The 72,089-nt window shown below is 42.6% G+C and overlaps 1 protein-coding gene and 1 long non-coding RNA gene across 5 annotated transcripts; one reads left to right on the forward strand and one right to left on the reverse strand.

Annotated features, from left to right (window-relative positions):
- The first annotated feature begins 611 nt into the window (after window positions 1-611).
- On the forward strand, window positions 612-12,511 carry LOC117357620. The gene is made up of 3 exons (XR_004538837.1): window positions 612-740; window positions 11,539-11,679; window positions 12,460-12,511. It is a non-coding gene; the product is annotated as an uncharacterized LOC117357620 (long non-coding RNA).
- PROKR1 (prokineticin receptor 1) lies at window positions 5,154-18,215 on the reverse strand. Of its 4 annotated transcripts, none has more exons than XM_033938458.1 (3): window positions 17,692-18,215; window positions 14,183-14,809; window positions 5,154-7,768 (listed from the first exon to the last, which is right to left on the reverse strand). In XM_033938458.1, exons 2-3 carry the CDS (start codon window positions 14,641-14,643, stop codon window positions 7,072-7,074), a joined length of 1,158 nt encoding a protein of 385 aa, XP_033794349.1. In that variant the 5' UTR covers window positions 14,644-14,809; window positions 17,692-18,215; the 3' UTR covers window positions 5,154-7,071. The 4 variants fall into 4 exon arrangements, with proteins under 4 accessions (XP_033794349.1, XP_033794350.1, XP_033794347.1 ...); XM_033938459.1 differs by having other exon boundaries at window positions 14,402-14,809; window positions 17,579-18,215; XM_033938456.1 differs by having other exon boundaries at window positions 17,579-18,215.
- Between the last annotated feature and the right edge of the window lie 53,874 nt (window positions 18,216-72,089).

The raw sequence follows: 72,089 nt of genomic DNA on the forward strand, positions 1-72,089 counted from the left end.
TGAGGTTGAAATAGACACTAGAAAATGACATGGGATTATTTCCCGCGGTTATCCATGGGGACGGGAACGATGATGAATTTTGTCACTGTGTCATACTTGTGACCCTGTGATTTATTTTTTAATCTTCTCCTTGGGCCTACTCCAGCTTACAATCTATACCTTAAAGTAGAAGAACCCACAACCAGCCCTAGTGTGAGCAAAAGGACCCTGAGTACCAAAAAAAATCTTTATATAAATAAATGTGAACTTTACTTTATCAAGTGTTTGCTCCCGTCCTATATTTGTGCTTTAAGGCAAGTCAATAATATTTGAATTAAAATGGTCGCTACATTTCTCTGGGGGCAACATCAATTTTTATTTTCTTGTGCTTGTTTCCAGCTGCTTAGTATGAACTTTTGGCAAGTGAATGGAAATGAGAAAGACTGAATGGCATTTCAGCCTACTCTCATAGCTTGGGACGTCCCAAAAGTGCGATAACTTTTAAAATAGAAAGCAATCAGCATCAAGGCTGGATTCACTGTGCAACATTCCCAGTCAACAAGCCAATAGCTTTTAAAATAATTCGAGAGCAGATAACCTGTGATGTGACTGTGAGGTCATATAAAGGGATATGTGTTTCCAAGTAGATGTGGGAGCAGAAGCACAGTTTGAATCGTACAGCAGTACACATGCCTATATTTTTATTTGTGCTACGCCAGATCGACTGTTAGATTGAGCGTATTCCTTTCTCCCCAATTTGGGTAAGTTGTTTTTCTATTTTGGGGGGGAGTTTGTTTTTTGGGGTTTTTTTTTTTTTTTTTAGAATTGTCATGGTTCAGTCACTGTGAAGCTGTCCTCCTGGAAAAAGTGACACATTAACCTTTCACTGTACTGGTGGCTTTAGAAAAGAGAGTGTTTCGTTCATTTATCATGACACCTGAGGTGAGGAGCGGCCTAGTAGGAGCTGCTGCATCAACACCCTAAGGTTGTGGGATCAAATCCCAGTGCTGTTCCTTGTGACCCTGGGTAAGTCACTTAATCCTCCATTGCTCACTGCTTTGAATGTGCAACCAAGGCACGCAATGGCAACATTTTGAATTATATTTTTAGATGGAGGAACTTCTTTCACTATAACAGATGGTGTGCTCACAAAAGACAGCTTTGAGGAACAAGCCAACTTCATTTTATTCTCTTTCTCATTATGTTTTATTAAAAAAAAAAAAAAAAGGGGGGAGGAACTTCTGTAACGTTCACTTTTAAAGATCTTATATAACGTATATGCACTGTTAATTTGTCTTTCTGGTTTTATGTTATCAGACTAAAAGAAAGCGATTCAACAGTTTATTGTTCCTTAACCAACAGTGATTTGATATCATGACATTGGAGAAGCAGATTCACAACAATTTAGAAATATAATTTTTTCTCCGCTTTCACAGTATTATACAGTGCTAAGGTTCACTTTATCTTCTTAGGCAAAGTTGGTTTTTAAAAAAAAATATGACCAGTACTTTGATCTTTTATATTGAACAACAAGCCTTTTTGCTGAGAAAACTGCAGTGTATGAATATTTATCATTCTCACTGGCACATTCACAGAAAACACTTGATTATGCATGAGGGTAATTTGAAAAGTTTGGTAAAAAAAAAAAAAAAGCAAGCAACGTAGCCTCCTTCGAGGGCTATACACTTAGGCCCGTATTCTCGAAATGGCAGTGTAAGTTAGGTGGCGGTAGGCACCGTACCGCCACCTAACTTAATCAATTTAATTGGGTTTAATCGGCATTGTAATTGACTGTGTCATTTAAAACTAATTTAATACTCATTAAACAAAATGTAGGTGCCCACAGGCGCCTCCATTTAGAGCACTGGAACTGCATCTTCAGAGGCGTCTAGCAGCGCTTAAGGTCACAGTAGGCGTGGTTTCAGCTGGAAGTGACCTTAGGTACCGTTAGTTCCCTCTATAGACACGATTCAGATGTAATATAGGCGCCAGTAATGTAAGCTTTTATAACCCTGGCCTACATTACCAGCGCCTATGTTAGACATAAGCTACTATTCTGCAAATGGCACCGTTGAGTGACTAAAACCAGGAGAAAAACCTCCTCAAACAAGTCAAGAATCAACAAACAGCGGAGGTCTAAAATCGCGTTAGTGTGCAATTTTATTCATCAAATCACAAAATCTTGTGCGATGGCACTTGTTTCGGCCTCTGCGGCCTGCCTCAGGAGCCTGAAGACAGGCACTGCAGAAGGGTCCAGTAGGTTCTGTGTATCCACCCCCTCCCCCCTCCCGCATCAGACAACTACCCTGAGCATCGTAAGGTGATGTTTCCTTCTGCTTCCATGAAGCTGGATTAGAATTCCTGCTCACACGAGTCCTGTTAACTGGCTTCCAGTTCTGTTGCTGCTTAGTTAGTGGGACTCGTGTGAGGCCGAAACAGGTGCGTGATGAGCCATCGCACAAGATTTTGTGATTTGATGAACAAAATTGCACACCAACGCAATTTTGGACCTCCGCTATTGTTTGTTGGTCTTTGACCGTTGAGTGACTCACATGCAAACAGCACCACTTTTGGAGACGGCTGCCCATCATGGTACTATTTGCTGAATCTGGGCCTTAGTCTAGCGAGTTTCCAGTGTTTTCATAAGCTAGTGGTCCTATGACACAAAAAAACCTGGAAATCACTGGACTAACCCTCACTTTTATCAAGCTGCGCTAGAGGTTTTTAGCACGGGCCGGCACATTCCCCAAGGGTCACTTAGCAGGGAGTATTCTAAAATTGGGGGTTCATGCCAGAGAAATAGAATGTTTGTCTGATTTGTAGTTTTTCTGGAATATTGCCAGAAGTACCTTGGGTGGCTAGGATCCAGCCATTCCAGGTAACATTGTAATCAGTTGTGTCTACCCATAGTTTTTTAGATATGTAGTTAGGGAAAATAGCTCCCACCTGTCCGGCTTGCTCTAAAAATCTCTAGCACAGCTTGATAAAAGGGTTTAAATAGCTACGTGATATAAATGCACATGAGTCAAGTCTCTTTCATATGAAAGGAAACTCTGGAATGAGAGGGCATAGGATGAAGTTAAGAGGTGATAGGCGCAGGAGTAATCTAAGGAAATACTTTTTTACGGAAAGGATAGTAGATGCATGAAATAGTCTCCTGGAAGAAAAGGTGGAGACAGAGACTGTGTCTGAATTCAAAAGGGCCTGGGATAGGCTGACTTTGAGCATCTAGTGCCATACATCCAAATCAGATTTAGACATATTTTTTTTATTATGCTCCTCCACGTTTTTAGATGTTTAAATTAGAAGATGGGGGTGGCCATCCCCACAAAAAACAGGAGGTGACGGTAGTAAAGATAGCAAAGCAAATAACAATATTAGCAGTACACTTCTTAGCAAGGCAACAGGAAGTGAGACTAAACAAAAAACTAGACAAAAAATAACATGGCCACTGAAAAGTAGCTGGAAAGCAATGACCACAAACACTTGCAGTCTAGGCAACAAAAATCATAATCTACAAGCCCTGATGTTAGAGGCAGACTTGGATATTGTAGCAATCACAGAGACATGGATGGAATGCAAACATAACGGGCTATAATCTTTTTAGGAAGGACAGAGGTGACGGAGGAGTAGCTCTCTATGTAAAGACTGATATCCAAGGAACTGAAATGGAGGGGAACTGGGGAAAGGAAGAAGTGATATGGATAGCTTTGAAAAGAGAAAATGGAAAGTATAATTTACATGGGTGTTGTCCACAGACCTCCGACCAAGCACAGCAATTAGATAAAGAGCTTGTTGCACATATCCATAACCTGGGGAAGAAAGGAGAGGTGCTTTTGCCGAGTGATTTCAACCTGCCGGATGTGGATTGGAAAGTTCCATCTGCGTAGTTGGAAAGAAGTAGGGAGATAGTGGATGCTCTACAAGGGGCTCTGCTCAGACAAATGGTGATGGAACCGATGAGGGAAAAAGCGATACTGGATCTGGTGCTCACAAATGGGGAAAATGTCTCTAATGTCCGAGTGGGTACCCACCTAGGTGGTAGTGATCATCAGTTTGGCTTGATATATCAGCTAAAGTGGAAGGCAGCAACACAAATCTCAAACCTGATATAAATCCTGGCACATAATTTTGGCTCAGATCCCAGTATTCAGTAATAATGCATGGAACTATATTGAATGCCCCTGACATGCCCCCTTTTGAATTGCACACCAATAAGATTTGCGTGTGGATCTTTATAGAATAGTGCTTAGCAAGATGCCAATTAATACCGAGGATTATTGTTAGCATCCAATTATTGATGTTAATGGACTTGTTAGCCAGTTAAGTTGTGTGAACATCTCAGGCTTATGTACAATTTTGTACATGGAAATTTGTGTGCCATATATAGAATCCAAAGGATAGCATGTACTCTTTATGAGTGTGTACTCTTTATTAGTGAGCAACACTCATCTCTAGTATTTGGCTGGGGTGTTTCTTATTGTTATGACTTAGGTCATATTTGTTTCAAGCAGTGTTCTTTCAACCAGTTGTGAAGGGATGTGGTCGTATTTGATTGTACAGGAATCGATGGGTGATGAGCAGTTGAGAACTAGAATAATCCATGTTATTCCAAACTTCCACACTCATTCCTAAATATTATCCTTTATTTCTCCTTAATGTCTTTGATTAATATAAATAGCTTGTATATAGTTTCATTAAAAGGCATTGTTTAAATATTATATAGTGTTGATATTTAAAAAAATAATTTTAGATGCTCTCATGAACAGAATGATTTTTAATTGCTTGTATTTTTTTAAACAACAGCATCAACCTTGAGGATAATCAAGGTCGTGTTCTAACCCAGTGTTTCCCACGTCAGTCCTGGAGTACCCCCTTGTCGTTCAGGTTTAAGGAATATCCCCAATGAATATGCAAGAGAGTAATTTGCATACAATGCCTTCATTGTATACAAATTTCTTAATGCATATTCACTGGGGCTTTCCTGAAAACCTGACTGGCAAGGGTACCCCCAGGACCGACTTTGGAAACACTAGTTCTAACCCACCTAACTGGAATCAAACTGAAATTGTATCTATGTAATGATATTATTTTTCTTGACAAGGACTAGGTATAGGTAACAAATCTGCTTAAAAGAAAGGTGAAAAATAAAATTGACATATTCTTGATAAGTTCTCATAAATAATATTTTATTTTATAACATTCCAAGTTTTCTGTTAAATTTTCACAAATATATAAATAAGTACAAAAACAACGGGGGTTGATATTCAAAAGCACTTATCTGCATAAATGCTTTAAAAAGATCTTACATAGGCCAATGGATAATTGTTGATTTGGCATCAAATGTATAAGATTCTGGAGCTAGGGCTAAGATTTATTCAGATAGCAATGACTTTTACTACTATCCAGATAAAACAATCCATTTAGAGATCCATAAAAAAGAACGGTCCAAACTTAAATGCATAAGTCATTCAATCAAGTTTACAATTTTATAATCCCTTAGGGCTCCGTTTACTACGGTGAGTTAGGGTATTAACGCGCGGAATAGCGTGTGCTGAATTGCCGTGTATGCTAGACCTTAATGCCAGCATTGAGCTGGCGTTAGGTCTAGCCACATAGCAGGCAGTGTAGCGCGCGGTAATATCCTGCATGCGCTAAAAACGCTATCGCACCTTAGTAAAAGGAGCCCTTAGTCTTTATCTTCTAGTCCTCAAAGGCTGCCAATAAGTCAGGTTTTTCAGATATTCCTAATGAATATTCATAAGAAATTTGCATACAATAGAGGTAGACAGCATACACGTTTTCATGCATATTCATGATGGATATCTTGCAAACCTGACCCACCGGTGGCCCTCAAAGACTGGGAAAGAAGGTCAAAAACATAATCATAGTCAATCGAAATGGAGAGAACTGCTGAAAAGCCTGATAAGTGGATATATCATTCCCTTATCTTTGTATTGCAGCTTTCTATCTGAACATCGGCTCTGTGTTTAGAGCTGCACTGGTACAGGGCATACTCTTAAATGACAATAACACAGCGAAGGCGACTTCTGGGTTCTAGAGTATTTTATTTGTTCCAATAGAGACTTGACACGTACGTGTTTTGGCCTATATGTGTTTTCATAGAGGAAACAACATTGAGCGCTTTTGTTGGGTTTTATTTATCTCTGACACTCATTAGAGCCACACTACACTGAGTCTCTCCAAACTTCAAGACCATAGAGGGCTGCTTAATAAGTTCCTAACAACTGTTAAGACTCCTGATGCAGGCCATATAGGCCAAAACACGTATGTGTCGAGTCTCTATTGGAACAAATAAAATATTCTATAACCCAGAGGTCGCCGTTGCTGTGTTTTGTGATTTCTCCAGTGCGAGAAGGTATTTTCTCCTGCGTTGGTTACTTTGATACTCTTAAATGAGACATATTTCATAACACAATACAAAAACTTTCATTTCAACATACTGAAATGGATGAGGTCCACGATACTTTTCACACTTTACGAGACGTATCAGGCGTACTGAACTTGCAACTAATTATAATCTACACCAATTGCAGAACTATACAAAATTAGAATATTAAAGGCAGTTCATACTAAGAGGTTTCTGGAGAGATCACAGGATGTTTACTTGATGCCAAAGTAATGACATACAAATTATAATATAAGTTTACCAGGCAAAGTGAGAACTCTTGTGTTCAGATGGCACAACATCATGTTTTCAAAACTAAGCAGCACATGGGACAAGCAATACAAACTGTTCACTGTACAGCATATCACGGGAAAAATTCAGAGTGTCTCAGACTTTAAATCCATGTACTAAAATGTATTCAGGGAAGGCAGAGTAAAAAAAATATTACTTTAACCATCTATCATAAATATCTTTCAAGGAAAGTAGTATATAAATTTATCATAGCATACCATAATATAGGGCCTGTTTTACAAAGCCATGCTAGTGGCTGCTATGCGGCAACAGCCCCGAAGCCCTTTAAATCTCTATGGGCTTCGGGGCCATTACCGCACTGCAACCGCTAATGCGGCTTTGTAAAACAGGCCCATAATGTAACATTAAATAACATACCCATGCTTCCTGTTTTACTTGAGTCTTAAACAGTCTACCTCTTCTGTTATAGGCATTACACTTGTTTTGATATCTAATTCTACACTAGATCTACTTGGATTGTAGGTAGACCTCCACCTGAGCAGCATAATCTTCTTGAAATATTTCATAGTGTTATTTTTTACTGTCACAAAACACATTGTGTTAATCATACTGTTGCTCATGGCAATACATTCAACAACATAGAAAGCCGTAAGATAATGCTTCTCTTTAATAATTACATTGGGGAAAAAGTCACGGACAATTGTGAACCCATAAAATGGCGCCCAGCAGAGAACATAAACAGTTAAGATGCACATGAGGACCATGACCGTTTTTCTACGGCAGCGAAGCCTTTTGCGGATTTGTTCCGTTTGGAAGCCTGGAACGGTCTTAAACCAAAGTTCTCTTGAGATTCGAGCATAGCACAGAGTCATTGTGAAGACAGGTCCAACAAACTCAATTCCAAAAATGAAAAGAAAATAGGACTTGTAATAAATTTGCTGATCAACTGGCCAAATCTGACCACAGAAAGTCTTCGCTTGGGCTTTGGCCATGAGTAATACTATTTCTGTAGCAAAATAGGCAGATGGTATAGCAATGAGAATGGACACGATCCAGACCAAGGCAATCAAAAAGGTGGCAGTTTGATAATTCATGCGTGGCCTCAAAGGATGAACAATTGCTAAATACCTAAAAATATAAAAACACATAAAATCAATACAAGCATTTTTAAGCTGTGCTATAATTTTTGCACACTTTGGAATAAGACCAAGCTGAAGTGTTAGAGATCATAGAAACATTCAATGAAAAAAATATGACAACAAATTCATAGTCACTGAAGTCATGAGAATAAAGATAGGACTTACAAATATTTAACATCTTGATCATCTGTTGTTTTTTTTTTTTTTTTTGGGGGGGGGAACTCTCTTTAATCTGAATTCAAATGCTTATACCATAAAGAAACAGCAGTGGTTTCTTTATTGCAGAATCTAAAATTAATTGACATAGGGATCACTGGACTTTTAGAACAAATCGATTTCTCTAAGTAGCCCTTAAGGGAATAATTCTGCAAGGAGTGTGACAATATTCATCAACCAAGAATGAGCATAAATGTACACATAAGCATGAAAATGCCAATATTGTGGCTATGTGCCATTTTATAAAATGGAGTCTAAATGTAATGACATACAGCTTGAAGGAGGGCATAGGCATGAATGGGGTCTAAGTGGAATGTGGGCGGGGTGCACAGTTAACATATGTAATTTCTAGAATACTAGAATTTACACATTTTTATAGCAATTTAGGCATGAGCATTTACACCAGCTCTAACCCCTCCCCCCTTTTACTAAGCCACGTTAGCGGTTTTACAGCACGCAGCTTTTTAGCACACGTTAAACCCGCCCTACACGGCTAGAACTAACACCAGCTCAATGCTGGCGTTAATGTCTAGCGCAGCCGGCAGTTTAGCATGTGCTATTTTGTGCGTTAAACCGCTAACGTGGCTTCGTAAAAAGAGCCCTAAGCCACAATGGCGGTTTCTACCATGGCCCAGAGTGCTAAATGCTCTGATGCTGCTCTGACGGTCATAGAATTCCTATGAGCGTCAGAGCAGTGTTGGAGCATTTAGTGCCCTGGGCCATGAACTGAACATGCGTGAGGAGTGTTGGTGTCAGTGGATGGAAAGGAGGCTGCTGATTTCTTCACTTCTGAGGCAATTCTGAGTAGTGGATCTCATTGGCTGGCTGGGATTGGATATCTTCATCAGCAAAGGTAAAATTAGGGGGAGGGGGAGTAGAAAGAAAATGCATTGCCCCCCCCCCCAGGCCACCTCTGGGCACTCTACAAAATTGAATCCTGGTGATTCCCTTGGGCTCCGTTATCTCATGATTTTCTTCCTATCTTTCCCATTGCACCTTTAGCATATGAGGGAAAGTTTATATATTGATAGCGATGTTTCTAACTGGATAGACTTGGGCAGTAAATTCCATACCAATGGGATTCCCTGCTTGCTGCTGGCAAAGAATAGAAGGATTTAAAAGGTGCTGGGGAGAGTGCAGTTAAGAGACCCACTATTACTGGGTGAAGAGGGAGTAGTGTTGGAGAAGTTATGTCGAGAGTCTTCAGCTAACTAGGCTTAGGGATTCCTGCCAGCCGGCCATCAGTTCTGCTCTCCCTTGATGCCGAAAAAGCCTTTGATAGGGTGTACTAGCCCTTTATGTTGGCTGTTCATAGGCAGATTAGACTTTCTGACTCTTTCCTTCAGAGAATAGAGGTTCTATATCGATCTTTCCTGGATACATTAAAAATTAATGGTCAGTATACTGAAGCTTTTACTTTACTGAGGGGGGTGGGTCTGGCAAGGCTGTGCATTGTCCCCACTTATATTCGCTTTGACCATGGAACCGTTGGCACGCGAAATTAGATCATCTCGGAATGTGACGGGGATCTCGGTAAGGTTGGTAGATCATCGGATACCGTTATTTGCAGATGAGATGCTACGATGGCATCTGGGATGATCTGCCCCCTGCTCCCCTTACTATGCTACTCGCTATATGTGCACAAAAGGTAGATGGACACAAACATTACACCTGGTTTTATATGATATATGTATAGGCATTTCTAGGGCCATTTCCTACCTCAGCTATGGAACCAACTACCCACACAGATCAGGTCGCTAGATTCACTAATGACCTTCCGCAGAGCAGTAAAGACCTTCCTTTTACGCCAGTCGGGCCATTATAAACTGCCTCCTCAATATACTTCTCCTAGTACTCTTTGCTATGACCAGTCTGGTCTCTAGAATAAGCTCTGTTATTGTTTACTGTAACCTATTTGTTGTCATGACTAGTCTGTTTTCAAACGATTGTGAATGTCTACTTGCAACCCGTTCTGAGCTTCTGGGAGAACGGGATAAAAATCAAAATAAATAAATAAATAGGGTTACCAGATTTCCTCTTTAAAAAAGAGGACACCTGGCCCCACCCCGTTCTGTCTCAGTCTCGCCCCATTTCCCAATTTTTTAGATGACATATATATAATCTGGCACAGAGTGTACACAGTTCACAAAGGCGCTCATTTTCAAATGATAATAATGTCTCAAAAGCAGCTGATGGATATTTTCCCCATAATACATCTAAGTCGTGATTTTCGAAACTCAGAATTGGGATATTTTACTCCGCAGTTCATCTAAATAACAAGAAGGCTTGTCGGAAGCATGTTTTGGATGAGACTTAGGTGTGGTTAAAATGTGGACATTTTTCAGAAAAAAAGCTCCAGGACAAAATAGAAACACATTTTTATCTAGACTATTTTTGTCACAACTAAGTTGCAAAAGGGCACCCTAACTGATCACTGGAGGGATTAAGGCATGATCAATGACCCCCTTCCATTTCTAAAGATACAACAGTGACAATTGATATGGGGATCTACAACTCCAGATATTTTGGCTATTCCTAAGAAAGCAGCAAGCAAGTGGATGGAGTAGCCTAGTGGTCAGGGCAGTGGACAGTGAACAATGGGACGCAGGTTCAATTCCCACTTTAAGTTCAAGTTCAAGCAATGCACAGCCTCAGCTTCCATGAGACAATCTTTGTAGTTTTTATTATACAGAATTCCCTGGAGCCCAGTGAAACTGCATTGTCATTTGGAGGTGGGTACCTTAGATCACCTTCTATTTCAATGTCCCTTAATACTAACTTTTTGGAAGTCAATATGGAGTAAGATAATTTCTATTCTTGAGGTGCCCATTTCATTATCTTATAAAAATATACTGTTTGGAACCTCAATCATGAATAAGAGTCCACTTAAAAAAACATAAGGATCAGCTTCTCCTTATTATGACTGAAGTTGCTTTACAAATGATTATGAGGAATTGGAAACAATGGGATCAATTAAATTTATCTTCCTGGTGGGAGACTCTTTGTTTGTACTATCGATATGAGAAAATATTAGCAGAAGAACTAGGTGATTCCAGAAAATTTAAGCAGATTTGGGGACCATTGGAACTTTACATAAAAGATCTTTAAATAAGGTTTATATGATCCTGTCAACTTTCAAATTCCGAAAGCGTGTCCAGAGTAAAAATGAGAGGGTGGGTGGGAGGAAAGGGATTTAGGGCTCCTTTTACGAAGCCACATTAGCGGTTTTAGCGCATGTAGCTTTTTAGCGCACGCTAAACCCGCACTACACGGCTAGAACTAACGCCAGGTGATAACATCTAGTGTGGCCGGCAGTTTAGCGCATGGTATTACGCATGTTAAATCGCTAACGCGGCTTTGTAAAAGGAGCCCTTAATGTTTCATATGTAGAATTGAAGTGCTTTTATGGATTTTATTGTATTACATTTTATGCATTTTATGTATGATGTTATAAAACTAATAAACAGTTGAGACATAAGTTCAAGTTTATTGCATTTGATATACCACCTAAAAGCCATATGTGTTCTTGTCTTAATTTGATAGGGAGGGAGTTCCATAGTGATGGTGCTACAACGGAAAAGATGGTCTTACAGGTGGTACCGTACACTATTTGGCGCATGGAGGGGACTGCAAGAAGAAACTGCAGAGTTGATCGAAGCGCCCTTGTGGTGTCAGTAGAAATATGTGAGCTCTCCTAGAATATAAAAATATCTCCTTTATCTAAATATCCCCACTTTTACTAAACCATTTTAGCAGTTATTAGAACAGAGAGCCACACTGAATGCTCTGCGCTGCTCCCGATGCTCGTAGAGTTCATATGAGCGTCGGGAGCAGCGCGAAGCATTCAGTGTGGCTCCTTGCGCTAATAACCGCTAATGCAGTTTATTAAAAGGAGGGGGTATCTACCGTAAGTTACCTGCAATCCTGAGGGCTATTTTAGTGATGGACCTTTAGGTGCAGTAGGCTTTTTTCTATATCTGTAGGGCTCGCCAAACAATAAGAAGGGGTTTTGGTGGAGTTTGTACCTGGGTGCCTTTATTTAAAGTCCACTGCGCTGACCACTAGGCTGTCCCTCTGCACTGCTGGGATGCCAGACAGATGTCCCTGTGGCTTGTTTTTCCCTAGCACAATTTTATTTTAACAGTACTTGCAGATGGACAATTTTAGTACCGAGACATCTAGCTCAAAGCCATAATTGAACCAGAAATTTAGACATTTCTCTGGTTTAATTTTGACTGTGAGCTGGATGGGTTTTTGTTTTTTTTGGCAAAATGTCTCAGCTCGGACTTACATGTCATATTGGAAATGCCCCTCCACGACTGTGTGCTATTTTCAAAGACTGCATTATTCACAAAGAGTGCATGCTATTCATGAAACAGTATGCACACTTTTAAAAGACTGCACAATCATTTTCAACAGTATTTTAATCATTTATTTATTTATTTATTTGTTCATTTTTTATAGCCCGTCCTCCCCAGGAGCCCAGAACAGGCTACAAAAATACATATGCAAAGTTTTCAGGAACAGAGATACGTACACTACACAGTCAATAACATGCTACAGATGGAAATGGATGCAAGAGGGAGGAATGTTGGATATGGTGGTGGAAGGAATGGAGGAAGAGATGTGGCATGGAGCTGTAGAGGGCTAACAGAAGCAGAAATGTTGGACATGGAGCTGGTGGGCAGGGGCGAAAGATGCTGCACACAGTCCGGAGGATAAGAGAGGGAGAAATATTGGATGTGGCAGTAGAGGGGATGGGAGAGAGGCACCCTGGATCCCTCTCTCTCTTTCCTCACTCCCTTTGCAGCAAGGGAGGGAATGAGAGATATGGTGGACAGTGAGAGGAAGACGTTGCACATGGGGGTGGAGGAGAGAGGAAGAAATGCTGTGCAGTGGTGGGGAGGAGAAAAAGAGTGCATTTTGTGTAGTTTAATTTTGTGGTTACCATTGTGTATTATTAATAAGATTATATTGTGTGTATATGAAAAATGAATGGAAGAAATGGTGTTTACAATTAGTACTTTTATTATGGGGGTGAGCTTGGGCAGGTCTGAGGTGGGGTCTAGAGCAGTGCTTTTGGATCCCCTCTCTAAACAAAAAAGTGTTCAGCTGTCTATGCACGGTGTACCTAAATATTCATGACTGAAGATTAAGACTCCAACATAAAATGCTATTACAAGTGTAAAATTTAAACCTGAAGAGGGTAAGGCACTTCAGTTTGGAGAACAGATGGCTGAAGGGGGATTTGATAGAGGTCTACATAATCTTGAGTAGAGCAGTATGGATAAAAGTGAATCAATAGTTCACTCTTTTAAAAAGTACAAAAGATTAAGGGACATTCCATGAAGTTATGGTAATAATTTTACAATGATTAAAATAAATAGGAGAAAATTATTTTTTTCACTGAAAGAAGAGAAAGGCTCTGGAACTCATTTCCAGTGGATATGGTAAAAAGCAGTTAGCATATCTGGGTTAAATTTTTTTTTTTACAAGTTCCTGGAGAAAAAGTCCACAATCTGCTATTAACCCTTTCAGGACCATAAGGATCGTAGGCCAATTTTTGTGGTTTTGACGACATTTTTATGGTAAAAAGGGCTTGCAGATGCCAAAAAATTGATTTTTTTTGTGAAATATCATTATTTTTATTTAAAAAAATCACACTTCTGGCTTATGGACAGTGTGGCAAGTGAATCTTCTTGTCAATCTGGCAACGACGCTAATGAATGAATGTCGGAACCAGTTTGTTTACATAAAGGCAGTATCATATGGAATCCGTACATATCAAATTTAGAACTGTAGACTATCCCAATCAAAATGTATAGGATTTTAAAGTTATGGGACAAATATGTCCCTTGGTCCTGAAAGGGTTAATAACATAGTAAATGACAGCAGATAAAGACCTGAATGGTCCATCCAGCCTGCCCATGAGTTAGTTATTCTCATTAAAAATGCATGATTAAATTAACTTGTCTCTTCTTTGATATATCTGGGCCACAGACTAAGTCCACCTGATATTGTCCTAGGTTCTTACTACTAATACCGACACGAGGAAATCAATTACTTATCCCTGGGATCGGTAGCATGGCAAATTAGGTTTGTAGAAAGGGGATATTTTTCTGTTTCGTTAGACAGGATAGATGAAGCGGCATTAGTATTCGTGAAAGGAAAGGATTGCATTTCTTACCTGTCCACAGCTATAGCCAGGAGGGCATTGGTAGAAACGTAGAGGGATACCGTTCTGAGGTAATTTACAGACGCGCACAGCATGTGCCCGTGTTCCCAGGAGAGTTGCTTCACCACATAATAGTCCATTTCAAAGGGGCAACATACAATTGCCACAATGAAATCGGAAATTGCCAGGTTAGCGATTAACAGATTAGTTAAATTTCGCAGCTTCTTGTACCTGGCAAGGGCTGCAATAAAAATGAAGTTCCCAATGCCACAGATGAGCATGATACAAATGAGAGCCACCCCGATCACGATCTTAGCAGCGAAAAAAATCTTTGTTTTCGTCACATCATCGGAGGGATCCAGTGGGAGGTCGATATCGCCATAGCTGTAGTTGAAAGGGTCAGAAAAGTTCCCAGAGTAGAGGCTTTCGTAGGGGTTGTAGATTGCAGCGTAGTTTGTGCTGTTCTTGCCCATGGCTGCGGCTGTAAAAACTCGTGCTTGGAATGCTTCGTAAAGTGAGCTCTTGGTGTCAGACAGGCAGAGATGAGGATCTTCAAGACTTTAGTCAAATCTTCCCATTAGTGTGTTTCACATAGACTGGAAGCTGAATTAACAGCTTCCCTCCCAGACCTAACCCTCCCTGTGATAAGACAAAGAGTATGAAAAATGTTAGCAATTCTGCTCATTTCACTGATACGAGGGGCTGTTGAAAAGTTCTCAGCCCAACCGACGTAGCTGGGGCAGTCTCCATCGAGCGCTGTATACTTAGTCTAGCAATTTCCCACTTTTTTCATTCTGAATTTTTCTGGTGGAACGGAAAAAGTGAAAAATCACTGGACTAAGAGCTAAATGCATTAAACAAGGTCGGTAAAATCACGTGGGTCTGCTGTGATCTGATTTTTGGCTGATTCTAAAAAAGCAATTGATGCACAAACAAGTTTGAATGCAAATGATTTGCGCGGAGGTTCACCATAATCACTGTCTCTCCCATCCAATGGATTGCTGTGAGAGTGTCTCTTACATGCACAGAGCTGGCATAGGAAGCCCGAACAGCTGAGAGGCAGGGAAAGCTCTGAAGCAACCTCCTGCCACTCAGCTGTTCGGGGCAAGAAACCTTTTTTTTTTCTCTCTCTTTTTTTATGAATACAGATGTGCATGTTACCCGTGCACAATATCTGTCCCCATTTAAAAAAATAATGTCGGCCCCCCTGCTTCCTGACCACCGCTATCTCACCCCCCTTGACAACAACCACAGGTCCAAGAACCCCCTTGGATGATGATGGCTGCCCCCATGAGAGACAGGAGGGATGCCCACTCCCTCCTGCCTCAGCAACCTGCGGCAGGAAAAATGGCAGGAGGGGTGCCCACTCTCTCCTACAACTGGATGTTCCTCTAAACCTTGCCCCACCCCAACCCCCCCTTTACCTTTCCAAAGTTGAAAGCAGGAGGGAGGCTCGGTCCTTCTAGCTCTGAGGCTCACCAATCCAAAATGGTAGGACTTCCCCTCCCTTGTGCATCATGTGATGCATGAGGAGGGGCCTAAGGCCCTGATTGGCTTAGATGCCTAGGGCCCCTTTCCTGGGAAGGAGAAGGCCTGCCATTTTGGACTGGTGGGCTTCAGTGCTGGAGGGACTGATCCTCCCTACTGCTCTCAACTTCAGACAAAGGTACGGAGGTTTGGGAGTCGGGGGAGCATCCAGTGGCAGGAGGGAGTGGATATCCCTCCTGCCTTTTTGGGGGAGAAGGGGGGAGGGTAGGGGATGATTTAGGGGCACCTGGCTTGTGGGTGCATCCAGTGGCAGGAGGGAGTGGGCATCCCTCCTGTTTGTCAGGGGGTTCAGGGACTCACAGTTGTCATCAGGTGGGTGGCAACTTGTCATCGGGGAGGGGGGGGCTTGGCTCGCATTTTTTTTTAAATGGGCCAGATATTGTGCATGTGTAACACACCCACAGAATCAATGTTCATTTAAAAAAAAAAAAAAAAAGGTATGTCGTATTATAAATATATAAATTTGTGTCGGTAGGAAAGGTAAGCGACTGGTCTTGATGGAGAATGCCCCAACTTTCTTGGTTGGGCTGAGAACTTTTCAGTTGCCCCTCGAAACATAAACAGCACTGCTCTCTGGCAACTTCCATGGAACCTGTCTGCACTAGAACTTATGCTGTCCCTTTCTTATGCAAAATTTTGGGCATATGTCAGGATCTCATTAGTAAAAGCAAGCATCAATATTTCTGTTCGTGATATACAAACATGCGTTGTGTAGACCTTAGAAATCCGCTCACACATTCCCACATTCTCATAAAAAGGTCACCTTTGCTGATCAATTCCCTTTGTTTCCAACTTAAATTCCAAATGTGCAAAAAAAAATAATAATCCAAAAACGAAAACAGTTTATTCCATTGACCATGATGCATTTGACAAAGAAGTTCTGTCTATCCTTTTAAGGATAAACCAGTTGTTGCTTAAATATTGATAGCTCTGTATCAATACCTTATGAGCTGGAAGCACTGCAGTTGGGACTGATAACACTGCAGCCCTGATTTGATTTGGTACAATCAGGTATTGTCTTGGTTGTGAGTATTTGACTGCTTTTACAATAAAAATTATATTAAAAAAAAAAAAAAAAAGAAAGGAGAAAGAATTTAAAGGGGGCGAGAAGACACCACTCCAGTCAGAAGATGAAATTGCTGGATATCTTTTAGGGAAAACAACCCATAAACTGTGATGGATAGCCTTTATTTTTCCTATTGGAAAGAATGATCTCAAGTGAAAAAAAATCACCCCTCAAAAACATATGGCCAAGATTTACATAGAAACAGTTTTGCGCCAATGTAACCAGTAATGCTGACTGTTCCAAAAGTAGATAATTATTTTCAGAATGACACAATGTCCACTCCAAAACTCTGAGCAGTATTATTATTATTATACAATTGAGATATCATGATGTAATACAATAATCCTTTGTTCTGCATCTGACCCAGAATCAACTCCATGCATTATTTTCCTCTATGGTTACTTTTATTTCAATATCAACTGCCAACTTGTATGTCATACAATCGAGCTCTGAAATGTCCTTCATCCTCGTCTTTAGCAAAATATATGGTTAATTTACCTTGACTGACCACTACTGCTAATAAAGACAGCCAGATTTTGAATAAAACTCATGGAGAAGAAGGAACTGTATATAATTTTTGATGACAACAACATTGCATTGCAGGCATTAACTATAGAAGCAATAAGAACAAGAAAATAGTCCCCTATTTGACAAACTCAAAGCAAGATCTGTCAAATTAATAAACAAAATACACAAGGAAACTGTCAAAAACCACATGCACGCAAAACTGAACCTTACTGGCTTGTTTTAGCTTGTGATATACATTCAAAAAAATCTTTAGAGCTGAACATTACCTTCCAAGAAGTCAGCATTTAGACAAATAGAATGCTTCTTTGCTCACTTGGAAATTTCTTCTGTGGATAAAGTGCTTATTTCAAAAAAGAATCTCCGTTTCCTTCTTACTTACTCCCACTCTGCCTAGATATGCTTGCATTTTTTTCTTTCCAGACCGATACTCTGTGTCAGGCTCCCTCTGGATGATTAGATGAAATTACTCTCTGTTTTTTCTCTTTAGGGTATTTTGTCAAAACAGATTCTTTGTTTGAATCTATTACTGCCACCTACTGTCTACTATGAAACCCACATCAGCCTATTTCTCATATAAGTAGTTATACTTTGGAATCCGAACACCCCAGTACTTGAACACCTTGGAATCTGAATGAAAAATTTGAGCAAATTTTGCCCCAGAATCCGAATGCTGCTTTGGAATCTGAACGCCCTGCATGTTGTTCGTGTGTGTTTGTGTGTATGTTTCCTCAGCACTCGGGCCACCCATACATCGTCGTTCAGTTCATTGTCGGAAACGGAAGTGAAAGCATCTCATGTGATTTTCGCCTTTGTGTAGTGTAATGAGGAAAATACTGTACTGTATTATTATCATTTGTTAATATTTCACTTTAAAATTCAATGTATTTAGTGTTAAAATTTGAGTTTGTGGGACCCAGGAACAGATTAATCCAGTTTCTATTATTTTAAAAGGGAATATTTGTCTTGGAACTCAAATGTTTTGGAACTCGAACGGGGTTCTGGAGCAGATTAAGTTCAGATTCCAAGGTATCACTGTACTTTAAAGTAGGCATAATTTTTCTTTGTCAGAAGATATATATTGGGGGATTATTTTTTGTACTATAGGCATTCAGATCTAACAATCTGCCTAATATTAATGCCACTTTTATTTTTAATTTTTTTTTTATCTGCTTGATGTGATTCACCACACTACCCTTTACCCTATACTTTTGTGTATAATTTTTCTTTGCACACCTAATGTTAAATAGTACATCACCTGTTTGATATATTCATAAATGGGGGATCCATTATGGTTTGTGACCCCCTACCCCCCCTAGATGGGCTGGAGTAGGTTTTAACAGAGATTTTGGCAGTTGGAACCCATGCACAGTACCAGATAGAGCTTTGGATTCTTGCCCAGAAATAGCTAAGAAGAAAAAATTTAAATTGAATCAGGTTGGGCAGACAGGATGGACCATTTGGGTCTTTATCTGCCGCCATCTACTATGTTACTGTCCCCCCAAAGCTTTTATTTTAATGTATACTAAATTTATCTAACTCACAAATGGTCAAACCATACAATGTTTTTAATGATAGAAACTCCTCCACTTACCAGCTGACTGACAGTAAAATCATTATCTTTTGCACACCTATCATGTATTCTTTTTTTTCTGAGCATATCAAGTAAAAAGAGCAACACACTAAAATGTCATCTGTCAAAGCAATGTGACCAATAGGCAACCTTTAAGGTAATTTTCTACACCTTATTGAGATGCCCTTTTGTTTCAGGGATTATAACACTAATTTGGGAGTTGGTTGGTTTCATTTATGGGGACAATATCTCCAGATGGGTCAGCTTTGTATATACCATGACAGTAATGAACATCATTCCTAAGCCAGGGTATGAGTCGGGTCACCATATTTTTCTCTGGGAAACCCAGACACATGATCTCGCTCTGTTCCACCTCCAGCCCCATCCCGTTCCATCCCATCTCTGCCCAGTTCCGCCTCCAGCCATGCCCCATTCCACCCCAAGCCTTGCCCCCACAAAACCTCCTCTCTTCTTCTGGATGAGCTCCAGCCACATCTGGAGGGCATGGAGCATATGTGGATGTGTGTGACATTATCCGTGCATGCTCAGATATCCTCCAGATGCGGGCAGAGCTCGTCAGGCTTTCTAAAACCCGGACAAATGTCGGGTTTTGGAAAGTCAATCTGAGTTTTCCCGTATGTCTGGTAACCCTAGGTATGTGGAGTATGAACTCATTTTAAATTTCTTGCTAATGCTTGGCATAGTAGTTGGATGGTGCCAAAGGAAGCTTCTCTCTGGAGTTTATGCTATATATCCTCACAGTGCCGATATTTCACCATACCAAATTCCTTCTATTATTAGAGCATTAGATAGGTTATTGCTGTTCTGGAAGGCATTCAAAATATATATGTTCTGATTTTGATTACATGAATATTATATCATAAATGCACTGGAGACTGGTCTCTTGCAACTGAAAGGAATCTCTGGAAACAGAGGGCATAAGATGAAGGTGAAGAGGAATAGACTCAATAGTAATCTAAGGAAATACTTCTTTACAGAATGGATGGTAGATGCATGGAACAAATTCCCAGAGGAAGTGGTAGAGACAAAGACTGTGTCTGAATAGAAGAAAGATGAGACAGGCATGTGGAATCTCTTAGGGGGAGGTGGAAATAGCAGATGATATGGATGGACAGACTAGATGGGCTGTGTGGCCATTTATCTGCCGTCACTTTCCATGTTATAATTCAGCATGATTTAGGCAATAGTTCCTGGAAGTTTAAAAAATCTCTGGAAGCTTATTAAAATGGTAACTAACGTAGAAGATTTAATGTGGAGCCCTTATGTAGAATCTAAGGGGCTCATAATCAAAACTTTAAAAAGTTTAAAAATCCTCCTAAGTCAGCACTTTGACGTCCTAATAGACGGGATGTACAAGTGCCAATAACCAAACCAACTTTCTGGACATGTAGCAGGATTTCTTATGCCTCTGAATGCCACTGAAAAGGGCATATCTGGAGGAGTGGTCAGGGTGGTATTTGGGCGGATTGAGGACTGACTTAGACTTAGATGTCCTGCAGGGATAATCAAATGTTTTACTAGAAATCCTGGATGAAACTTAGACGTTGTAAGTTAGATGATGTGAAAACAGGTATGTGCCATAAAAATATCCAAAGTGACCAGATAACCACTGCAGAGACAAAGACCCTCACACACTCCTCCAGTGTTCACTGACCCACTCACCCCCCCTCCCCAAGATCAGAATAAAAAAGTACATACCTGTCTCCAGAACATCAGCACCTGGTATAGGAAAGCCTAGTAGAGCTGCACACAGGTATCTTAAATAGCTTAGGGGGTGGGCTAGTGAACCATAGAGAGGAGGACCCAGGCCCATAAGCCACTCTAACCACTACATTTATGGTGGAACATGTGTGCCCACCAAACCCTAGCCTACTGCCATATAGGTGCCACCTGTAGCCATAAGGGCTGTTGGGGTTGTAGACAGGTGGGTTTTGGGGGTGTTTGGGGGTGGCTCACCATATCCTATAAGGGAGCTGTGGTGAGATGTTTATGTGGCACTCTTTTTGTGAAGTTCACAGCAGTGCCCTGTAAGGTGCCCCATGCTCTGTTGCCATGTCTGGGTGGCCAGTCCATCACAATACTGACCACTCCCACATCTAAATGGTATTGTTCTGGGCATATGGGACTTGGATGACATTTTGGTCAAAAATGTGGTATAAAGATAAACGTCCTAGCGGTCTGGACAACCTGATGGCCTGGACGACCAGATACACAATTTAAAAAAAATAAATAAAAATTTAGATGTATTTTTCGAAAATGGGCATTTTTCCATTGCTGACTTTGGGCATCTAGTGCCTTACGTCCAAATTGGACTTAGATGTATGTTTTGATTATGCTTCTCCAAGCCTTTTACTTGAGGTCTCCTCATTCAAGCATATCTCATTAAGGAACCCTTTTACGAAACTGCGTTAAGCACTTAACTGCTAATGCAAAGCTGCATTAGGGAGTTTTGCAGTAATTTAATAGTTCCCGCACAGTAGCTCGAACTTTAAGTTCTTTTCACGGCAGGGGGCATGGCATGGGTTGAGAATGGGTGTAGAAGAGTTAGCCAGGTAGTGGGCTACACTTACAACTTACTAACAGGCTAAAGCAAAATTAGCATCTGTATTTTTCTGTAGCTAAATACTGCATGCTAATTGGCACTTTAATGCGAAACTTGCAAATGAAAATGCTGGTTCTGCTCACCCTCCCCCAACACCAGGGTTACCACGTATTGCAGCTACCAAAATTTGCAGCTACTGTGCGGTAAAGTCCTAGTGACTAACCTAGCACAAATTACATTACATTATGACTTCTATTCTGCCAATATCTTGCAGTTCTGGGCGGATTACGAAAGAAAATAACTGGACATTTCCTAAAACATTACAAATTAGGGCGCTGTTTCCATGGTTGAGACTTTGCCACAGAGCCCATAGGAATAAAAGGGGCAGAGAGCATGTCCTAACAGTTAATAAATTGTCACCTACTGTATGTCAATTTTTATTATGGAATTTATTTTAACTATTTAATTAATTCTTACCATATATGAACATAACAGAATGCTCTATGAGCGTCGGGAGCTGCACAGAGCATTCAGCTCACCAGTTGGTTGTAAAGGGGTGGGGGGGGGGGGAGAGAGATAAATATCATAATTGGAATGTATTTCAAAAGAGGTTCCTTCTCTTTTCTTTCTATCAAATTTATTACCATTTTTTAATAAAATAATTCTTCCAAGCTTCTATATAGGAATGAAAACATTTTCACTTATCATGCCCTGTCCTTTTGGCCCCCTGCTGCTTTCTCAGCCATTTTATTTCCTTGTACCTCTGGGATGCAAGCCAATCTCATTCCATAACCTCTTACAAAACATTTCTGTCACTACATGGAATATCTCAAATACACAGCCCTACATATTTCTCAGTTTTCTCAATGTCTTCCTTAATCACCATTTGTGCTGGAAAAGAATTTCTGCATAAGGGGATATATTACTGTCAACAACAATGATGCTGTTGGCATAGAGACTAAGTTAGATAATCTTTATTATTATTATTATTATTATTATTCCAGTCCAAATTCAGGAACACAAAATGCCATTCCCATATAAAACCAGCATTAGTCATTTCCACTATTTGTCAGTTCTGTCCTTATTGTATGTCGCTGCATTCTCTTATCGATGCCTTTCCCCCTTTCATGTTAAGGAGTTGTAGACAGACATTTGATTCTGTGCTCTACATATTCTCTAAAGGATACTGTATATGAGCTGGGTGATACCATCCAACAGAGCACCCAGGGAACACATTATCCCAAGCATTCCACGGTAGAACGGAAAGCCTTTTAAACATGCAGAAGTTCCTGCGTTTCTGTGGTGATGTGGGGGTACCTCCTTTTGTTTCCTGTTGAAACTGATGGCTGCATTTCTGAGCTTTCTTTGCTTTATTTATTGTGAGGTGTTTTTTTCCCCCTCCATATCCTCCTCTTTTTTTGACCATAGTATGTGTTAGTGCTTTATTTTTTTCTTTTCTTTTTGGTCTTTAGTTCAGTTTTTACTGTGTTGGAAGTATTTGTTCTTTTCCAACATTCTTCTCAGTAGATCCCTATATTGCAGCTTCTGATAGGTATTGCCAACTATTAATTCAGTTTGTTCTCCTTGGGCTGCCTGTTTCACAGTTTCTTCCTTTCTTTTTGAAGTAGGACCATCCATTTTTTTTCTGAAGATGTCAGAGGAATAGGCTACTAGCTTTAAGAAATCTATAGTCTGCAAACAAAAGGTGTTTATGTTTTCTTAGGCTTCCGTGGCTGGCATCATGATTGTTGCTGTTGTCTGAGTCTCGCCACATCTGGGTAGGTAGAACTGACCTTTCAGCCATCATGCTGTGGCTGAAAGGTCTGCTCTACCTACCCAGACGTGGTGAGACCTGAATAACAACAATCAAAATGTGCTTATTGCCAACCGCCATAAAACTGGCTACACATTTCTGGGTGGGGGGTCATGATGTGTCAATTGTTCCCTCTAAGCTGACCGGGAGTCGTCTACCTACAGTACTGCTGGTGGGAAGAGCTGTTTCACTATTGCGTTTTCAATAGTGAGGGGCAGGCAAGCTCTGCAGGACTCCAGGGAATGCCTATCCCTAGCAATTGAAAACATAATACTGAAGCATCCCCCCCCCCCCCCCACTAGCAGCTAGGCAGTTGAAGGACCTTCACTCAGAGGGAACAGTGGATGTGTCCTGGTGCAGTATCTAGTCTAGGATAGCACCAAAAGCCATAAAAATCCATAACAAGATGTTATCGCTCAGCCTCCATATCTTGTGCACATATTTACATTATGCTTTTTATTGTGCTGACAGCCAGTAAGCTAAAACAAGCCAGTTTCTTGCATGAACCATGTATTCTTTAAAAGCTGTGTTTTTTCTATGACCCATTCCTTCTCTCTCTCGCTCACACACATCCCACCTGTCCTCAGCTACTCTGCCCTCGTCTCACACACACACATATCCCATCTGCCTTCAGCCACTCTGCCCTTCTGTCTCTGACAGAGCTTATTGATTTTCCTGTCTTACAAGATCGGGAACTACAAGATCAACAGGCTGTCTTGCACCTCAACACATATCAGTTACAGGAACATGTCTAAAGCCTTTTGTAGAATCAGGGCCTTTATGGATGACTGCTTATTTATATAAGGAATTCATTTATGGATTGATCTCTTTGAATCTGAGGATTTGGTTTAAAATGGTATAGTTAAGGGATATTCTTGTCTTTTTTCTTTTTTATCACTTCTGTCAATAAGAAAATGTGCTGTTATAAGTATAGTTGGAACTCCATTCACACCAAAATAACTAAGGAGTCCATTTATTAAGGTGCGCTAACCAATTTAACGCATGGTAAATGCTAAAGAGCCCATGGAATATAATGGATGCCTTAGCATTTAGCGTGAACTAAATTGGTTAGCGCGCATCGGGACTCCTTTTACGAAGCCACGTTAGCGGCTTTATCGCAAGCACCTTTTAAGCGCGCGCTAACCCCCACGCTAGCTGAAAAACTACCGCCTGCTCAAGAGGAGGCGGTAGCGGCTAGTGTGGCCAGCAAATTAGTGTGCGCTATTACGCGCATTAAACCGCTAACGCAGCTTCGTAAAAAGAGCCCTTAATAAATAGTAACATAGTAACATAGTAGATGACGGCAGATAAAGACCCGAATGGTCCATCCAGTCTGCCCAACCTGATTCAATTTAAAATTTTTTTTTTTTTCTTCTTAGCTATTTCTGGGCGAGAATCCAAAGCTTTACCCGGTACTGTGCTTGGGTTCCAACTGCCGAAATCTCTGTTAAGACTTACTCCAGCCCATCTACACCCTCCCAGCCATTGAAGCCCTCCCCTGCCCATCCTCCTCCAAACGGCCATACACAGACACAGACCGTACAAGTCTGCCCAGTAACTGGCCTAGTTCAATCTTTAATATTATTTTCTGATTCTAAATCTTCTGTGTTCATCCCACGCTTCTTTGAATTCAGTCACAGTTTTACTCTCCACCACCTCTCTCGGGAGCGCATTCCAGGCATCCACCACCCTCTCCGTAAAGTAGAATTTCCTAACATTGCCCCTGAATCTACCACCCCTCAACCTCAAATTATGTCCTCTGGTTTTACCATTTTCCTTTCTCTGGAAAAGATTTTGTTCTACGTTAATACTCTTTAAGTATTTGAACGTCTGAATCATATCTCCCCTGTCTCTCCTTTCCTCTAGGGTATACATATTCAGGGCTTCCAGTCTCTCCTCATACGTCTTCTGGCGCAAGCCTCCTATCATTTTCGTCGCCCTCCTCTGGACCGCCTCAAGTCTTCTTACGTCTTTCGCCAGATACGGTCTCCAAAACTGAACACAATACTCCAAGTGGGGCCTCACCAATGACCTGTACAGGGGCATCAACACCTTCTTCCTTCTACTGACTACGCCTCTCTTTATACAGCCCAGAATCCTTCTGGCAGCAGCCACTGCCTTGTCACACTGTTTTTTCGCCTTTAGATCTTCGGACACTATCACCCCAAGGTCCCTCTCCCCGTCCGTGCATATCAGCTTCTCTCCTCCCAGCATATACGATTCCTTCCTATTATTAATCCCCAAATGCATTACTCTGCATTTCTTTGCATTGAATTTTAGTTGCCAGGCATTAGACCATTCCTTTAACTTTTGCAGATCCTTTTTCATATTTTCCACTCCCTCTTCAGTGTCTACTCTGTTACAAATCTTGGTATCATCTGCAAAAAGGCACACTTTTCCTTCTAACCCTTCAGCAATGTCACTTACATACATATTGAACAGGATTGGCCCCAGCACCGAACCCCGAGGGACTCCACTAGTCACCTTTCCTTCCTTCGAGCGACTTCCATTAACCACCACCCTCTGGCGTCTGTCCGACAGCCAGTTTCTGACCCAGTTCACCACTTTGGGTCCTAACTTCAGCCCTTCAAGTTTGTTCAACAGCCTCCTATGAGGAACTGTATCAAAGGCTTTGCTGAAATCCAAGTAAATTACATCTAGCATATGTCCTCGATCCAGCTCTCTGGTCACCCAATCAAAAAATTCAATCAGGTTCGTTTGGCACGATTTACCTTTTGTAAAGCCATGTTGCCTCGGATCCTGTAACCCATTAGATTCAAGGAAATACGCTATCCTTTCTTTCAGCAACACTTCCATTATTTTTCCAACAACTGAAGTGAGGCTCACTGGCCTGTAGCTTCCTGCTTCATCCCTGTGACCACTTTTATGAATAGGGACCACATCCGCTCTCCTCCAATCCCCAGGAATCACTCCCGTCTCCAGAGATTTGTTGAACAAGTCTTTAATAAGACTCGCCAGAACCTCTCTGAGCTCCCTTAGTATCCTGGGATGGATCCCGTCTGGTCCCATCGCTTTGTCCACCTTCAGTTTTTCAAGTTGCTCATAAACACCCTCCTCCGTGAACGGCGCAGAATCTACTCCATTTTCTCGTGTAACTTTGCCAGACAATCTTGGTCCTTCTCCAGGATTTTCTTCTGTGAACATAGAACAGAAGTATTTGTTTAGCACATTTGCTTTCTCATCATCACTCTCCACATATTTGTTCCCAGCATCTTTTAGCCTAGCAATTCCATTTTTTATCTTCCTCCTTTCACTAATATATCTGAAAAAATTTTTATCTCCCTTTTTTACATTTTTAGCCATTTGTTCTTCCGCCTGTGCCGTCGCCAAACGTATCTCTCTCTTGGCTTCTTTCAGTTTCACCATGTAGTCCTTTCTGCTGTCCTCTTCTTGGGTTTTTTTATATTTCATGAACGCCAACTCTTTCGCCTTTATTTTCTCAGCCACTAGGTTGGAGAACCATATCGGCTTCCTTTTTCTCTTGTTTTTATTGATTTTCTTCACGTAAAGGTCCGTAGCCATTTTTATCGCTCCTTTCAGCTTAGACCACTGTCTTTCCACTTCTCTTATGTCCTCCCATCCTAACAGCTCTTTCTTCAAGTACTTTCCCATTGCATTAAAGTCCGTACGTTTGAAATCTAGGACTTTAAGTATCGTGCGGCCGCTCTCCACTTTAGCCGTTATATCAAACCAAACCGTTTGATGATCGCTACTACCCAGGTGAGCACCCACTCGAACATTAGAGATACTCTCTCCATTTGTGAGGACCAGATCCAATATCGCTTTTTCTTTTGTGGGTTCCGTCACCATTTGTCTGAGCAGAGCCTCTTGAAAGGCATCCACAATCTCCCTACTTCTTTCCGATTCCGCAGACGGAACATTCCAGTCCGCATCCGGCAGGTTGAAATCTCCCAACAGCAGAACCTCCTCTTTCCTTCCAAACTTTTGGATATCCACAATCAGATCCTTATCAATTTGCTGCGATTGAGTCGGAGGTCTGTAGACTACACCCACGTAGATAGAAGTTCCATCTTCTCTTTTCAGAGCAATCCATATCGCTTCTTCCTCTCCCCAGGTCCCTTGCATTTCGGTCGCTTGGATATTGATCTTTACATAGAGAGCTACTCCTCCACCTTTATGACCATCTCTGTCCTTCCTAAAAAGATTATATCCCGGTATGTTTGCATCCCATCCATGTGATTCACTGAACCATGTCTCTGTGATAGCAACAATATCTAGATCTGCCTCTAATATCAGGGCTTGCAGATCATGAACTTTGTTGCTTAGACTGCGAGCATTTGTGGTCATCGCTTTCCAGCTATTTTTCAGCGATAATCTCTTTTTTCGTATGGATTTTTGTGTCGTTTCACTTTCCGTTGCAATACTAAGAAATGAGTTGCTGATATTGCTTATGTTGCAGCCTTTACTACTATCACATCTTTTCTTTTGCCGGGGGTGGTCTCTATAATTGTCCTTCGTACATACACCACCCCCACCTTCTAGTTTAAATGCCTAGAAAAATATTGTCTAAATTTCTCTGCAAGGTTTCTTTTTCCTGCTGTAGTAATATGTAGCCCATCAGTGCAATATAGCTTCTTGTCCTTCCATGTATTTCCCCATCCTCCTATGTACCTGAAGCCTTCTTGATGACACCAGGCTCTGAGCCATCTATTAAAGTCCTCTGTGTTTTTCACTCTTTGCTCTCCTTTTCCATAAGCAGGCAGTATTTCAGAAAAAGCTAAAGTCTTTACAAAAGGTTTCACCAAGCTCCCGAAAAGCTGGACCCTTAAGGCTTGTGTAAATAATAATAAACAAAGTTGAGAAAAAATACACCTCAATACATTGGCTCATGGAACCCGTATCATCACTATTATGTAAAAAAACAACTCCACAACAAAAATAATAACCATCCACACAATTTTTTTAAAAATATATACTGTACAATATAAGTTTTCTCATTTCTTTGGTATGTGTTATTTCTCATAAGAAGTTCACAACGATGACTTGAAAAACTGATGGCAACAAAAAGTGTGTGGGGATGTCAACAAAGCTGCAACAGCAGTGCAAACCAGTCCATGCTGGCCTGCGCCCAGAAAAAATGAAAACACAGTTCACTTATCTCTCAAAGCATTTCCCATCTGTTTCTGAAATACTGGGGCAAGCCGTCTTGGTTTGACATATGTGTAACACCACCCAAAAAGCGGATGATACGGGTTCCAGAAAGATGCCCTGTGCATCACGAACCAATGTATTGAGGTCTGTTTTTCTCCACTTTGGTTTTTATTATTTCCACAAGTCTTAATTAGGTTGGTATAAATGGAGTTCCAACTACAGTGGTACTTCGGTTTACGAGTGCACCATTTTGCGAGTGTTTTGCAAGACGAGTAAAACATTTGCAAAATCGGCGTCTTGGAAACCGAGCTTGCCTTGATTTGCGAGCGGCGCCCACCCCGATCCGGCACCCTCCCCCCGCGATCTGGCATACCCCCGCTCACGTCGCATCACCCCACCGCAATCTGGCATCCCCCAGCACCCACCCAAACACACTGCTTACCCCCATCTGGCACCGGCACCAACGCATAGGACATGCCGTTGCCGAAGATCTGTGTCTTCTTGCTTGCTGGGCCTTGAGCATCTGCGCATGCTCAAGGCCTTCGAGTTCACGCTCTCTCCGGGATTCTCGGAGATGCAAATGAGGGGAGGAGCATCCAAAAGTAGGAAGACAGCGATTCACAAAACAATTTCAGAAACACCAACTGGGCTGCCCAATCAAAAGACAAGTGACTGCTGAGGACCAGTCGTTTGTGCAAAAACCCTGCTCTCTGCCCCGACTTCGTGGTTTTAACCCGCAGTGCAGCCCCGCTTTCAACCCGCGGGTTAAAACTATGGGCTCGTGAAAGTTTCAAGCTCTAAAAAAACCAAAAAGTTTCCAGCTCTTTCTTCGCGGTGAGCAGGTGCAGACCATCTACAGGCAAAGAAGATGGTCTGCGCATGCTCAAGGATCGCTCTCCAGCGATCCGTGCGGTCGGTTGGGGGCGTGCCTCTGATTGCCCTCGTTTGCATCGCCCCCATTTGTGAATCAGTTGGCCTGCCTCGGATTGGGCAGGCTAGTGAATCGAGGCCTAATTTCTTTCTACCAAATCTATTTACTAAAGGGTGTTAAGCCCTTATGAACGGTTAGTATAGAAAAACTGACTATTGCACAAACATGTCAAAGCATTTTATGGTGTTTATCCTGTTTCTGCGCAGTAAAATGTGCATTATTTATTTGTAAATAATTTTTCTCTGAGGAGGTGTGGCAGAGGTGGAACATGGGCATGGAAGCATTAACCAGCTGGCACATTATGATTAATCAGGCTAACTGGCTAATGCAGAGATCAGGAGGTCAGCAATGCAGATGCGAAGAAGAGTGGATCAGGATAGATGAATGAGTTGCGTCTTTGTTCAAAGAGTTTTAAAGGTCCTTAAAACCGTTGGACGTAGGCCAAGTTTTACCCAAACAAGGACTGCACACCGTTTTATAGAATTGGGGGAGTTCTGCACCCAGCATACACACCAAGATTTATACCTGGTTTCAGTTGGTATAAAATCTCATGCAGAAAGTTGGGCATGGATTCTGGCACTACATTCTGGCATAACCATTCCGAAGCACACTTTATAGAATATCATTCAGCTAGTGACTTAGTAAGGGGTAGCGGTGGTGGTGGGGGGCAGAGTGCCTGGGCGCCATCTTGGTGGGAGTGCTGTCAACTCTCCTCTTCTCCGCTCCCCTGCTCTTCCCACTTCTCCTCCGCCACACGCTCGCCTTCAATTCCCCGCCACCATTCCTCTAGTTCTTCACCAGCAGGAGCAGGAGCTCCAAACTTCTGCTCGTGCCGGCCTCGGTGCTCCCCTCTGATGTTACTTTCATGTCCTGCGACTAGGAAGTGGTGTGAGAGGGAGAGCCGCCGCTGGCGCGGGCAGCAGGTTAGAGATGCTGCTCGCACCAGGGAAGCTAAACAGGTACAGAGGAAGGGAAGGGGAGGGCATGCAGCAGGGGGGTGGGGAAGAGGGCAATGGGGGTGCCATTGCCCCGGGTGCCTCCCACTCTCACTACGCCACTGCATTCAGCGCTGATTTTTTGTCAGCACTGATTTTTCAGCGCCATATACTGAATGTGGCCCATTATGCTGTATTTTAGTCATCTTTTATGCTGATAGCATAATACTTAGAGGGGCATAATCGAAAGGGACGTCTAAGTCCGTTTACGTCCATCTCACAAGTCATCCAAAGTTAAAAAGAGCTTAAGACACATTTTCGAAAGATACGTCCAACTTTTTTTCGTTTTGAAAATCGTCTAATTATATGTCGTGCCGATCTAATCGTCCAAGCCACTAAATCATCCATCTTTATACCACATTTTCATCCAACTTTCCGTCCAAGTCCAAAGCGCCTAGAACAAGCCCTGTTGGATGTGGGAGGGGTCTGCAAAGTGATGGACTGCACACCCAGACATGCAACCTAAACAGCGGGGTACCTTACAGGGCACCACTGTGAACTTCACAAAAAGGGTGCCATGGCTTCTCCTCCCTACAGATCCCTTATAGGTTACAGTGAGCCCCCCAAACCACCTCCAGAATCCCATAGACCCACTTATCTACCACTACAATAGCCCTTATGGCTGCAGGAGCCACTTATATGCCAGTACAAAAGGGTTTTGGAAGTGTATAGGGGAGTGCACATGTTTCAATATCAATGCAGTGATTACAGGGGCTTATGGGCATGGGTCATCCTCTCCATGGGTCCCTAACCCACCCCCAAGATGGCTTAAGACACCTTTGTGCAGCACGACTAGGCTTTCCTATTCCAGATGGCCAGGTGATAATGGTCTGGAGGCTGAATTTTAAAGTTGTGATTAAAATTTTTATGGGGGTGGGGGGCTCGGTGATCACTGGGGTAGTGTATGGGGGGTCTGTTTTATGTGTTTGCAATGCTTATCTGGTGACTTTAGGTGGGTTTTTGTGACTTAGACCATGTTTTACATGGTCTAAGTCACAACGTCCAAGTTCCGTCGATCGTGGGCTGTATAACTTTCGGTTATACATGCTGTATGACTAAGTCTAAGCTGGCCCACGTCCCGCCCAACTCCCGCCATTAACACGCCTCCCGAAACGCCCCGTTTAGCTTTGGTTGTTCAGCGGCACTATGAAGGCCTAGATCGTTTAGAAAACCTGGTTTTATTATCGGCACTTGGACGTTTTTGAGAAATGTTCGTCCAAGTGCCGACTTAGGCCGGCTTTTGGACATTTTTCTCTTTCGATTATGAGCCCCTTAGGCTCTCTTTTACTAAGGTGCGCTAAGCGTTTTAGTGCGCGTTTAGCACGCACTAAATCAATATGTGTGCTAACCGCTAATGTGAGCGAAAGTAGTGGAGACTCTTAATGAGTGTTCAAAGTGCCAAAAATCTTTAGATTGTCATGAATAACATAGAACACTCTCAAATTATGAAGAATGCATAATTCTATAAAACAGAGGAAAAAGTCCTGAAACCACCCTTGGGATCCGATCAATAGAAGGACTCCAATTTAGGGTTAGGGTATCATCATAGGTCAAAATCTCTGTTATGATTTTTTAAATTAATTTAATCTTTTTAAAATATGTTTGTTTTTAAATACTTTATATTCATCAATAATTTTTAATGTCAAATATCAATTTCTGTCAAATTTTAAATAAAGAGCAGGCAACCATCAGCAGTCTGGCATTGTGATAAAACTGTGTGTAAGCACTTATCTTTTTAGACCATAGGATAACATGCACACGTTAGTGTTTAGCACGTGATTAGCATGCGCTAATATTTATCGCGCGCTAAAAAGCATAGCGCACCTTAGTAAAAGAGGGGGTTAGACTTCTTTTTTGGGGCGATATCTATTTCTCATATGCAAAATGGAAAGCAAATGTCAATCAAAACCCTGATCTGAGAAATAAAATATAAACTCCAAGGCACTATGGATTAGACTCATGAATCATAGATCAAACATCAGAAACGTTTGACCGATCCATCTCTAGCAAAGACTAGCAATAGAGCGTAGTTTGTAATTCATTAGCATCAGATAAGTCAGTATTTTTACATAAGCTTCAGACAATGCAATGCCTGATGAACCACCCACTGTTTATAGATCTTTGCATGATGAAAGACTTTGCAGAGAACAGGGAGTGAGCTCAAGCATGTGTGACAAAAACAGGAGATAAAGAAACAGAAAAATATACTGGTTTTCAAAGGAGCAGAAAGGCAAGAGCTTTTCGTTTTCGTTATGTTGGGGGCATAGCAAAGTATTTTAATTGGTGTGGGGCCCGTTGACATTCTTTGTTAATTCAACATAATTGTCTTTATTTAATTTACTGTTTATTTTTATATATATCCAGGACGGGGTGGGGGGTATCTTTTTGGTTTATTTCTTGATTGAATTGCGGGAAGGAAGGGGAGGGATATTTTTCTTCTGTAATGATATTGATGGAATTTAAGTGATTATGTTGATGATTAATGCTTGTATACTTCATGATAAAGATTTATAAATAAATAAAAAAAAGAGTAATAAAAAAAGCGTCGGCCTTTGTAAGGTAAACAGCTTCAATGAAAGAAGAGAACAAGAGAAAATACATAGAATGACTGAGAGAACTGAAGAAAAGAAGGGAGTCAAGAAAACAAAGGAAAATCACAGCAAAAATGGTACAGCAAGGGAGGAGGTATGGGGATTATCGAAATATATTAATGAAAGGATGAATAACAGCTGCAACATTGCAAATCTGAGCAATAAAAGAGAGAAATGCAGGGTGGGTGGCAAAGAAAATTAGAATACTACAAAAATATTTTTGCTTAGCCTATTTGGAAGAGCTTTGTGAAAGATCACAAATAAATCTATTTATATATAGCAACACTATAATATAGCACAGTGTTCTTCAACCTTTTTACACCCGTGGACCGGCAGAAAAAAAAGAATTATTTTGTGGACCGGCAAACTACAAGGACTAAAATTTAAAAATCCCGTTTCCGCCCCATCTCCGCGAGCTCGGTCCCCACAAATCATCTGATCCCATCCACACAAGCCTCAGTTATGATTTTATATTGAATGTATTTTATTAAAGTATAAAAAGAAACAATATTCTGTAGAATTGTCATTTTATAAATACAAATAATTCAGAGCAAGGATCAACAAAACCCCTGTCTCCCCTCCCCTTCACATATATCCCCTCTACTATCAAGAAAACTGAACAAGCCGAATTATTACAGAATGCTACACAGAAATATCATGCTAACAGAATACTGAAGTACCACATGACAGGAATAGTTTTAGGGGAGTGCAACTAGGGCAACTGCCCCCTGGTCAGAGAGCGCCCTAAGCCAGCTGAAAGCTAAAGAAGCACTGCCTGGGTTTTGCAGTCCCCAGTTATGTCTAACACCAGCTCTAGCAGGATATATATTTCAAATCTGATATATTCTAATCACAAAATAGAAATAAGATTATTTTTTTCTACCTTTTGTCATCTCTGGTTTCTGCTTTCAATCTTTTTTTCACTCTCTTCCTTCCAGCGTATGCCCTCTCTGTCTCTTCAATCCAGCATCTGCCCCTTCCATCCACTATCTGTCCTCTCCCCCTTCCATATGGTATCTGTCTTCTTTCTATGTCCCTCTCCCCTTTCCATCCAGCTTGTGCCCCTCTCTCCTATTTACATGATTCATTCCAGCTTCACTGCTCTCTTCATTTTTATCTCTCCTACACCAGATCTATCATCGTTGTCCCTCTGCTTATTTTTCTGCTGACCCCTTCCTATCATCAATCTCTCTACTTTCTCATGCCTGTGTCTCCCCTTCCCCTCCTCTAATCTCTCTGCCAGCTGTTTCCTTCCTTTTTTCATTCTCCCTTCCCTCCTCCTCCTGTCCAGCAGTAACTCTCTTCCCTTCCTCCCCTCCCAGCAGCATCTCTCCGTCTCCCTCTCCAGTAGCAGCTGTCCCTTTTTTTTCCTTGCCCAGCAGCTTCCCAGATTCCTTTCCCTCCTCCCCTCCCAGAAGCATCTCTCCTTCTTCTCCCTCTCCAGTAGCAGCTGTCCCTTTTTTTATCTTGCCCAGCAGCTTCCCAGATTCCTTTCCCTCCTCCCCTCCCAGAAGCATCTCTCCTTCTTCTCCCTCTCCAGTAGCAGCTGTCCTTTTTTTTCCTGGCCCAGCAGCTTCCCAGATTCCTTTCCCTCCTCCCCTCCCAGATGCATCTCTCCTTCTCCTTCTCCCTCTCCAGTAGCAGCTGTCCCTTTTTTTTCCTGGCCCAGCAACTTCCCAGATTCCTTTCCCTCCTCCCCTCCCAGATGCATCTCTCCTTCTCCTTCTCCCTTTCCAGTAGCAGCTGTCCCTTTTTTCCCCTGCCCAGCAGCTTCCCAGACTGATAGTGGTTTTCTCCCCTCCCAGCAGCTCTTCTTACTTCCCAGCGCAGCGATTCACGAATGCAGCCTCGGGTCCTTTGTTGGGTCGCGCCGCCTCTGAGGAAAGAGGAAGTTGCATCATCAGAGGCAGCCGCGACTCAGCAAAAGCCCCGAGGCTGCCTTTGTGAATCGCTGCGCTGGGAAGTAAAGGAGAGCTGCAGACAGGGGAGAAAGCCACTGTCGGAGGCTCCCCAAGATCTCTCCGGCCCAGCGCACGCTTCCGATGCTGATCTTGCTGGTCCTGCGCGGACCGGCAGGAAGTTCAAATGAGTCAATCTTGCCGGTCCTGTGCGGACCGGCAAAAATTTCCTGCGGACCGATACCGGTCCGCGGACCGGCGGTTGAAGAACTGTGATATAGCATTAAATATAAAATTATAATATGCAGCATAGAAAAGAAATAGAAATCTAGGTCCCTTCCCTTTTATGAAGCTGCGTTAGGCTTTTTATTACCGGCCATGGCGGTAAAAACTCTGATGCTCTTAGAATTCTTATGAGTGTCACAGCTAATACCGCCATGGTCAGCGATAAAAAAAGCCTAATGCAGCTTCTTAAAAGGGGGCCTAGAATGGCAAAAATTCAGTTAAAATGCAACCTAAGCAAAAACAGAATGGGCTCCTTTTACTAAGGTGCGTTAGGGCCTTAATGCGTGGAATAGCGAGCGCTAAATTACCCCTTATTCATATAAAGCTATATGGTTACCAGTCTTTTGAATATCTAACTTATAGTTAGGACTTCATGCATAGAAGAGTTGGCCTGGTAGCTCAGTGGTATTATTGCTCACTGCCATACAAGAAACTTCATTTTATAGTCAAAGTGGAGGATATTATGATATAAACAACAATAACAAAAAACCCCAAAGTGAAGAATGGAGAGAAAATATAACTTATTCACTAAACTAACTCACTCCATTAATAAACAAATCAATTAGGCACCATATAATGCTTACAGCGAAAGAAAAGCCTCAGAACGCTGGAGAGGTGAACCCACACTCTACCATCCATACAAGCACAAAAACTTTCACCAAAAAGCTAATATAGCGAGGATGAAGACCTTTAGAAATATAGCCATTCTAAGCAGTCCCACAAAATATGTTGCATAAGGCCTAAGGGATATTATGAAGTAGCATTTACAGATTTGGGGGAAAAAGGTTCACATTAGCAACACCTAGGGGTGTAGTTATCAATATGGACTACAATTAGGGTGTGTTTGTTTTTTTACTACCAAGTCCCATTTTATTTATATAGTATTTATAGCTACGAAATTTATATAGTATTTATAGCTAGAAATAGCTAAGAAGAAAAAATTAAAAAAAAAAAAAAATTTAAATTGAATCAGGTTGGGCAGACTGGATGGACCATTCGGGTCTTTATCTGCCGTCATCTACTATGTTACTATGTTACATTCAGGTGCTCAAGCATTTTTCACTATCTGTCCTGGTGGGCTCTCATGCTACCTAATGTACCCTGGGGCAATGGGGAATTAGGTGACTTTCCTGGGGTCACAGGGAGCATTGTGGGATTTGAATCCACAACCTCAGGGTGCTGAGGCAGTAGCTGTAACCACTGCACCACATGCTCCCCATGTGTGCTAATCCCCATACTACTGTAGGATGCCTGAGTGTACCCTATGGCAGTGCTTTTGTACAATGAGATCTAGGTAGGGCAGGATTAACCAATAGGCCAAGTAGGCACGTGCCTAGGGCCCAAAATGGTCAGGGGGGCCTGATGAAGGAGAGCATCAACATTGTTTTTTCCAAACGGCGATGGTCCCCTCCAGCATCGATTGGCAACGTGGGCCCCCCCGATCAGCAGCACGGCCCCCCCCCCCGATCGGCAACGCGGGCCCCCCGATCGGCAACGCAGCCCCCCCCATTGACGGAAAGTAAGACAAGCAAGCAACGCAGTTAAGAAAAGCAACGGGAACTGTAATTTTGCAAGCGGTGCTGCTTGCCCAAAGCTTCCCTCTGATGTAGCTTCCTGTTTCCGCCTGGGCGCATGGTGGGGTAGGGCGGGGCAGGGGGCCCAGTGTACTTGTGTGCCTAGGGGCCCTCGATGAGTTAATCCTGCCGTGGATCTAGGGATCCTTTTACCAAGTCTTGCTAAGAAGTGACCTCGACTATCTCCAGCATGGGTCTTTCCCTTGTCCTGAGGCCACTTTTAGCATAGTGAAAAAAAATGGCCCCGTGTTCCATTTTTCCTATTAATGGTGACGTGCTAATTTCCCCATTAGCATATGGCCATTAGCGCGTGGGCCCTTACCACCACCTATTTTGTAGGTGGTAAGGACTGAAGTGCTAAGCAATGCTAATCAGTGTGTGGCGATGCAGCTGTTCTAACTGAATAGCACAGAACACACCTACTCTCTGCTGTCAGACCCACCCCCAGTGCTAAGCAATAAATTCTATTTTTTAATGTGTGGGCGTCATCACTGATCCCAAAACTAATGAAGGATGCCTAAGCACACCCAATGGTAGTGCTTTTTAACCTGCAGTAAGCAACAATGAATGTTTACCACAGTTTAGTAAAAGGACACCCCTAATTATTAAAAACTGGTTAATGGGAAAATAACATGCCTTTTTAAAAAAAATAAATCTTTATTCATTTTTAAAACTCATAATAAGTGTAACATAAAATACAATAATTTTATACTTTAACATCACTTAATATATCATAAAATTCGAACTCTCATCAAATATTTCCCCTCCCTTATACCCAACAATTATTCATAAGCAAAAGAAATCATGAAATATTCCCCCCCACCCCACCCTGGATGTGTATTCAAAATAACATGCCTTAATGGTAGCCCAAATTGATTATTAACCCCCTCTCCTTGCAGAGAGCAGAGTACGGATCCCCTTAATTGGGGTTTTTTTCAGAGGGTACTGCAGTTTGTGGTTCTGGGGCTAAAGGATTTTGCTCTAATAGCTGGACTGAGCTGGGAGGAGGGATGAAAGCAGTGGAAAACGAAATCCATCAGTGCAAATGAAGGCTCATGGAGCTTTGTCTAAATTGAGGCCGTTTCAGCCGAGTCAGAAGCCTAGTGGATCAAGAAGAAAAAAATGGCCAGAAACAAAAAAACATTTGTAGACTATGGATAATCATTGGTTAATTTATGTGTCAATATATTAGGAATATGTAATTTGCTTATTTCCATTTAAATAACGTTTTATACAGTTTGCGAAAATTCTTTAACGATCTATGTGTGCAGCCAGCTACAGCAGTGAGCCTGCAGGAGAAAACTTTTAGGGCTCCTTTTATTAAGCCGCGCTAGCGGGGTTAACACGCATGACTTTTCATCACGCGTTAATCCCCGCGCCGGCCTAAAAGCTACCACCTACTCAAAAGGAGGCGGTAGCGGCTAGTGCGGCCGGTGGTTTAGCGCGTGGTATTACGTAGGTTAAACCGTTAGCGCACCTTTGTAAAAGGAGCCCTTAGTTGAGAGTATTACTGCGCAAGAAAAGCCAGTTTTTGTCTCCTCCTTTATCCCCCCCACCCTTTTTAGTTCACATTTCAAGTTTATTAATTCATGATATCCCGAAAATCGTATTACAATTAAGTGGCTTACAATGAAATCATGGAAGCACTTTTGGCGCTGGTCGCAGCGGTAATAGCTCGGACACTCATAGAATCCCTATGAGCGTTGGAGCTGTTACTGCTATGGCTGGTGCTAAAAACCGCGCTATGGTTTTGTAAAAAGGGGGAAGGGGGTTTCGTTTGGCAATTTATGCAAAAAATGCCATACGGTGAAGAAACATACAATATTTTATTTACATAAATAATAACCTATTTATTATAAGCTATTGACCCGACATGCTTCTGCTTGACGATCAACGCCTCTCAGAATGATTTCAACTTTCAGCTGAAAGTTTAGCAGAAAAAGCTGCACAACGCAAGACAATATCCAAGAACAGACTTCATTTAGGTTTTCTCTGATATAATTAACATAACTTTGCCTGAAAGCAAAAATATTATGCAGTATGTGTGTCTGATACAATACAGAGAAAATGAGAAGTGAAATTTAATGTGCTCACTATATAAAAACAATAAAAATTTTAATTTTTTAGTTGACCTATATCCTTTCAGATGTTACAATAGTTTGGTAGTCACGAAGATGTTACAGCAGTGCACTGAAATTTCTATCTCATTGCATAAACTATGTATACTTTCTGATTTCAGATTACAATAAGCTGCTTAAATCTAATTTGTCTCAAACTCTGTTTTGTGTTTTTTTTTGTAATAGAAAATAAACTTTAATTAACATTGTTCAAGTCTATGTCTCTCTCATTTTCATAACACCAGACAGCAGCTGGGGGTTTTGGATTTGTAATAATAATGTTAATAATAATTGTATTTATAATCCACCCATACCTTACAATTCAGAGCAACTTATAATATGCCTAAAGAGCTGGGACAAATCCAGGAATTATAAAATCTAAAGCAATGTCTCCTCAGTAAATCTAAGTTTATATAATGTCATTGTAATAAAACATATTTCTTCCGACGTGTCAGAGGAAAGGCCCTACCAGGGCTGGCCACGAGCAGCCGGTTTTGAGACTGGCTCCTGCTGACTGGCTGTGCTCGGGTAAGGAATGGAACGAAGGAGGGAGGGAGCAAGGGAGTTTGCGGCTCTGGACCACCGCCTGCTTCTGCCATTTTGGGGCTTGAGGGAGGAGGATTTTGTGGCTCAGGACCACTGCTATGCTGGTGCTTCAGGGTGGGAGGGGGTGAATTGAGAGTGTGTTAGACAAGGTTTCTAACACATTCTCAATTAGCCAGAAAAACAGTTATCCAATATCCACCAATCCCCATGGGTGCTGGATAACAGAGATTCTACTGTATATCACCCCCATAGAACTACATGTTGTACATTCTCACAGAAATATGTAGTCTTTTTAGTCCAAAGATTCAAAGATCAATAAACAAGAATTTATCCTCAGTGATGTCATAGATAGCACAATGAACACATTTGAAATGTCCAGTGAAAAAGAGTAGAACTTTAATTGCAACCAATAGTTCAGCATAAGAACAACAAAGTCTATAATCATAAAAACAGGCAAATCATGGACTCGGCACGCCATGTGTTTTGCTAAAACGCCTGCATCAGGAATTAAAGTGCCCCACCCTCCCTTCCTATGCACATGAGGCATTCGTAACTATCATAGTTTTAGTTGGACATACCAGTTCTTGTAAATTTTGATTCCTAGGGTTCCTTTTACTAAGCTGCGATAGCGTTTTTAGCACGCGGCGTCTAGTGTGCACAGCAATTCTGCGTGCGCTAAGTGCATGCTAAAACCACTATCGCAGCTTAGTAAAAGGAGCCCCTAGTGAAAGCAGTTATGACAATGTCCTGAAAGCATAAATTTATTTACAACAAAGACCAGTATCTATTAATCACTTTAGCATAATGTCTGAAAAAATGTTTCTTCTTATTACCAAAAATTACACTGGCTACAGATTGAGACTAGAGTTTTATTCAAATTTGCATGTATTTGCTTCAAATCAATCTTTGGTATGTCCCCAGGTTACCTTGTTTCCCATTTCTCTTTAAATCACACCAATAAGCCCACACATAGTCTAGTTATTCACATATCCTACTGTCAAATTGTGTCATTTGAAGAGATTTCTCAAGAGAACTCTCTCTTTCCAGGCAGCCAAAATGAACACCTGGTTTGGCAAAATCATGCCAGGAGTCTCATCCTATTATTTTTTTAGAAAACTATTAAAGCCACAACTATTTGACAAATTCGTAACCCAAGCTTACTAATGCCTTTTAAATACAACATGTATTGTGTACATTCTAGAAATTGATGTATCTTTTTTGAACTGTATATTCACTGGATGTTCAGCCTTATCTGCTGTGAACTGCCTAGAACCATTCTTGGTCTGGCGGTATATAAAAATAAATAATAATAATAATTATTAGTTTATTATTTATATTCTGCCCTTATACAAGGTGGATCACAAAATCACATACACAATATAAAAATACAAAATACATGCATGGCCACATCACCAAACAATCATCCCAAACATTCGCCCACAAAAGTTTCATCTCATAAAAATGTCAGAAAGGAAGATAAGCTGATTACCCCTCAAAGCCACTAAAATCCACAGCGTTAAGCATATTTCATCTGGCAAAAAAAGTGTCTGCTTCAACAGTTTCTCTGCCGTCGAAGATACGCGGGAAGCTTATTCTACTCCATCGACTGGTCCAGGTACAGTGACAGCACAGTGGGAGAGATGCCCATTCTCTCCCACTGCCATGCTACCCCCTTGCCTTCTCTCTCCTACTGTTAAGCGAAACCCCCCTCTGCAGAAGGAGAAATGCCCATTCTCTACTGGTGCCACATAACACCCCTCCCCCCCATAGTGGGAGAGATGCCCACTCTCTCCCGCTGCCAAGTGAACCCCCCCAGCAACAAGAGAGATGCAATTCTCTCCTGCTGCATCACAACACCCCCCTTGCCTCCAACCCCTCTCCACCATACTTTTAATTAGATGGCTGGAGAGATGCCTACTCTCTCTGGCCAGCTGGCTCGCCTCTTCCAAAATGGGCCTTCCCCTCCCCGGTGCATCCTTATGGCAGGTGGCGCTATCCTGCTGAGTCAGAGGGGTGAGGCTCAGGCAGGGAGGTGCTTAAATGCTCTAAGTTAGAACAGTTCAAGAAGGCCCCAAGGGTGGAGGTCTCCAGAGGAGAGGCCCTGAGGGAGGATTTCTCCAGGAAAGAGACCCTAAGCGCAAAGGTCTGCTGGAGAGAAGCTTCAAGGAAAGGAAATCCTCCCAAGGGGGTGGCTGGGCTACAGCCAATGGCATAGTAAGGGGAGGGATGGTGGGTGGACTTCTGGGTTGCAGTGCCAGGAAGCATGTCAGAGGGAAAGCCAACACCAGTGTGAGCAGCAGGCTGAAGAAGCTGCTCACACTGGCAAAAATTTAAAGAGGTATGGGGGAAGGGAGGGTGCGAGCATGGCATGAGGGCAGGGGAGGAGCGGGAGGGCAGAGAGGAAGGCACCCCCTACCCTTGTTACATCACTGGCTACAGCAGGGCTGCCCAAGTCCGGTCCTCGAGATCTACTGGCAGGCCAGGTTTTCAGGATATTCACAATGAATATGCATGAGAGAGATTTGCCTGCACTGCCTTCTTGGTATGCAAATCTCTCTCATGCATATTCATTGTGGATATCCTGAAAACCTGGCCTGCCTGTAGATCTCGAGGACTGGACTTGGGAAGCCCTGGGCTACAGTATCTGTGGCGGAAGTCTCAAAGATAGGGGTCTCCAAAGTCCCTCCTTGAGGGCCAAATCCAGTCAGGTTTTTGGGATTTCCCCAATGAATGTGCATGAGATCTATGTGCATGTACTGCTTTCAATGCATATTCATTGGGGAAATCCCGAAAACCTGACTGAATTCGACCCTCGAGGAGGGACTTTGGAGACCCCTGCTCGAGGAAGTAAGGAGTGGCCCTAGGTTAGAGGTTTTCACCCTGGGCTAACATGTAGATGCCCAGGGATTATATGAGAAGAAATAAAAGACTGCAAAGGTAAAAGAATGCCTTTATTTAAGAAGACTCAGGTCCTAAGTGTCCCAGTTAGAGCCAGACTTGGGTTTGTACGTGAGTAACCTGTGCTGAGGAAATCTGATAAGACAGAGCTATTAACAGATAAGAAAATAATAATATCAATATGGTTATTGCCCATGTTTGAATCTGAGCCTGTGACAGGAACAGACTGTGCTATTTTGATTGCTGTTTCAATATAATAAAGCTTTATTAAACTTATTTATGCAAAGTTATACCAATAGTCACATCACAATGTGCTTTAGGTAAAAAAGGAAATAACAAGAAGAAAAATAAGAGAGAGGCATAAAAGAAAATTGCAAATAGAGTTTTATTTTGACTTACGCTACAACCTGTCTGTGAGGCCTCTATGCCTGTCCGTCAGCCACACTGCCATACTTACATACCTCTAGTATAGCTGATTTAGCAGTAAAAAGGGTTGGTGAAGGGGTGTGAGTATGAGTGAGATCCATAATACATGGGATGAGAAAGGAGTAGGAAACAGGTCAGTACCCATATGAATATTAGGAAGCTGGTCCCTCTGTTTTGTATAGCTGTCAGAAATAAAAAGCTGGATGACCCGAAACAAACTGTAACTAAACATGGTGAAAACCGAACTCCTCTAGATATGGAGAGGTAACCCCAAACTTGCCCGCCCATCGGTCTTTTGGGAATTGACCACCCGGATGGCCATAAAGTCCTCAGCCTAGGGATGATCCTTGATGGCAACCTTTTGCTCTCTGATCATATCTCTCAAGTAGCTTCCACCTCGTTCTACTACCTTCAACAACTACAGAAAATCTGATGATACTTCTCTGTACTGGACTTCTCCCAGCTACTCTGTGCCTTTGTCCTCTCACTTATGGACTAATGCAATACGCTCCTAAATGGCTTCACTAAAAAAAAACCTCAATTGACTACAATGAGAACAAAATGCCACCATTTGACTCCTGAAGAACCTCCATATATGAGACCAGATCACCCCGGTATTGCGTCCTGCCCACTGGCTGCCAATTGACAAACAATGTATATTCAAAAGCCTAGTTATGGGCTTCAAACTCTTCCACGACATGGTACTGGTCTATATGGCCTCCAAACTTCTGCCCTACACCCCAAACTGACTGCTTTTCTCACATGAAGAAAAGTGATTATGTGCGCCTTCTGCCTTGAGAATACGCAAAAAAGATCCTACTCACACTCGCGCCTCTGGAACAAACTACCTACCCACATAAGATCATTAGAAAGTGTACTGAATTTCAGGAAGGCAATAAAAACTCACCTCTTCCCCTGACTCTCTATAAGAGTGTGCCAACCCAAATTCCCTGGACCTTCTGACAATGGGCCCACTGTCCATTCCACTGTCTCGAATCTCAAATGCTGATGTTTCATCCTGACCATGCTGTTTTGTCATTCAATGTTCTACTACCCTTTGTCACACTGTTTGCTATCCTGGTTCTACTACCATATTTACCATATTATGGGCTAGATTCACTAAGTAAACCGATCGTGTACCGATCGGTATGCGAGCCCATTGTGACCCGATTTCCCTACATTGTGGCCCAATTCACTAACCTGTGTACCGATCTGATTCCGATCCATGCATGCAAATGAGGGGAAATGACATGCAAAGTGGGCAGGGAGGTGATTCACTAAACAAAAATCTTGAACACCAACTGGGCTGGCTGATAAACAAGAAGCGACTGCTGGGGACCAGTCGCTCGCCTCCTTTCCAACTGTCCTACCAGCCCTGAGGCCCTGAAATAAACCCGCTCTCTGCCGCGACCTGCTCTCTGCCTCCCTGAATTGGCTCTCTGCCTCCCCGACTCATCCTGTAAAAAAAAAAAAAGAAGAATCACATATCCGTAGGTTCCCTTCTTGGCTTTTAAATCAAGCTATGGCTCAGTTTATGGGCTCAAGTATATTTAATGATATCCTCAGCTGTTACAGAGGCAATACAGAGAAGAAACTGAACCTGTATTTCTCTTTTGGCCACATACACCAACAAAAGCTATTCTGGTAACAAAATAGTCTCAGTTTTGTGAAGGAAAGCAGAAAGAACACAGGTTCATCTTTGTCAGCCTCCCCGACTCTCCTGTTCTCTGTCGCGACCTATTCTCTGCCTCCCCAAATCTCCTGCCCTTCCCCTGCAGTGCGAGCCCATGGTTTTAACCCGCGGGTTTAAAGGAGGTTAAAACTATGGGCTCACACAGTTAAAAAAAAGTACAAAAACAGAATATAAAGCTGAAAAGCAGCTCTGTCAGGTTGGGTAGACCATCTACAGACAAAGAAGATGGTCTGCGCATGCTTCAGTATCGCTCACTAGCGATCCATGTAGTCAGTGGGGGGGATGTTCCTCTGATCGCCCCTATTAGCATGCTGACCCTCTGTGAATTCGTTGGCCTGTCGCGGATCGGCCACAGATCGGGCAGGTTAGTGAATCTAGCCCTATGTTTGCTATACTATGTTGGCCCTGCTAAGATCTCTCATACCATGTTTGCCACACAATGTTTGCCATTCCATGTCTTCAGTGGCGTACCAAGGGGGGGGCGGGGGCAGTCCACCTCGGGTGCAGTCTTAGAGGGGGTGCACAGCTGGCCAGGTCCGGAAAATTCTACCGGGCCGATCAGCCTTCCTCTCCCCGACGTCAATTCTGCCGTCGGAGAGGAAGTTTGGGCCAGCCAATCGCTGCCTAGCTGGGCAGAACTTCCTCTCCGACAGCAGAATTGACGTCGGGGAGAGGAATGCTGGTCGGCCCAACGCAGGGAAGACACAGGGAAGGAGAGCTTGGGGCAGCAGCGGCTTTGGGGCATGTTACCTGATGGTGGTGACTTGGGGGGCTGTTCCCCGATGGCGGCGGCAATGGCTTGGGGGAGGGCAGAGAGAAATAAAGAAAGGGGGCAGGCAGGGAGACAGAAGGAAAGAAGGGAAACAGAGAAAAAGAAAGGGGGCATGAAGAGAGAAAAAAAGAAAGGGAGGCAGGGAGAAAGAAAGGGCAGGGAGAGAGGAAGAAAAAGTTGGGGGAGGGAATGAGGTCTGGAGGAGAGGAAGCATACAGGCTGAAAGAAGGGAAGAAAGATTGGATGCACAGTCAGAAGAAGAAAGTGCAACCAGAGACTCATGAAATAGGGAGATAGGTTCAAAACAAATGCAAGGAAGTTTTTTTCACCCAAAGGGTCGTGGACACTTGGAATGCGCTACCGGAGGAAGTGATTAGGCAGAGTACGGTACAGGGATTCAAACAGGGATTGGACGGATTCCTGAGGGATAAAGGGATCGTGGGATACTGAGGGAGGAGCTGGGATGTAACACAAGTATAGAAAGCTAACCAGGTAATAAGTATAGAAACCCAACCAGGTCGTGCATGTGCAAGACCCGAGGGTTAGGACTTCGATGGGAAGATAGGACTTCAATGAGAAACCAAGGTGGCAAGGGAGCCCCTTCTGGTGATTCAGACAGGTCGTGACCTGTTTGGGCTGCCGCGGGAGCGGACTGCCGGGCAGGATGGACCTATGGTCTGACCCGGCGGAGGCACTGCTTATGTTCTTATATTAAATCACCAGACAACAAGGTATAAAAAATGATTTTATTTTAAATTTAGTGATCAAAATGTGTCTGAATTTATATCTGCTGTCTATATTTTGCACTATGGACCCCTTTTACTAAACCACAATAGCAGTTTTTAGCGTAGGGAGCCTATGAGCGTCGCGAGCAGCCCTGGGCATTCAATGCAGCTCCCTGCGCTAAAAACTGCTATTGTGCTTTAGTAAAAAAGGGGGGGGGGGATTTGTCTATTTTTGTATGGTTGTTACTGAGGTGACAGTGCATAGAGTCATCTGCCCTGACCTCTGAAAAAACCTCAGAATAGGAATGATAATTAACATTTTCTCAGCGTACAGTGTGCTTTGTATTTTTTTAAAATTTTATTGTTGATAGATCATTTTGACTTGGTCATTTTAAAAGTAGCTCGCAAGCCCAAAAAGTGTGGGCACCCCTGAGCCAGAGCGTTGAAGCTGCCTGTTTGTGCTGTAAAGGTCATCTCTGATGCAACTGGAAGTTGCATCAGAGACAACCTTTACGGCAGCCATATGCAACTACAAAGCTCCGGCTGCTATAAGAAGGCAGTTTAGACATCGCCGGCCACAGGGCAGGGAGGTTTGTCAGACCGGGCCAGGGGGGGTAGGGGTTGAGAAAGTGCCATGAAGGTAAGGGGCAGGGAGGAAGAAAGGAAGAAAAGGTGGGGTGGAGAGGAAAACAGGGTAAAACAGAGGGGGGAGAAGGACGCTGAAAGCACATGGTGAAGACAGAGGGGGGAGAAGGACGCTGAAAGCACATGGGGAAGACAGAGTGGGAAGAAGATGCTGAATGGAAATGGGGAACAGAGAGTGGGGAGAAGATGCTGAAGGGAAATGAGGAACAGAGCGTGGGGAGAAGATACTACAGGAAAATGGGGAAGAGAGAGTGGGGAGAAGACGCTGAAGGGAAGAAGACAGAGATGCCAGACTATGGGAGGAGCAGAGGGAAGAAGATGGGTGCCAGACCAATTTGGAAGGAGGGAAAAAGGAAGAGGCACAGTAACAGAGCAAATGGAAGATGCAGAGAGAAGAGAGACAGTGGATGGAAGAGAGTAACAAGAAGATGAGGAAAGCAGAAACCAGAGAAGACAAAGGTAGAACAAAAATGTTCTATTTATTTATTGCTTTAGGAGACATGTGCCACTGTTTCTGTGGTGTTGAATTGTATGCAGAGTCCAGCTTCTTGCTGGTTCAATTTAACCTTTGTCTATGTATTTCTATTTTATCCCCCCTTTTACAAAACTGTGGAGCATTTTTTAGCGCCAGCCGTGGTGGTAGCAGCTCTGATGTTCAGAATTCTATGAGCATCAGAGCTGTTACCACCGTGGCTATAATCCACACTACAGTTTTGTAAAAGGGGAAGGGGTTAGTTTGTGATGACATATTCCATACTAGGCGAAGGTGTTTTCTGTGTTCTGTGTGTTCGAAAGACATGGTTTTCTGTTAGGATTGATGGTGTAGGATTGATCTGTACTAGCCTGGCTTGTTTAGTTTTACAATGGGTGTATTGATGTTGTACTGCTCACTGCAGTATGTAAGATGCTGCCTTTTCCTAGGTACTCATGTGTGACATGTGGCTTGTTACTAAAAATCATGTTTTTCGTACAGATGGGAAGGGGGGAGGGGGTTGCCAAAAAAATGATGGGCCCCGGGTGTCACATATGCTAGGTATGCCACTGCATGTCTTCCATACTGTTTCATCATGCATGCTTGCCTAACCGTGTTTGCTACTCATGTCATACTATGTTTACCATGCTGTGTTTGCTGAACTATGCTCGCCATGCTATGTCTCACCATACCATGTTATATTTGCCATGCTTTGTAAACTTTGTTTTGCCATCTTTGTCAGACATGCCCCAGGTACATTAGATAGATTGTGAGCCCGCCGGGACAGACAGGGAAAAATGCTTGAGTATCTGAATATATTCACGTAAACTGTTCTGAGCTCCCCTGGAAGAATGGTATAGAAAATCATATACATAAATAAAATGAAGGTCTGTGATGCTGTACCTTACAAATGGCTAGTTCTAATTAAGGGCCCCTTTTACAAAGCTATGGTAGTACCTCCCGCCCGGGAAATGCGAACCAGCCCATTCAATTCCTATGCTTGCCTGTGTCACATTTGAGGTAAAAATAAACAAAAAGGTTTTGCATTTTTGTTTCAATTTTATGGTATAATCTAAAGGGAGAGGGTTTGTATAGTTACATTTCCTGTTTTTCTCCTTGTAGGATTGCTTTCATAGAATATTATGTGGGAGTTGAGTGGTTCCTCTCATCCATCTGCATAGGGGTATGTGGGAAGAACTTATATAATTGAGAAGCTACTTCCTGTTTTTGATTTTATGAGAGCTGAAATATTTAGAGAGGATGCATTTTTGTAGTAGCTAGAAAGTTTTATGAGTACAACATAAATAGTTGATGGCTGGGGATTACAGGGTAACAGACTGAAGAGAGAATAAAATATTTCTTGCCCTATTTTAGTAAAAGGTCAACTTGCACTGTGTTAATCTGATCACATTTGAACTAAGAGGATCAGATTAATATGATCTATGACTGGGAAGGACCACTGGAAATGTGAATCTGCAAATCATTAGCATAACCTTTTAAGCATTTTCATGCTAACAAATGGTGAAAATATTCTTCTGATATTAGGCTTCTCCCTCATGCCTGCCCTGTATTCTCTTTCCAAAACAGTGGTCAACAGAGGAGGACATTAAAAGAGATCAAGAAGAGGGGAGGGGGAGGTTTGTGGATAGGATAGAGCAGGGCTAGGCAATTCCGGTCCTCGAGAGCCACAGGCATGTCAGGTTTTCAGTATATCCACAATGAATATGTATGAGATGGATTTGCACGCACTGCCTCCTTGAGATGCAAATCTATCTCATGCATATTTATTGTGGATATCCTGAAAACCTGACCTGCCTGTGGCTCTCGAGGACCGGAATTGCCTACCCCTGGGATAGAGGGTGGTAGAACGACAAAGCAACAAAGGGAAAATTAAGAAAAGGTGGACTAAGAGAACAAGGAAATTGAAAATACCCAAAAAACCAAAAACCCAACAATGTCAGCCTACTCCTGACATGCCAATACAAATTGCCTATTGGTTTCCTTCACAATGGGTAACCTGCCAGCTAAAAATAGCCTTCATATATCAAGATGTTCCAATGTTCCTATAGTTTTTTGTTTCCCCATTTATTTTAGAACACAATCCATAAGAGCAACAGAGGAGCAGTTTCTCTTGAGCTGCCAATATCTCCCTTGCCTATGTCCTGGATTAAAGACTGATGGTAACAGCACTGAGCAGAAAGAAATTCAAAAGTGGTAAAGCAGCTGGAGCAGGTGGCAGAGATGCTGAGGGCAAACAATTCTGGAAGAATGAGATTTCCTGCCCCAAAGAATGAGACTGAAAGCCAAACAATGATATTTTTTCAGAGAGCATGTCTGGGGTAGAATTCTAGAAAGATTTATTTATTTTTAAAATCTTTTTTATTTAATTACATTTTCAAATTACATAAGTATATATCATGCATTAAGAAAAAAGTCCCAGGGCACAAGGATAAATAATATCAAGGTAGAGATCGCTCCCTAAATGAAAAGCAGAATAGAGCACTAAGGGTTCCTTTTACTAAGGTGTGTTAGGGCATTAATGCGCGGAATAGCACGCGCTGAATTGCCGCACGCTAGACCTTAATGCCAGCATTGAGCTGGCGTTAGTTCTAGCCACATCGCGCGCGGTGTAGCATGCGGTAATATCCTGCGTGCGCTAAAAACGCTAGCGCACCTTAGTAAAAGGAGCCCTAAGCCACAGTAGCGATGCACCGAAGTCCATGGGAATTGAAAGGGTTTTGATTTACCGTGGCAGCTTCGCTACCGTGGCTTTGTAAAAGGGGCCCTAAGGGGTTTTTTAATAAGATGCACTAAAAGGTAACCTGCACCATGACTAGTACATGGGTTTCCTGCGTGCTGAGGCCACTTTCAGCGTGGGTATAAAATGGTCACATTTCCGATTTTGCCTATTAATAGCCACATGCTAATTTCGCCATTAGCACATGCCAATTTTCATATGAGCCCTCACCAGACATTCTCTCTCTTTTCACTAGGAAAATAACATTTTGTAACTTTTGCCCTCCCTTGTTTTTCCCTAAAGTATCTTAGTTCGTCTGTATTGTTTACCCCCCTTTTTTAATGTTGTTTACTATATATTTTAATGTTGTATATTATACATTTTCATTGTTACTCGCTTAGTATGAAATAAGCGATTTATCAAATTTGAATAAACTTGAAACTTGAACTACACTTATTTACTAGGCGATAAGGGCTAAAATGCTAACCACATGCTAATTGGTTAACGCACGGTGATATAGATATGCTAACTGATTAGTGCTGGGCATTAGTGGGGGCACTCTCTGTCCCCCAAAATGCCCCCAGCACTAAAAAAAATAGTATCTTTCAACATGGGGGAAGTGTGCGCAGATGCCAAAACTACCATTGGAAGCCAGAGCATGCTCCGTGGTAGTGGTTTTAACCTGCAGTAAACATGCATTAGTGCTTATTACTGCTTAGTAAAAGGTCCCACAATAGATAAGGAGGAACCCCTTAAGAAAGAGGCTAACATCCAAAAAATATATATATTTAACCAACAAGGCATTCATAATCCATGACATAAACAATCATACTTGACTTTCATTGCAGTAACAAATCCCATTACCCTTACAACCTTCTAACTCACGGGAAGCTGAACAGAACATCTGTTATCAAGAAAAGCTCTAAATTGCTTTGGATCATAGAAAAGGTATCTATTAGGTTCTAGCTGTACTAAACACTTACAAGGAAAATGCAAAAAGAAATGAGCACCAGAGATAATACATCGATGCTGATCTCAAAAACTGCCTTTTCTGTGTGTCCACACAGATACCGGGAAATACCCTCAACTTCCTACCCAAAACCAGCTTATCACAGTTTCTGAAATAAAGCATCCTCACCAAGCATTATCCAGTTTAAGAACAAAAGTCATCCAAGGTCAGATTCTCAAAAAAGCCGACGAACACTAGGTGCCGGTCAGCACCTAACTTAAGTGCTTTAATTGGTTTTAAGTGGTGCAATAAGTAATCACGCCCATTAAAAACCAATTAAAATTGATTTTTTTAAAAAGGCACTGTTAGGTGCCCTCCAGGACTGGCGCCTGGGTCCATGGCACCAGTGGGGCCTAGTGACGCTGAAGCCTGGAAGTAGGCTTGTTTAGGGGCACTATTGGACTTCAGCGTCACTAGGTGCCACTGGCAGCGATTCTACATGGACTCTAGGCACCAGAAATGTAGGCCTGTAAAACTCTGGCCTACATTTCTGGTGCCTAGGGTCAGTGACGTAGTGAGGGTAAGGGGTGCCCGGGGAGGTGACACCCCTCCCAACCCCCAACCCCCGCTCCTTCCCAGATTCCCCCCTACTGTGCACGCGCCTCACCCCTATACCTTTAATTCACCTCCGTGAGCAACACGAACTTCAATGTTAGCGGTCTGGGCCAGCAGAAGAGGAAGAAGTGGCCTGTTCCACAGCCAATGGTAGACTGGAAGAGTTTTGTACACAACTGGAAATCATAAGCTGAGGTTCTCATACTATGTTTATTCAAAAAATTTTGATTTGCAACTTTCTATTAGCGATCAGACATTTTTCTTATGTTCTCTTAATTTCATGGAAGGCTAATAGTGCTTCAGACCCCTACCCTACCATGGGTAAATGGTCCAAATATGAGAGGAAATACTGTGCAGTTTTGGAAAAAGAAGCAGAGTTTAAATGATGGATCCAGAAAGTACTGGCTGATGACACAAAAGCATTTTGAAAATATTGCCAATGTCAAGTGCATGCTCACCATAGTGATTTGAAGGCATCCAGCTTAACTGAGAAGTACCAACACAATGCTGCACCTTTAGATGTTGGATATCACAGCAGTACGAAAGGTCCCAACACGACATTGAAAGTTAGAAACATAAAAACATGATGGCAGATAAAGGCCGAATGGCCCATCCAGTCTGCCCATCCGCAGTAACCATTATCTCTTCCTCTCTCTAAGAGATCCCACGTGACTATCCCAGGCTTTCTTGAAATCAGACACAGCCTCTGTTTCCACCACCTCTACTGGGAGACTGTTCCACGCATCTACCACCTTTTCTGTAAAAAAGTGTTTCTTTAGATTACTCCTGAGCCTATCACCTCTTAAATTCATCCTATGCCCTTTCATTCCAGAGCTTCCTTTCAAATTAAAGAGTCGACTCTTGTCCATGTCTCTATCATATCTCCCCTCTCCCGCCTTTACTCCAAAGTATACAAATTGAGATCTTTAAGTTCTCATATGCCTTATGATGTAGACCACGCACCATTTTAGTAGCCTTCCTTTGGATTGACTCTATCCTTTTTATATCTTTTTGAAGGTGCGGCCTCCAGAATTGTACACAATATTTTAAATGAGGTCTCACCAGAGGCTTATATAGAGGCATCAATACCTCTTTTTTCCTACTGGCAATACCTCTCCCTATGCACCCTAGCATCCTTCTAGCTTTTGCCGTCACCTTTTCAACCTGTTTGGCCACCTTAAGATCATCACAAATAATCACACCTAAGTCCCGCTCTTCTGTTATGCACTTAAGTTCTTCATCCCTTAAACAGTACTGTTCCCTCAAGTTATTGTAGCCTAAATGTATGACCTTGCATTTCTTAGCATTAAATTTTAGCTGCCAAATTTCAGACCATTCTTGAAGCTTCGCCAGGTCTTTCTCCATGTTATTCACATTATCTTGGGTGTCTACTCTATTGCAGATTTTGGTATCATTCGCAAAGAGGCAAATCTTACCCAACAGCCCTGCAGCAATATCGTTTATAAAAATGTTAACAAGAACCGGCCCAAGAACAGAACCTTAAGGTACACCACTAGTAACATCCCTTTCCTCAGAGCGATCTCCATTGATCACTACCCTCTGTCCCCTTCCACTCAAACATTTCTTCACCCAGCCCATCACTTTGAGACCCATCCCGAGGGTACTCAGTTTGTTTATTAGATGTCTGTGTGGAACACTGTGAAAGGCTTTGCTAAAATCTATATACACCACATCTATCATACTCCCTCTATCCAATTCTCTGGTCACCCGGTCAAAGAAATTGATCAGATTTGTCTGACATGACCTACCTCTAGTGAATCCATGTTGCCTCCAGTCCTGTAATTCACAGGATTCCAGAAACTTAACCATTCTCTGTTTTAAAAGTATTTCCATTAATTTGCTTACCACAGTTGTCAGACTTACCGGCTTGTAATTCCCTTCTTCTTCCTTACTTCCACTCTTGTGGAGAGGGACCACATCCACCCTTCTCCAGTCCTCCGGTACCACTTCTGACTCTAGAGACTCATTGAAAAGGTCAGTCCTTAGCTAAAATTGGCTGTACACATAGCTTGTCATTCCAGCATATCTACTGTGAACCATCTTGGAGAATTAGTTCAGGACATATCTGGAAAAGACTTAGCAATTCATCGCACTAAATGCACATCTTTGATTAAGCATGTGCTTAGTCCTTCAATGCATGAGGACTTATTGATGGACATAAAGGATGAACTATACCCGCTCATTATAGTTGAAAGTACAGATGTAACAATGGAGAGACAACTCTGCATTGTTGTTCGTTTTTATAGCTGCATGCTATACAAATTGTGACAATGTTTCTTGGCTTGGTTTTGCTGGAGTCTGGAACAGCTGATGCCATTTTTACTGCACTAATGAAATTCCTGAAACAGAAAAATCTGGCACCTGAAAAGTGTATCGGGCTCGCAACAGATGGCTGCAATACAATGTGCAGTAGTGTCAATTCTGTGATAACCAGATTTCATGAACTTAATCCTAATATTATTCACATTAAATGCATCCATTCCATACAGCTGTGTTCATCCTATGCCCTTAAAGTGATATCTAGGAATGTTGAGTTTATGGTTTTTGAAACCTACTGGGGGTTCTTTCTCATAGTACTGCTCGTCAGCAGAAGTACAAAGCAATTTATTCTTGTACAAATGTTGGTGAAGAACCACTTAAAATTTTGAAATTCTGTCTATCGCCTCATGTGTTCAACGCATTCTGGACCAGTTTGATGAACTAAAGCTTCATTTTCAGGTAGCAAAAGATGAAGAAAGGAATTACACTGCAGAGCTGTTGTTTCAGATATACAGTGACCTTGAAAACAAGCTGTACCTTGTATTCTGCAGCCTATACTGCTTGAACTGTCCCAAGTGACTGGACTGACAAAACAAGCCCAGTACAACTGCTCAAAGAACTTATGAATATGCATCATAGTATTATAGATTGGGTTATATGACCAGCTGTAATCAAGACATGAGCAGCAATACTTACATATGATATCAACAATGAAGCAAATTACCTTTCTATCGGTGCAGTGAACTTTGGAATTGATTTCCATATTCCGTTAGCAAACATGAATTTGGAACAGTCATCGATGGCAGATGATGTGAAGCGATGATGTTGGACTTACCTTGTTGAATTATTAAAGGAGCTACATCAATGACTTTCAGCAAATATCCAGCAGTTGGAATCATTGGCAGAACTGAGTCCATCTGTTGTTCTTGGAACAAAAAAGCCCATGTTGTCTCAGTTCTCCTTTTTTCCATTGCATACAGGAAAAGGAAACTTCAGAGTTCTTGAGCAACAGTGAAACAAAATTAATGTTGTTTCTTGGCCAAACATGGAAGATGTTGATGTTGAGTAATTATACTGAGGCAGCTGGTGACAATGAGTTCAATGAAATAGGGAAGCTTGCCTTATTCTTGTTGGCTCTCCCATTCAGTAATGCAACTGTGGAATGGACATTCCCTCAAATGAACCTCATAAAGACAAAACTCTGGAACAGAACTATTAGAATCAATATTAAACATATGTGCATTCATGACTTGACACAACAAGTGCTGCAATAGTTTTGACCCATTTGCATGGTGGACCGTTCTTCATCTGCCATCTATAGTAGCTCAGATAATGAGTTTGAAAATGTTGATTTTTAGCCATTTATAAAGTATCTCTTATTGTGCAGACTGCCAGTTCTTATTTTTTTTTGTTTTCATTTATTTACTTGTTTTTTTCACATCATTTGTTTTTTTTGATTGAGTGTACTCAAAAGCACAAGACAACAGAAAGCTGTTTGATAAGTTCCTCATAATTTTTATGACTCCTGATGCAGGCCAGTTAGGCTGAAACATGGACATTTTGGCCCTGATTCTGCAAAGCGCACCTAAAGTTAGGCTTGGTTTGGGCGTCCAAGACAGACGTCCTTTGTAGAATCACGCTCAGCGACACTCAGCACTGTTTAGATGTCCAAATTTTGAGACGTCCTTTAGAGAATCGGGTTTTAGGCGAGAGTTAGACGTCCAAATAATGTCCTTAATGTTATATTTTATTATTATGTTATTAGAATGGCGATTTTATGGTGTTTTAAATTATAATTGTGATACTGGGAGTTGGATATGTTTAATGCTTTTAATTATTTCTCTTCCATCAGAGAGAATGACTGGGATTCAAACCAGCAACATTAGGGTAGAAGGTTGTAGGTTTAACCAGTGTACTATACAATGAGCTAGCAAGTTGCATAGCAATTGTAAAAATAGGTCCTATAGTCATTGTAGAGGAGGTCTACTTTTGAGCATAGTTTGGGCTTCAGATAGATGTGAGTTCTATGGACGGAACTTAGGCACAATTTGGACATCCTTAATGCGATCTGCTAAATAGTTTTCTGTGTTTTAATTTTTGCTTTATTAAGCTTAAAATACATTTAATAAGGCACCACATAAAGAGGGCACATCAAAACAGATATATTGCATACAAAACCTTCTATTGTTGTGGGCAAACAGCAATGTTATTTGCTAATTAGAGGAAAACATCCATTAACTGAAGCAGAACATATGAAAAAAACACAGCTTTAGGTTTCTTGCTAAAAAGCTAACCTTTTTTCTGACTAAACAGTGCTCCAATCAGCTCATTACTGCAAGCAAGGAAAGCACATGAAAAAAATATATAGATTGCATACATTTGCTTAAAAACTGAAAAAACAGATACAGACCTTAGCATGGCTTCTAATTCATTGCAAATGGAGGTGTGCAGCTGCATCCTGAGAAGATAGCTACACAAATTCATTTTGCAACAGAGGCTGGCTGCCCTAAATGGCTAGGATTAGTCAACACAAAGCGATGATTCGAAAGATGAAAGGGATTTGTAACTTCCATAAGAACCGGATATGAACTCTGCGATCCTCCCACAGGGTCAACACCTTATCCCTTTTCTTTGAGCCCATTGAATGAAAAGCAGGTAGCTGAACCTCCTGATTCACATGGAAGGTGAAAATAACCTTTGGAAGGAAAGAAGGCACCATGCACACAGTGAAACACCTGTGTGCATCGAAGAAAAGGTTCCCTGCATGACCAGGCCTGCAGCTCCAACACTTTTTTTGCCGAGGAAGTAGCCACCAGAAATACAGTCTTGATAGTGAGATCCATGAGCGTCACTTCCTCTAAATATAAATCTGGCACAATCCCGATGCCCTAAGAATTCCATATATTTGAGCAAAATTGAGGGGCTTTTGAGGCTTTAAAATTGGGACCGAAAATCTATGGCTGCTGTGGCATCATGAGGGCGCCAAATATCAACACAAGGAAGTGAGGTAAAAGCACAAAAATCATATGGAGGGGATTTTTAGTGGTAGGAAACCTAAAAATATGCTGCAGAAACCCTGGAATTAAAGATCCCCCCCTATGACAATGAGTTACAGTGCAGCTGCTGCTATGCTTTCTCAGACCTCAAGCAAGCTGGAAAGTGGTGGAGAGTTACTGCCTCAGTCTTTTTGATATACTGTAGCCTTGAACCCATAGCTCTAATCCCCACTGCCCACCAACCCAGCCAGCAGATTAACCATTCCCCTTAACTATATCCATGACATCTTTATTTGTTTGTCTTGTCTGTTTAGATTGTAAGCTCTTTTGAGCAGGGACTGTCTTCTTGGTGACTCTGCAGCGCCGCGTATGTTTGGTAGTGCTATAGAAATAATTAATAGTAGTAGTATGTTTATCTATCTATAGATATTTTTTCCTTCCTCATTTGCTTATGAATATTCATATATTTTCCAGCTCATTTGCATATCATGAACATTCATATTTGTCTACTGTTCACTTGCATATCATGAATATTCATATTTCTAGCATATTTTCATATTTCCAGAATATTCGTATTTCCTGCATATTTTCCAGGCTCTTGCATATAAACATTTCCTGTTCATTTGCATATCAAAAATATATGAAAAGATGTGAACATATATTAAAATATATGATAAGTAGAGCAGGAAATGAAATATTCAATATGCAAATGAGCAGGAAAAATATGAATATTCAATGGAGGGGATAAATATGGGTATGATATGCAAATGAGCAGCAGAAAAATGTTATATATTTAAATGGGAAAAATAGAAATATTCATGATATGCAAATAGGCAGTAGAAATATGAATATTCAAGATATGAAAATGAGATGATTGCTCTGTGCTGCTCCAACACTCATAGGAACTCTGACCTTCAGCACGCTGGCTGGTGCTAAAAACCACTTGCAGAGTTTTGGAAAAGGGGAATGGAGACAAATTTGGCCAAATATTTTGTCAGTTTTATTGCGACCATTATCTTAGTAAACAATAGCATTAAATAATTTGTGACATTGCGCATCTTTGTTTTTTTATTTTTTTTATTATTGGAGTCAATATTATATTCTGCAATGCTTCATTTAACCAGTCCATGTTTATTGAACAACCTTTCTACCTCTTAATAGGTTGGTACCTTAAAAGTGTTCTAGATTCTATTCACAGGAATTGTTTAATTTCTTACATCCTCTAATAATAAGAGATGAGGATGAGAGATGAGGAACAATTTAAGGTACATGAATAGTATCTGAGTCTAATAGCTAACTCTCAGTAGTACCAAGAACATCCACATCATTATCCACTATCAAATCATTTGTTACACACTGATCTAACATTTATAAGAACTATATGCACTTGTTTTGATGAATGGCAATCTTTTCTTGATAACAGTGAATCACAAACAAAAGATCACAGACATCACGTGTCACTCTCTCTTTTGTTGTCAGTACTCAACTCCCCATATCTACCATTCCCAGATACCACCGGTATAGTATATAAACATATACTTTTCAACTCTATCTAAAATTACAAAACACAAAATAAATTATAAAATGCTAGTATAACTTTAAACTGCGCAAAGGAATGTGTTAAGTCGGTGTGCCTGAGCAGCAGTAAATTGCTAATTGCCTCCGCTAAATACTGGTGGCGTCTGATATCAGAGGGGGCAGCTGAGAAAAGGTTTGAAAGATAGAGAGCAAGCTGAGAGATCCGCTCCCACTCACAGTTTCAAATTATCAGCTGGCAAACAGGTCAAAATACAGTCGGGCTGCGCCTGTTCAAATACTGGCGGCATCTGACATTCAGTTATCAAGGTGGATTTAGGAAAATCCACTGCTTATTTGTAGGATAAGCAGCATAAAATCTGTTTTACTCTTTTGGAATCTTACCAGGTACTTGTGACCTGGATTGGCCACTGTTGGAAACAGGATATAGGACTTGATGGACCTTCAGAGCCTGATTCTGTATAGGATGCCTGGTCTCAGCAGCTGCCTAAGTGGCTTTTGAGAAACACACATGGGCTTCCTATACAGAATCACATCTATCCTGATTGACAGACACCTAACGATTCTCTAACTGACATCTATGTTGCAGGTGCCAGTTAGAGAATTGTATTACTTCTGAGCTGATCGTGGCAAGGGAATCTCCTTGCCACGATCAGCTCAGAGGCAACTGCAGTGGCAGGGAATCCCAACCCCTTCCACCCCCCCCGCGAAGTTTGGTGGCAGGAGGGATGCCCACTCCCTCCTGCCACCATCCCCCCAAAGCATACCCATCAGGAGAAGTACCCAATTCCTCCTGCCGTAACCCCCCAGAGCAACCCCCAGCAGGAGGAGTACCCAGGTCCTTCTGCTGGAACCCCTCCCGAAACACCTCCCACCCAACCACAATAGGCAGGAGGGATGCCCACTCTCTCCTGCCAGAACACCCTCCCCCAAAGCACCTCCCCATCTGGTGACTGACCAATCCCTCACTCACTTGGTGATCCCCCCTAAAGGGGAGACCCCCCCAACTCTTTCCATACCTTTTAAACAGAAGGGAAGCATACATCCTTCAGTCGACGTGCCCATCACTGGAAAATGGTGGGCCTTCCCCTTCCTGGTGCATTCTGATTGGGGTTTTAGATATCTGGCCAATCGGAGTCCTTACCCCCTCCCATTGCATCCCAGAATGCACAGAGAGAGAGGCCTAAGATTCCGGTTGGCCTAGGTACCTAAGGTCCCTCCTATGGGCAAGGACTTAGGCAGCTGGGCTAATCAGGGCCAAAGGCCCCTCCCTGGTGCATCCCAGGATGCACCAGAAAAGGAAGGCCCACCATTCTGTAGAGACGAGCCTGCTGGCTGAAGGGAGTAAATATCCCTCTGGCTAGCCTATGAGAAATAGGCATGGGGGGGCATGTCTTTGGGGGGGGGGGGGTTCCAGCAGGAGGGAATGGGCATCTCTCCTGCCTGGGATGTTGGTGGGGGTGCTGGCAGGAAGGATAGGATGTCCCTCCTGCCAGGGATGTTGTGGGGGGTGCCAGCAGGATGGATTGGGCATACCTCCTGCCGGGGTTTATTTTGGGGGTTCCAGAAGAAGGGAGTAGGCATCCCTTGTGCCATAGACAGTGTGTGTATGGGGGTCCAGGGGGGGCGGTGTGAGGGAGTGGGCATCCCTCCTGCCAGCTGACTTGCAGTGGGATTCCAGGGTTTCCTAAAAGGCCACTCAGATGATCGTGGCAGGAGATTTCCTTGCTGCAATCAGTTTAGCAGCCGCGTCTATTTGAAATGTAGGCCAGCATTTCAAAGGCCTACATTTCAGGTGTCTATCACGGCCCTAGGGATATGGCCGCTCAAGCTTGCCTAAGTCCATTTCTTGGCAAAACCATGCCCAGCCTTGGGCAAGCTTAAGCGCCCCTAGGCGCCACCCTGACCTGCGACAGATGCCTACAGTGTAGGCAGCCTGCCTCGTGTTGTTGATATTTTTAGAAAACATGTATCCCAATTGGCTGGTTAAACAATGGTAGGACTCCTACCTCCACCTTCAATTGGGACACCATTTATAGAATATGCCCCTTAGTTTGTTCCAGTATGGCAACTGTCCCAGTTTGTCAACACTTTTATTTCTATGCTGTCATCTACAGTATACTGCAGTGAGATTCCATGTCAGTTCTGTAATTGTTTTCTTCTGTAGTATGATCACAAGCTGAACGGACTCCACTGCCATCTTGTTGTCTGTTTACCCTTCTCCTTTTTTATTTTTAGTTGTTTGCTGGACATACTCGGCTTTAAAGCTCCCACTGTACTCTCTCATGGGGGTCATTGGGGGTTCTGGTACCTTATTTTCTGATGTTGAGTCTCTTAATTTGCCATTTTAATAGTGATTTGTGGGGTATCCACTTGAAGCTTACCTTCTGTACATCCATTCAGCAGACAATCATAATGTGACCCTGAAATGGTACCTTTTAGAACCATAAGGGAAGTGTAGAAGAAGCAAATGCAGTTCTCTTTGGGAAAGAAACTACTGCCAATGTTATGAGGTGGAGAAGATATTATCGCCTCTAGTTAATAGGAGTATCACGGTTCCACATTGAACTCTGATCTCAGAATAAGGTTTTTTTTAATGGAGGGAAATGGGTTTGAATTAGAGAATGATATGGGACAAATTTTTCCCTGTTCCGCAGGAACTCAATTTTCCTGTCCCTGCAAATTTTGTCGCTGTCCCATTCTTGTAAGCTCTGCCTTAACCACACAAGTGTCAAACACTTATGATTTTAAAGTGTTTGAGGCTTGTAAAGATGAGGATAGTGCTTGCAGGAACAGGGCAGGGGCAAGAGAAGAACTCGTCGGGATGGGATGGGAAAATGAGTTCTCGTGGGGATGGGGAAAAATTTGTCCCCATGTCATTCTCTAGTTTGAATCTCTTTAACCTTGGGAGTAGGGTCTTGAGGCATCTACCCTTTCAAGGGCTTTTAACCTTTTGATACCATGGCCAGCAATACTCATGCATTATTTTTCCCAATAATGTAGGCATGCTATGGGCCATGGTAAAGCCACTGGGTATTTTCATGCTCATTAGTAAATAGACCCTTTAGACCAGAGGTCTCAAACTCAAACCCTTTGCAGGGCCACATTTTGGATTTGTAGGTACTTGGAGGTCCTCAGAAAAAAATAATTAACGTCTTATTAAAGAAATGACAATTTTGCATGAGGTAAAACTCTTTATCGTTTATAAATCTTTCCTTTTGGCTAAGTCTTAATAATAATATTGTAATTTAAAGCTAAAGAGACAGATGATCAAGAAACTGTTTTATTTTACTTTTGTGATTATGATAAACATACCGAGGACCTCAAAATAGTACCTGGCGGGCCACATGTGGCCACTGGGCCACGAGTTTGAGACCACTGCCTTAGACTATTAAAAATTAAGTTCAAGAGTATGGATACATTTAGGAATGTGCTATATTACTTGTCTATGAGAGATGCAAGGACTATACTGGCTTATTGTATTCTATTCAATATACCGATCAATCAGAAAAATTTTAATGGCCATAGACCAGGTTCTAGATTCAGACCGTTATACCATTGTGAAGTACTAGAAAGCACAGTAGGTAGAAATCATGCCTGCCATAAGATATTTAACATTATTTTCTTATAAATATAATTCATATCCATACCTATAAGAAAAAGAACTCTTAATTGACAACAAAGTCAAAGCCTTTTATCTTTTCTGTTGTCTTCAAAGAAAAACTGGCTTTTTGCCATTTTTCCTGTTGTTTTTATTCTCCTCTTTCTCCTTGAAATGATTTTCCTGAATGCTTGCTACAGGTAAGATTTTCGTATTTAAATTATTGTCATTTTGTAGCAATGGGGTTGTATGTGTGAAATAGCACAGTATAATTACTGGCTTGTATATTTGTTATAAGGGGCTTTACTATTACATAAGATATAAAACACACTCCTTTAAAAGAAATTACATTTTTACAACCGCACTCTAACTTGCCACATGCCACAAAGCTTTAATTAGAGGTCAAGGATGCATAATACCACAGGCTGCCATTGTTTGCAATACATTGGGGACTCGTTAGAACTACTACAAATGACTGAGGAACGACAGCTTCACAAATGAGACTCATTATTTTTAAGAAAATAAATTGTTAATACAAAATATGAGATCACACTATTGCAAATTTGTACATGGAGTGATTGAAAGTCAAAATATTTATCAGGCTGGTAGTGAGAGTTAGCTGGAGACATCTTTAGGGTTTAAATCCTTTTCTTATCTCTCTCCCTCCACAATGAGGCCCAGATTCTCATAAAACCACGTTAAAAAGCGACCGTCTGCTATCGCAGCCGTTCTGATAGTAAATTTAAAAAAGTGATTCATTCTTCCAAAAACACTCATGTAAATGAGGTTGGGGGAGAGTAGCGAAGACTCACTAAATTTGCAAGTGCCCATTGCTGGTGATAGCGATGGGCACATGCGTAGAAAAAAATGTGAAAAAAACCTCCACAACAATAGCGGGAGAGATGTTCAATCTCTTCCGCTGTCAGCCAGGGGGGAGTGTGGTGGGTGGCAGTGGTGGTTTTGCTTGGCAGTGGGAGAGAGTGGGCATCTCTCCTGCTGCTTGGGGGTGGGGGGGGTGGGGAGGGTGTCATTGCCGCTGCTTTTCTAGCAGTCTCTGAAACTGCCATGTTGGGGTTTAAAACAGTGCACTCACTGTACCGGCACCCCTGGACCAGTCGCTTATTTTTGTCGCCAATAGCTGACACCGCTTTTATAAAATGGCTCGGCATATTTTTAAGAATCCACCGGAGTGCTCATTTCAATGTTGAAGAGCCTATTTGCTTGTCAGTGTCAGAGACTGCTAGAAATATCGCTAAAGACAGATAATCCGCCACTAAAATGTGTACTGGCTATACCTTCGGAAAACAATTTAGTGATGGCATTAAAGTTTTGAGAATCTGCCCCTGAGTAGTTAAATTTTACCTGGGCTTCTTATTGCCTACACAATGGTTGGAAGGTATCAAAGTGCGGTAAAAGGCAGGCTTTTATTACATCTTGATTTATCATGGGGTGCACCAATTTGTGGTATCTCAGTACTGCAGGTGTTGACTCTTACAGTAACAGAATTGTGCTGCTTGCGAGCCACCTTGCAACAGATGCCTTTATAGAGAAATATTAACTCTAACTGTAGTACCATGAAACTACTGCTAGGAGTCACCAGCACTATTTTAGAAGCAGGAGCAACTATGGATTGCTTCTGCCTACACCACTAGATAGCAGGGATTTAACTAAAGTCCAGTAAGGGGAGAAGGGGGCTTTGAGACGGGGGCTAGAGGAGGGATTATTGCCTTAGGGGTGTGGCTTCTTTGGGAGTGAGGACATTTGTAGGTGAGGGGGTTTGTTACTACTGGTGACCCTTCGAGTTGGAGAGTCTGGATGAAGTAGCACAAGGAAGAGTCCTTGATTTCATGGAGACCTTGGGGGGGGGGAGTGTTCACTCAGAAGGGGTGGAGGACGCTCTGGCTATTGCTATTGAGGAAGAGCACTGGCCCCTTTAAGAGAAGACCTGAAAACATCGTGCCACGACTTGGCATCCCAATGCTCCTGTTCAGTAAAATAACCCCAGCTAAAAGCTGGAGTTATATGACCAGCACTTGGTGTGCACAATAAGCTGCTTTACATGCATTTACATATTTTGTATTAGAGAATGACACGGTGAAAAAATTGGTCCCCGTCACCGCCCCGTCCCCGTCTCACCATCCCCGTCACCGCCCCGTCCCCGTCTCACCATCCTCTTCACCGCCCCGTCACCGCCACTGCCACCCCATTCACCGCCCCGTCACCGCCACTGCAATCCCATTCACTTTTCTTTATTTACGTATAAAGGAAACATTCTTTAAAACTTTAAAACTTTAAAACTTAGTTAAATATTAGTTAATAACTATACAAAAACAAAACACGCAGAGAAAAAATTAATTAATATAAATTCTCAAAACTGACACATTTTGATCACTAAATTTAAAATAGTTATTTTTCATACAGTTTTTCAATCACTAATCTTCCACCACCCCTGGGGCTAGCAATGCAAAAACAAACACGACATGTACTTTAAATGCTGCCGTGATTAGCATAGTGACCGCGGCTACGGCTGCAAGTCTCCCCTCCCCCCAGCGATCACGGCAGGAGGGCACCCAACCCCTCATGTAGACCCCCCCAACGGCCCTCCCGACAATCGCAGCAGAAGGGTACCCAACCCCTCCTGCCGGTCCTCCCAATGGCCTCCCCTAAGATCGCCGGCAGGAGGGTACCCAACCCCTCCTGCTGGACCCCCCCCAACGAACCCTCCCACCCCGGAACCCCCTTAGTCTTACTTTTCAAGTTGGACCGGACAGCTCCTCGCTCGTCTGGCCAGCAGGCCTGCCTCCGTCCAAATGAGGCGGGCCCGCCCCTACCCTGCCCAACCCACAGGATCCTAGGGCCTGATTGGTCTAGGCACCTAAAGCCACTCCCGCTATAGGAGGGGCCTTAGGTGCTTGGGCCAATCAGGCCCTAGGATCCTGTGGGTTAGGCAGGGGAGGGGAGGGGCGGGCCCGCCTCATTTGGACGGAGGCAGGCCTGCTGGCCAGACGAGCGAGGAGCTGTCCGGTCCAACTTGAAAAGTAAGACTAAGGGGGTTCCGGGGTGGGAGGGTTCGTTGAGGGGGGGTCCAGCAGGAGGGGTTGGGTACCCTCCTGCCGGCGATCTTAGGGGAGGCCATTGGGAGGCAGGGGAGGGGATGGGCGGGCCCGCCTCATTTGGACGGAGGCAGGCCTGCTGGCCAGACGAGCGAGGAGCTGTCCGGTCCAACTTGGAAAGTAAGACTAAGGGGGTTCCGGGGTGGGAGGGTTCGTTGGGGGGGGGTCCAGCAGGAGGGGTTGGGTACCCTCCTGCCGGCGATCTTAGGGGAGGCCATTGGGAGGCAGGGGAGGGGAGGGGCGGGCCCGCCTCATTTGGACGGAGGCAGGCCTGCTGGCCAGACGAGCGAGGAGCGGTGAAACACAGGTAAATAGCGGTTCCTAGAAGGGGGTACATTGGCCCGCGGGGACAAACCTGTTCACCGTTTCCGCGGTCGGTGAATGGCCTTGTCCCCGTCACCGCAGCGACTGCTAGTTTTCTTCCCCGTTTTCGGCGGTGACCCGCGGCTTAAATGCGGTGGCCGCGGGTAAACCGTCACCGTGTCATTCTCTATTTTGTATCTCATTATTGTGTAATGCAGGGTGTCCTAATTATTACTGATTAGGGCACCTCAACCAGTATTGCAGCCCTTTTAACATGCTTTAAAGGTTCAAATAACAGGTCAGTGTCATAGCACATAAAAAGAGGAAGAGCTGGGAAATATTCCTTCGGCATAGCTAAACTTTATCTCATCAGTGTTGATGCTCAGTGCTTGCTAGATAAGTCTGGGTGGATAAATGTAATTAGAAAAAATGCCATCCTAAAGTTATCCAGATTACTTATCTGGATATTTATTTTAGGTATTTATATACTGCCTATCAAGGTTATCTAAGTGGTTTACAATGAGGTACTCAAGCATTTCCCCTATCTGTCTTGGTGGGCTTACAATCTATCTAATGTACCTGGGACAATGGAAGATTGAGTGACTTGCTGAGGGTCACAAGGAGCAGCACAGGATTTGAACCCATATCCTCTTTTCCCAATCCCAAGCATCAATCTCCTCTTCTCCAAACTCTGTCACCAGTCCATCCATCCCAGCATCACACTCCTTCTCTCAGTTGCCCCCAGCATCAACTCTTTCACTCTTTCATTATCTACTAGCACCTGCCTGCTTCTCCAAGCCCAAGTATCAGCTCCTAACCCCCTTTGGAGCCCTGCATAGTGCCATGATTCTCTTTAGAGCAATGGGGCCTTGCTGCTGTCCCCTCACTACTAAGTCTGTTTCCTCTGACTGACAGCACCACGACAATAACAGATAAATAATACCTCCTTGGCCCATTTAATCTATCCAACAAGGCTACCAAAGCTACACTCGCCACTCTCTGTAGGCTACACTCCTTCATGGTTGAACATTAGCATCTGAACCCGGGCAGCTGGCAATTTATCATGCCTATCACATATAGGCAGTTCTTTATGATGCCACAATATCACACCACAATGCCAATAGCCCAAAGAGTGGTTTTATTATTATGACCTCTGCTTAGTCATATTCATTACGATGATTAAACCAACAATCCAAAAGCAGACACACGTACAATGATAGAGGCAAAGTTTATTTATGTTTATAATTTGATTGCAGTTAAAAATAACACCTTATAAGTGAACCAAAGGACCCAACACGGTCCATGTTTTGGTACACGCCTTCATCAGGGGTCCCAGACTGAAAGGGGAATTAACAAACAGATGGACAAAGGGGAACCCATAGACATCGTATATTTAGATTTCCAAAAAGCCTTTGACAAGGTACCCCATGAACGCCTACTTCGGAAACTGAAGAACCATGGGGTGATAGGAGATGTACATAGATGGATCAGGAATTGGTTGGCGGGTAGGAAGCAGAGGGTAGGAGTGAAGGGCCACTACTCAGACTGGAGGAAAGTCACGAGTGGTGTTCTGCAGGGGTCGATGCTCGGACCGCTGCTATTCAATATATTTATAAATGACATAGAAACAAGGACGAAGTGTGAAATAATAAAATTTGCAGACGACACCAAACTATTTAGTGGTGCTTGGACTAAAGAGGACTGTGAAGAATTACAAAGGGACCTGAACAAGCTAGGGGAGTAGGCGATGAGATGGCAGATGAAATTCAATGTAGAGAAATATAAAGTATTGCATGTAGGAAGCAAAAACCCGAGGTACAGCTATACGATGGGAGGGATGCTATTGAGTGAGAGTATCCAGGAAAGGGACTTGGGGGTAATAGTGGATAAGACAATGAAGCCATCGGCACAGTGCGCAGCGGCCGCTAAGAGAGCAAATAGAATGCTAGGTATAATCAAGAAGGGTATTACAACCAGAACGAAAAAAGTTATCCTGCCGTTGTATCGGGCGATAGTGCGTCTGCATCTGGAGTACTGCGTCCAATACTGGTCGCCGTACCTTAAGAAGGATATGGCGATATTCGAGAGGGTTCAGAGGAGAGTGACACGTTTGATAAAGGGTATGGAAAACCTTTCATACACTGAGAGACTGAAGAAACTGGGGCTCTTTTCCCTGGAGAAGAGGAGAATTAGAGAGGATATGCTAGAGACTTACAAGATCATGAAGGGCATAGAGAAAGTAGAGAGGGACAGGTTCTTCAAATTTTCGAAAACTACAAGAACGAGAGGGCATTCGGAAAAGTTGAAAGGGGACAGATTCAAAACCAATGCTAGGAAGTTTTTCTTCACCCAACGGGTGGTGGATACCTGGAATGCGCTTCCAGAGGGCGTGATAGGACAGAGTATGGTATTGGGGTTCAAGAAGGGATTGGACAATTTTCTGAAGGAAAAGGGGATAGAGAGGTACAGATAGAGGACTACTACACAGGTCCTGGACTACGATGCAAAGGTAGGGTTACCAGATGGCTGGATTCACCTGGACATGTCTTGTTTTTAGAGGACATATCCAGGCATCCGGACGGCTTTTCAAAACCCAGCACTTTGTCCGGGTTTTGAAAAGCTTCCAGCTCAGGAGCTGCATCGGGAGGGCGTCTGCGCATATGCTAATGACACATGGTGACGTCACATGCCTACATGCCCATCACACTTGCGCATGCACAGACGCCGTCCTGATGCAGCTCTGAGCAAGAGAACCGGTTGAGGGGGTGCGGCAGAACAGAGTGTGACTTGGGCGGAATGGGCAGATCTGGGTGGACCTAGGGATGTGGCCATGGGTCTGGATTTTACGTTAGTAAAATCTGGCAACCCTATGCAAAGTTGACTTCTGAGAGGTGTGAATCTGCGGTTTCTGGGTCTGGAACAAAGTAGGAGAGGCTCTGGGCAACTGGCCTGGGCTTCTGGAGATGACCCAGAGATAAATTGCCAAGTGTCTAATCTAATTTAATCTAGTCTTTAATTTATATACCGGGTCATCTCCCAACGAAGCTCGACTTGGTTCACATGTAATTAAGACTAGAGTACATAAGAAAGAGAGCATAGAAGAAAAATAAGCTGGATTATCTTCAGTTCTTTGATACTTTTGTTAAGCCATTTAAGTTTTGTGTAAACAGCAGAGTTTTCAGGGTTTTAAGAAATTGTTGTAGCTGGCTTATTAGTCTAATGGAGTCAGTAAGTCCATTCCACATCTCTACCAGCTTGAAGGCAAAAGATTGACTAAGCTTTCCTATAGATTTAATATCCTTAAAAGAAGGAAAATACAGTTTATATTTCTGTGAATTCCTCAGATGGCAAGATCAGAAGGGGTTCCAATATAAGTGTCCAAGTTTATTAAAATTTTGATAAAACGCCAATCATGAATTCTAAGCGTTAAACATAAAAACATAGAAACATAGAAATAGACGGCAGATAAGGGCCATGGCCCATCTAGTCTGCCTACCCCAATGACCCTCCCCTACCTTTCTCTGTGAATAGATCCCATGTGTCTATCCCATTTGGCCTTAAAATCAGGCACGCTGCTGGCCTCAATAACCTGAAGTGGAAGACTATTCCAGCGATCAACCACCCTTTCAGTGAAAAAGAATTTCCTGGTGTCCCCGTGCAGTTTCCCGCCCCTGATTTTCCACGGATGCCCCCTTGTTGCCGCAGGACCCTTGAAAAAGAAGATATCTTCTTCCACCACGATGCGGCCCATGAGATACTTGAATGTCTTGATCATGTCACCCCTCTCTCTGCGTTCGAGTGAGTACAGCTGCAACTTATCCAGCCGTTCCTCGTACGGGAGATCCTTGAGTCCCGAGACCATCCGGGTGGCCATTCTCTGGACCGACTCCAATCTCAGCACATCCTTACGGTAATGCAGCCTCCAGAATTGCACACAGTATTCCAGGTGTGGCCTCACCATGGATCTATACAATGGCATAATGACTTCAGGCTTACGGCTGACGAAATTCCTGCGTATGCAACCTATGATTTGCCTTGCCTTGGATGAAGCTTGCTCCACTTGATTGGCAGTCTTCATGTTCTCACTGACGATTACCCCTAAGTCTCGTTCTGCTTCAGTTCTTGTTAGGATCTCGCCATTAAGGGTGTAAGTCTTGCATGGATTTTGGCTGCCCAGGTGCATGACTTTGCATTTTTTGGCATTGAAGCTGAGTTGCCAGGACCTAGACCAGCGCTCCAGTAGGAGTAGGTCATGCATCATGTTGTCGGACATTGAATTTATGTCTGTTGTGCTTTTGCCCACTACATTGCTTAGTTTGGTGTCATCGGCGAATAATGTTATTTTACCTCGCAGCCCTTCTGCCAAGTCTCTTATATAGATGTTGAATAGGATCGGGGGAAACAACCAAGAGGCAAATTTAAAAACAATACAGACATAACTCACAATAATAACAATACATATTGACATAACATATGGTAAAAACAAGAGGAGAATAGGGAGAACTATAATATTTAAAGGAGTGATGGGTGGCTCTGAGGAACTGCTGGAAGCTCTGGAGCAGGCAGGAGGCAGAGCTGTGCACCTGTGAACTAGAAGTGCACGCAGCAGAGCAAGCTCATGATACCAGGGCATGATTAATCCCCTGGCCCTGGCCCTGGCCCTCACTCCCTGCCACTCCCTGTCCTAACCCCTGTTATCTCATTTCGTGCTATATAACCCCATGAGGGTAACCAGGAATGGTAACTAATTTGCATACCCGAAGATTTTAGGCTGTAAAGTTAGGTCTTTTTTAGACAGGATGCTTGCATTTCAAGCAAGCAAACAACAGTCCTGGTTGGGTAACTATATTAGCGGAGCCATGTTATCTTATGGCGCCTTCTGAAAAGAAATTAAGACAGTATTATTTGATAAATTTATCTCTTAATTCGATGTTTTTATTCTTAACATAATAATTTTACTGCATTAATTTAAATTTTTATTGCCTTTTTAGTTAATATGCCGATTGTACAGTTTTTCTCTCTTGTGTAAACTGCCTAGAATTCTTTTGATTTGATTCTTATGTTATGTTATTTACCTGTTTGCTTATTTTATTTCTTTTATTTTAAAATTCAAAACAAAGAAAGATTACCAAACCAGTTTCTTTCTAAAGGTTTGGAGAAACTCTTTCTGGTCTAAATGAAGGGAGCAGTGGCAGTCAGAGGCCCTTTCACACCCTCTATAAGTTCTGGGAGTTATTTCAAACTGAGGCTTAACAAACTCCAGGCTCCTCCCTGGCGACTGTGGCAACAGAAAGAGGCTCTGTCTAAACTAGACAGCAGGCCACAAATGTAAGTATTTGAATGTGGAAACTATGCTCCCAACACAAGCCAGAAAATGAACAAAGCAATTTTATGGCCTTGGAACCATTATTATGTACCATTTCATTTCACGGGGCAGGGCTTTTGTTTTTTTAATTGTTGGACAAGATTCCCTTTTTGGAGAGGAAAGTTCAGAACAGCTATTCATTCACTGCCAATCTAGTACTTTACCACAAACACATTGAGCATAAAGAAGACAGCAAAACCCTCTCGGCTTTGCACACAGTCTTCACGTGCAATGCATTGTTTGCTTTGGGGTTTTCTAGAAGTGCTTTCTATATAAAACATTCTGTGCTTTGTCATGTCTATTAAAGCTGCCTCTTCTCCAGTGCATCCCGCTGGAAATGTTCTGGTGGAAGCCAATGTCATAAACTGCTCTTGGCTTAGCTCGGTACTTTTCTTTGTCATTAACCCTGATTTTCTCTGTGGTAAAGTTACTTCCAAGGCAAGACTGCTTTTTAAGCACATTGATTGCAGTGGTGTCTATTAAACATAAGGAGGAAAACAGGTTAACTTCAACACATTTCGCTTGCTAATGTATACAAATGGAGATTTCTCCTAATGAAACAGTACAATTTTGCTTTCATTTTAGCGCTGTAACTTTACTTGTCCCCCTGAAGTTTTAACTCTCATTTACTTCACTGTGAAAAAGGCAAATTTCTTTTCAGTGCCAAAAGATATGTATTGTATAGTGTTAGAAAATATTTCAGACTATACATTTTTTTAAAAATACTGCAGGAGTAGGATTACCATATTTAGTAACACAAAACCCCGGACACATTGCCCCATCCTGTTCTGCTCCCCAGTCCCGGCCCCACAAATCCTCTCTGATCTCCATAGAACATAGAAACATAGAAACATAGAAACAATAGACGGCAGATAAGGGCCCACGGCCCATCTAGTCTGCCCACCTTAATGTCCCTCCCCTACCTTTGCCCTGTGAATAGATCCCATGTGCCGATCCCATTTGGCCTTAAAATCAGGCACGCTGCTGGCCTCAATCACCTGTAGTGGAAGACTATTCCAGCGATCAACCACTCTTTCAGTGAAAAATAATTTCCTGGTGTCACCTCGTAGTTTCCCGCCCCTGATTTTCAACGGATGCCCTCTTGTTGTCGTGGTACCCTTGAAAAAGAAGATATCTTCCTCCGCCTCGATGCGGCCCGTAAGATACTTGAACGTCTCGATCATGTCCCCCCTCTCTCTGCGCTCCTCGAGCGAGTATAGCTGTAATTTGTCAAGCCGTTTTTCGTATGGTAGATCCTTGAGTCCCGAGACCATCCGGGTGGCCATTCTTTGCACCGACTCCAGTCTCAGCACATCCTTGCGATAATGCGGCCTCCAGAATTGCACACAGTATTCCAGGTGGGGCCTCACCATGGATCTATACAATGGCATAATGACTTCCGCCTTACGACTGACGAAACCCCTTCGTATGCAGCCCATGATTTGTCTTGCCTTGGACGAAGCCTGCTCCACTTGATTGGCAGACTTCATGTCCTCACTGATGATTACCCCCAAGTCTCGTTCTGCTACCGTTTTTGCTAGGATCTCGCCATTAAGGGTATAAGACTTGCATGGATTCTGGCTGCCCAGGTGCATAACTTTGCATTTTTTGGCATTGAAGTTGAGTTGCCATGTC

The sequence above is a fragment of the Geotrypetes seraphini genome, chromosome 3 (assembly GCF_902459505.1).
Source record: "Geotrypetes seraphini chromosome 3, aGeoSer1.1, whole genome shotgun sequence".
NCBI lineage: Eukaryota > Metazoa > Chordata > Amphibia > Gymnophiona > Dermophiidae > Geotrypetes > Geotrypetes seraphini.

Bases quoted from the DNA above. Each gene is read 5' to 3' on its own strand.
- PROKR1 (XM_033938458.1), bottom strand. From the start codon at position 14,643: ATGGGCAAGAACAGCACAAACTACGCTGCAATCTACAACCCCTACGAA. The intron at 7,769-14,182 runs GTAAGAAATGCA...TTATATTTTTAG, and splicing joins CTGGCTATAGCTGTGGACAG to GTATTTAGCAATTGTTCATC.